General features: G+C 48.2%; 1 protein-coding gene across 1 annotated transcript; it reads right to left on the reverse strand.

Annotated features, from left to right (window-relative positions):
- Positions 1-11512: 11512 nt before the first annotated feature.
- Positions 11513-45606, reverse strand: Marco (macrophage receptor with collagenous structure). The gene is made up of 17 exons (XM_052736542.1): positions 45498-45606; positions 34014-34115; positions 33199-33411; positions 32763-32798; positions 31192-31284; positions 29949-29993; positions 27103-27147; positions 26426-26533; positions 24108-24206; positions 23971-24006; positions 23233-23331; positions 23084-23146; positions 16540-16584; positions 14789-14887; positions 14303-14347; positions 13375-13551; positions 11513-11752 (listed from the first exon to the last, which is right to left on the reverse strand). Exons 1-17 carry the CDS (start codon positions 45604-45606, stop codon positions 11622-11624), a joined length of 1545 nt encoding a protein of 514 aa, XP_052592502.1. The 3' UTR covers positions 11513-11621.
- Positions 45607-71829: the final 26223 nt, after the last annotated feature.

Below are 71829 nucleotides of genomic sequence, written 5' to 3' on the forward strand. Positions count from 1 at the left end.
ATTTGTCATTAACATAATTTTATTATTTAGTTTTATTATTTATTATTATTATTTGTAAATAATAAAGAAAGGAAGAAAAAGTGGAACATGATTGAAGATGCTTGATATCAGCCTCACGTTTCCACAGGCATGCGCACAAATGTCACCTGTATCCACTGTGCTGGTTCATTTTCTGTCAGCCTGATATAGTCTAGAGTCATCTGGGAGAAAGGATCCTCAGTTGAGAAAATGCCTCCATCAGACTGGTGTACAGGCAAGTCTGTGGTGCGTTTTCCTGATTAATGACAGACATGGGAAAGTCCCACCCGCTGTGGTCACGATGCCCCTGGGGCAGGTAGTCCTGGCCATGTAAGAAAGCAAACTGAGGCCGGGCGGTGGTGATGCACTCCTTTATTAATCCCATCAGTCGAGAGGCAGAGCCAGGCAGATCTCTGTGAGTTCAAGGCCAGCCTGGGCTACAGAGTGAGTTCCAGGAAAGGCACAAAGCTACACAGAGAAACCCTGTCTGGGTGTGGAGTGGGGGGAGCAAACTGAGGCAGCCACAGAGAGCAAGCCATTACACAGCATTCCTCATGGTCTCCGCTTCAGTTTCTGCCTGCAGGTTCCTGTCTTAAGTTCCTGCCTTGACTTCTCTTTGTGACAGAGTACAAAGTTGCTTTTGATCATGTTGTTTATCACAGCAACAGAAAGCTAACTAGAACACCCATGCACATATGTGTGCACACATCAGCTCTCACACACCCCTGGATTTTTGAAAAGGGACAGCAGTTAAGTGTCAATCACCTCTCCTCTCTTCTTCACCTTCCTCTCTCTTTATCTACAGATAAATCTATGATTTATCCATCTAGCTAGGTACCTACCTACATGTAGTTCATCTATTAATCTATTTATCTTTGATCTATTGATGTGTATGTCATCATCTATATTTATCTGTTGATCTATTGATGTGTATGTCATCATCCATTGGTCTATCATGTCTATCATCTCTGTCTGTCTTCCACCGTCCTCTGTCTGTCTCCACTTGGAGGCATGCTTGACAAGCATAAGGCATTGTGTTTGAACCTGAAGATAATGCTTGGAGCAACTTACGTTTTATCCAAGCGAGAACTGCAAGGGAGCTATAAAATATTTAAGTAACAGCTTAAGCCTGAAGTCACAAGGGAAAAGAATGATACATTTGATTGCATAAAAAAAGGTAAAAGCTGTAGTAAAGTCTGAAGCGAGAGCTTGGGGACAAAGAGTAAAGGTATCTGCGGAAGACAAACAACGGCCAATTTCTTTTATTTATGTTGAAAGAGTCATTGAGAAAAAGACTCTGGATGAGCAGATGTGAACAGGAAGCTCTCACTGATGAGAGCTAGTAGGAAAACAGCTTGAGCCCAACACATAATCGGAGACACATTCTAAACAGCAATGAGGCTTTTTAAGTCACCTCTTATGGGCAAATGAGCCTGCTGGGTCTTACCTGGGACATCAAGGCCTGTGGACAAGACACCCTCTGCTGCGGGAGCCAGTGATACCATCCTTGTTGTTGCTGTAGACAGGGTCTCTCTCCTCTCTCTAGCCATGGCTGTCCTGGAACCTACTATGTAGAATAGGCTGGACTAGAACCTGCAGAGATCCATCCACCTGCTGCCGCCTCCTAAGCGCTGGGATTGAAGGCCTGTGCTACCTTCAATCCGCCTGGCAATACCATCTCTTCAGAAGGTAATTTGGGAACAGGTTAGTCAGCCCTTCCAATCCACATTCCACTCAACCCAGCAAGAGCTCCGTCCCCAGCAGGGAGCTCCCAGGTGTGTGTGCGCACATACTTCAGATTGTGCAAGGACAATCCTAACAGCATGGCTAAAATGTCAGTGACACCAACCCAGGACCTCCAACCAGGAGTTCTGGGGTGACTCTGCCACACCTGTGTTTCAGAGTGTCCTGTGATCACTGAGGGACACGACTCTTCGGAGCACCACATGCTTAGCGTTATACACATGTATGTTAAGGAAAAGCTGATAATCTGTCTGGATTATCCCAAAGCCTTTTGGGCAAGTGTAATGCTCTTGGCAGGAACGAAGCTAGTCTAAAAAGGCATTTGTGCCCCTCCTTTTGGCTACCAGGCAATCGGGGCAATATACCCTAAGAAAATAGATTTTCCTCCCCAAGAAACTCATACTGGAAGAAGGAAAGGCTGAAGCCTGGTGTCAGCCAGAGGGAGAGCTTGTCACCTTGCAGCACAGACTGATGTCTGGATTACACCCTGATCAGGACTGCTTAGCTATAAATAAATAGAGCTGGCCCCCTATTGAAACATTTTTTTTATTTATTTTATTGTATGTATGTAAGTGCTATGCTTGCATATATGTCTGTGCACTGTATGCTTGCCTGGAGACCTAGGAGGTCAGACGAGGCTGTTGCAACCCCTGGAACAGGAGGTATGGACTTTGTGAGAACCTGGGTCCTTGGCAAGAGCGGCAAGTGCTCTTCACCACTGAGCCATCTCTCTAACCCAACTCTGGCCTTCTGTTTAAACCTAAATCTCATGTCAGAACCCAGAAGACGGACTTAGGAGTCACTGGACATCTTTGCTCCTCTTCTCCATGTGGCCACAGTGAGCCACTCTCTTTTTGTGTGTTTAATTGGCATGTTGAGGATGGCGGCCTAGCCTGGCTCGTTAGAGCTGCAGGGCCCAGGCTCCGACCCTGACAGCTCTGGTCACAGGAGGGTGAGTATGAAACTGGTGACCGTTATGGCTGGAGGCACACAGGAAGGGCTGGCCCATCAAGTGTGACAAGCAACAAAGAAACAAGAATTTGGGTTAAAATGTGCTGCTGTTGGTTTGTTTCTTTTATTTAGAGACAGAGTCTCATGCAGCACAGGGTGACCTCAAAGTCACCGTGTGTGTGTGTGTGTGTGTGTGTGTGTGTGTGTGTGTGTGTGTGTGTGTGTGTGTAGGATAACCTTGAACTTCTGATACTCTTGCCTCCAGCTCCAGAGTGCTAGGATCATAGGCATGCACCATCATGCCTGATTTATATAGTGCTAGGGGCTGAACTATGTTTTGTGCATGCTAGGCAAGTGTCCTGGCTAATTTTATGTCAATTTTTCCGGAGCTGAGGACCAAACCCAGGGCCTTGCGCTTGCTAGGCAAGCGCTCTACCACTGAGCTAAAACCCCAACCCCTGCTAGGCAAGCACTCTACCACTGAGCTAAATCCACAACCCCTGCTAGGCAAGCACTCTACCACTGAGCTAAATCCACAACCCCTTATGTCAATTTAACACAAGCTAGAGTCATCTGAAAGGAAGGAACTTCAATTGAAAAAATGCCTCCATAAGATCTAGCTGTAAGACATTTTCTTAATTAGTGATTGATGGGGGAGGGCCCTGTCCAGGCTGTGTGGTACCATCCCTGGGCTGATAGTCCTGGGTTCTACAAGAAAGTAGGCTCAGCAAAGCCAATGGAGCAAGCTAGTAAGCAGCAGCCCTTCATGGACTCTGTGTCAGCTCCTGCCTCCATGATCCTGCCCTGTTTAAGTTCTTGTCTCGACTTCCTTTGGTGGTGAACAGCTCCGTGAAAGTGTAAGCCAAATAAACCCTTTCCTCCCCAACTTGCTTTAGTTATGGTGTTTCATTACAGCAATGGTAACCTTAACTAAGTGTGGTGGTTTGAAAGAAAATGGTCCCCAAAGGGAGTGGCACTATTGGGAGGTGTTGCTTTGCTGGAATAGGTGTGGCCTTGTTGGAGGAAGTGTGTCACTGTAGAGGGCTTTGAGGTCTTTTGCTTAAACTTTGCTCAGTGTCGCAGTTGACTTCCTGTTGCCTGCAAGATGTAGAACTCTCCGCTACTACTCCAGCACCACATCTGCCTGCATGCTGCCACGCTCTCTGCAATACTCCCCGCCACGATAACAATGGACTAAACCTTTGGTACTGTAAGCCAGCCCCAACGAAATGTTTTCCTTATAAGAGCTGCTGTGGTCATGGTGTCTCTTCACAGAAATAGAAACCCTGGCTAAGACACTAAGACAGCAAGTGCTCGAGCAACAGAGCCTCATCCCTAGACTGTCTTCTGATGGAGCAGAGCCACTCGTGAGGGTATGGACGAGTGTGAGGAGGCTGTCTAGGAAACTGATGAAGACAGTGGCCCCTCTGTCCCCTTGCCCAGTGGGAACTGGGTCTTGATCTACTAGAACATCCATGAAGTTCTGGACATAGGAGACTCCATCCATCCGGGAGATAAAGACCATCAGAGGCAGAGCAGGAAATACCTATAAATGAAGTGCACAGAGAGGAAACTAGTTTTTAATTAATGGCAGCCCCTTTTTATCAATGACAGCACAGCCACAGTCCATGCTGTGGAATCCTGCCTGGGATTCTTGCTTTGATTGCCTCTGAGAGCTCTCCACACTTCAGGCTTCCTAGAAGAACCTCTTCAGTGGGTTCGGGTAGCCTCAAAGGGTCCCTCCTATCCCTGCCTTTGGATAGCTCCTCTCAGGTCCATTGTTCTGTGTGGCTTTTCCTGGGGTGACATGAATAACTGTATACTAACCTTAACTAGGGCACTGATGACAGACAGCTCTCCTCCTAAACATAAGACAAAACCCACTCATGACACCAAAGTCCAGCTTAGTGAGCCAGTGAGTTTCCTGGGGTCCCTTGGAGGAGTATGGCGAGGAGTCGCTCATAAAAACAAAGCCCCAGCCTCACCGTGAGTGACGTGGTGAAAGCTGTATCCTTGGGGCTTCCTTCACAGCTTGCTTGGCTAGAGAGTCTCTTCCCCCAGCAACGGTGACTCTAGTGAGTTTGAGCTTCTGGGATGTGTAAGTCTTGTCTGGAGTCTCATGAGCTTCCCTTTTCCCTCCAGGAGGAAATGCTTTGCTTTTCAGGAAACTGCTGCATAACAAGGTCCCACAGGTAAGAGCCAAGCTAATTTCTGTCCTGCCTCTGCAGGGAATCCTCTGCTTTGTGATTCACACAGCTCTGCTCCTGGACCACTAGCCAGTATGTCATCAATCAGTCCTAACCCCTCCCGTGCACTCCAGGCATGTGAGAACCCTCCATCCTGCACTCCTTACTCTGCCCTTGTTCCGCCTTAGGTAGGTGGTTGCACTGCCTCCTTGCTGGTCTTGCCCCTATAATCAGCCCACAGGCCTGGGTCATGCAGCTCTTGTAAAGTTCTGTCTCTCCTCCCGCCCACCCCATTCAGTAGCCTCTGGGGTTGGACCAAGGAGAAGAGGCAAAGCTTCTTGTGTTTCCTCTTCCTGTGTCCTTGGACACCACCACTCCAGACTGAACTAAACCTTCATGCCAGCTGGACCGAGAGCCTTTTGAAGATCTGGATGGCTCAAGCCGTATCTCCCTATTCCATGTCAAACACCTGTTGCATGGCATGGTCTGGTAGAATGTGTTAGGTACAATCTGTTGAAATACAGTCTGGAAACACAGGAGAGCTGGAGGAAAAAAGTCAAGGGACGGGTGGACTTGTAAAGCTGGGGGGGGGGTCTCCTGTGACTGGGGTGTTAGGTAGGGAAAGGGGCAACTTCCTTTCTCTTCTCAGACCAATTGCTCCCTCTAGCAGCTCTGAGGCAGGGGCACTTCCTGTTCTCTGGGCACCCCACTTCCAGATGCAGTTGCTTCAAGAAAGTTTGTGTGAAGGCTCCTCCTGGGCTCTCCTCCATCCTTCCTGGCCAACACTCACAGGAGGTCTGGCCAGGTAGTCCTCCGTGCATAGTGATGAGAGATGGGAAGCTCTTGAATTTATGAATGTGAGGGTCTTGGCCAACATTTCTTCTCTCCTTGACCACCTCTAGGGTGGTCTGGGGTGGCTTTCTTTTGGAAAAAGACGAAGGTGTCCTTAGAAGCCATCCTTACCCAGAATTCAGTCTGTTATAATTAGATATATTATATGCAAGAATATGCAGAAATGGGCTGGGGCTGTAGTTAAGTTGGTAGAGTACTTGCCTAAGATGCACAAAACCCTGAGTTCCATCCCCAGAACTATGTAAACTGGCCATGGTAGTGCATGCCTGTAATCTCAGCACATGGAATCAGAAGAGCAGGCTTGCTGGTTAGGCTAGAGATCCTGTCTCAAAAAAATACTATGTGTAAAGATGTAACTATCCATAAAGTTGAGAAGTTTACAAGAGGAAAGGGAGATGGTGTCTTGCACCTGTTTCTCAAGAGGTCTTGTGGGAGCCGGCTGGAACATGGAGACGGCTTTGCTGCTTTGTTAAGAGCTCTCTTCTTCCTCCTATCAGCATTTTGTCTCTATCTTACTTAGCTAGTTGGGATCCCTCCTATCTATCCCCACCCTCCCACCCCACCCTGGTGTCCCAACTTCTCCAGGTTAACTCTAAGATTTGTTTTTAACCCTAACGAAAAGACCACGGGAGGAAGCTGGCTGGGCAGGAAAGAGACCAGGATGCCACCAGGAGCCACTGTTGGAGCAGTAGGGATTAGAGCTGGGCCCTGACTGGGCTTGGTGACGAATCTCACAGTCTCCCATCAACCACCTGGAGAAGTCATAGCTTCCAGCCCGATGTTCTTACCTTAAGCAGCGATGTGCAAAGGGGAAGGCAACTCGGGAGGGGAACTCGTAGTTCAAAGTCAGCCTCAGGTTCAGACTGGCATCAGCCTGATGAGCAGCTCACTGAGTTGTGGACAATAGCCTCGCCTCTAAGCTTCCATTTTGTTCTTGGGACTGTAGAATCTCATGGGATGATTCTGAGGAATTCATGTGTGTGAAAAACTGGTCACAGTTGGTGCTTAATCATAAATGGGAATTCCCTTCGCTGTCCTTTTCTGTGCCATCTGTCCAGGTAACTAAGGAACCTGGCTGGGGAGGGGAGGCTAAGGAGGGAGTTTGTGGAAAGCCTGCTTGGATACAGATGCACGGGTGTTTTTCTTCACGGGCGGAAGATCCACAGTCCGACAGTGCCTCCAGAAGAACCAGTGCGGGAACCTAGCCTCTCTTTTTCTCCCCAGCTTAGATGTGCGGAGGGTGCGCAACAGGGAGACCCAGGCCAGTGCAGGGAGGCTGAACGCGGCCTGCAGCGCCCCCGCGTGCTGGGAGAGGGAAGGCAGATGGCCTTTGCTAGCTCGCTGCAAAAAGAAACCTAGGGAGGTCTTCAGCCAGTAAGGGAACAGCAGGCTCAGGGTGATATTTAGGGAAACCATCGCCTGCAGCCAGGTTGGGGAACCAGCGAGGGAGATGGAAAGAAAATGGAAATAAGGTACTGATTAAATTTAGTGAGGGACCCTTGGGGTAGACACTAAACCGTTCCCAGTCACTGATGCATCAGGGCTCAAGGACCTGAGATTTTGATCCCGATAGGTAGGTAGTGGCCAGACTAGGTGCCCAGAGAGGCTGAGAATGGGCAGGGCATGAAGGTGCAGCCAGGAATCTTCTCCAGGATCCACGTCCCCATGGCGACCCTGTGAGCCCACACCCTGCCTTTTCCTCTCCCCAGCTGTACGGTGGTGCCCTCAGCGTCTTCCTTGCGGGTTCCTCTGCACACTGAAGGGACAGTGTGAGCCTGACTACTGACGTTTCCAATCAAGACAGTGGAGAGTGCACCTCCCTTGGCACCTGTCCCTCCCCATCTGCAGGGCTGCTGCCCTTGGCTCTTGTCCTTTGAGAAGACACAACAGAACCAGAGCCCCCGCCCTAGATCTACCGGATACTGCATCTTTAGTCACGGTTTTGCCCTTGCTCTCTCCAATTGCCTTCTATCTCTTTCTCAGAAGGATTCTAATCCTAAGAACGAATGTCTTTCTCCTTAGTAATTGAGCCTCCTTCTTACTCATCGACACACAAACAAAACTTACTGTATTGTGTTATAAAATGCCACGCCCTCCCCACACCCACCTCTCTGTCAGCTGCAACCCATCTGCTCTTCACCCAAGGGTTTTCAAGACCTTGTCCTCTTCCCATCCTCTGAGGAGCCTATCGTCAGCCACACACAGGAGACCCAGGGAAACCAGGACTGAGAATCTGTGCTTAGGAGGGGCAGGATTCTAGCCTTTTTGATGATCCTAACTATATCGTTAAGAGTCTACTTGAACTAACAATATTTTTCTACATATAAATACATACATTTCTATTTATAAGCATACATATTCTGCTTATAAATATTATAGCAACCAACTATAGAAACATGAAAAATATTTTAAAATGGAAGAGGGCTAGGTTTGGTGACCACACCTTTAATCCTAGCACTAAAGAGGCAGAGGTAGGTAGGTTTCTGTGAGTTGGAAGCCAGCTTGGTCTACAGAGTGAGTTCCAGGTCAGCCAGGGCTACATACCTTGTCTAAAGCAACAACACTAACAACAACAGAAACGCAAAACATTAAATACTCACCAGCGGAGGAAAGCAATCATAATCCAAACACCAAAGACAAATGTGTGTGTGTGTGTGTGTGTGTGTGTGTGTGTGTGTGTGTGTGTGTGTATGTGTGTGTTGTAGGCATATGTATACATGTGTGCAGGTGCACTTTTTTGTGCTGGTATATGTGGAGGTCAGAGGTTGATATGGGGATGTCATTGCTCAGTTACTCTCCATCTTATTTATATTGAGACAGAGTATGTCAGCAAATCAGAAGCTCCTTGTTCCGGGAAGACTGCTAAGCATGGAGCTTCAGAGATCCCATGTCTATCTCACCCAGGCCAGCCCTAGGGTGCAGGTTCACATCACCATACTGTCTTTTCTTTTGACACAGATTTCTCCCTATACATGTAGATACTGTAAATAATCCATTCACACACATGCATGAATACACACACACCTACACACACATGAATGCATGCATGCACACACACACACACACACACACACGTACACACCCACATACATGAACCTTTGCTTGTATACACACACACACACACACACACACACACACACACACACACACACACACGCATACATGAACGTGGCATGCTGCACACTTCAGAAGAAGTTGCACCACAGTTATAGTTTCTGCCCTCAGCTCACTGAGGTAACAGCTACTCTCTTTCCCAAGGTTGTCCCATTGTGGGTAGCCACTTGTTTCAAGTTCAGAAGACAGAGGAGCTCTGGGGATCTGGTCTGGTGGTTACATCCAACAAGGGATGGAAGGAAATTCCTCAGGCTGGAAAGCAAGTTCTAATTCAAGGAAAGTAGAAATTTAAGCTTAAAAAAGATCAATAGGTCCTGTAAACACACAGCCACACTGTGTCTTTCTTCTAATGATAGTTGTTGGTCTTTGAAGGAAGTTTCCCCACTTTGTCATAGGTTGGCTTTGAACTTGCTATATAGCCAAGGAGGACTTCAAACTTCTGACTGTCCTGCCTTCACCTCCAGAGTGCTGAGATTACAGTCAAGTCCACTGAGCACAATCTATTCAGTATTGGGGGTTGAACCCAGGACCTTGTGCATGCTAGCCAAGCTCTCTACCAATGGAGCCACATCCCCAGCTTTCCATCTAGATTCCTAGACCATGGATAATACCTGCTACCTCCTCCAAAATCAGCACCAAAGATGTGTTTTAATGCCAATTTTACATGTATGTATTTATTATTTTGTTAGTATTTCTTTTATAGTAAATAAGGATAAATATGTATACATACATGTGTATATAATTACTACCCTATAGGCTCTTTTTAAAAAAGATTTATCTTCATCTTATGTATATGGGTGTTTTACCTACATATGTCTGTGTACCACATGCATGCAGTACACACAGAGTCCAGAAGAAGGCGTCGGATCCCCTGGAACTGGAGTTAAAGGCAGTTGTGAGCCACCAGGTGGGAGCTGGGACCTCTGGAAGAGCAGCAAGTGCTCTTAACCATTGAGCCCCCATAGGTTCTTTTTTGTGTGTGAATTGGTGATTTGTATTCTTGGGGCATGGCCTCTTTTCCTTCTGATTACCCCATTACAAAGGGGAACTGAAAAGTGTTTGAATAAACCCATGTGTGTGATCATCTGCCTGTTGCCACAGACCTAGCATAACCTCATCAGGTGAGTTCTGTTTGTGTATGATATTAACAAAGATCTCGGGGCCCTGTTTCCCTCATTAGCAGCAATGCAAATCTCCCGAATGCTTCTGGAGTCCAACACTGTGCAAATGAAAAGGCACTCACTCAGAATTCCAAGCATGGGAGTGGGGTCCAGTGGACCGAGATACAGGTGCTGGGCCAGTCTGTGAGCTGGGGGGACTCATGGAATGAAGGACCACGTGCATCGCTGCTGCACTCCACAAATGCTAGCACCGGCTAGCCTCACGTGGAGCACACGTCCAGCCTTAGACTCAGCATTGCGTTTCCCTTCTTGCAAATGGGTTATGGAAATTTAGAGTGGAAACTACTCTTTGGGGTGGGGGTATGTGGATCATTTCCTAAAGGAGGTGCAATTCCACTTGGGTCTTAAGAATTTTCTAAAAATTGAGATACAGTCTGATGTAGCCCAGGTTAGCCTTCACTGTGTAGTGGAGGATGACCTTGAACTCCTGACCCTGTACCACCACATTGCATTTATGTGGTGCTGGTTATGGAACCAGGGCTTCGTGCATGCTAGGCAGGCACTCTACTAACTGAACAGGAACTATTTAAAATAATGTTTTCTTTTCATTTACCATTTCGGGTTATTCTCACAAGGAGGAACTGTTAGCAACATTTTGCAGCCTGGGAAGGTAGGATCCAGTGACTTATTGTGCAGCTGTTGATGAATTAAAATGTGTGTGGGGGTGGGGTGGGGGGGATATTTGCAGGTGAGCCCAGGTGCCTGAAGAGGTCAGAAGAGGATGTCAGATTCCCTAGAACTGGAGTTGGGAATGGTTGGGAGCTCCTTTGCAGGAGCAGCATATGCTCTTACCTGCTGAGCCATCTCTCCAGCCTCCAATGATGCCCATGGAAGCCATAAGGGGTATCAGAGCCCCTGGAACTGTAGTTTCAGGTAGTTGTGAACCCCCAATCTTCGGTGCTAGGCATAGAGCTTGGGTCTCCTGTAAGAGCAGTAAGTGCTTTTGATCACCAAGCAAGCCATCCCTCCAGTTCCTTAACGGTTTTTAAAAGTGATTTCTGGGGTTTCGCACTCAGGCCTGCACACTAGCACAGTAAGTGCTTTTATCCACTGAGCCATCTCCCTAGCCTTCAGTAAGTGTTTTCAGAGTTTCTACTCTGGGGGTGGGGTGGGGTGGGGTGCTGACAAGGTCTTCATGGTTCTGGAGCTCAGAGCAGCCCTCAGATGAAAAAGGATAGTTCACATGTATCCTGTGACCTGGCACGATCTGCAAGCTAACCCCTAGGCAGCAGATAGCCAAAGACAAGGCCACGTGCTGGTGACGGAGGGAGGGAGCTCTGACTGGCGATGAGGGGCTGAAGAGATGGTGAAGACGAAACATGGCCGCAGTAACTTTCACACGCTTCAGCCTCATCTCCCCTCAGCTTATGAGTCAAGGGCATGTCTGGGAGCCTAGCGTGTGCAGTTTGAGTGGGCATAGCTATAAAGAATAGGGGTACTAGATCAGTGACACTCAGACACAGCAGATCCCCAGTTGAGCTTTATTAATCCCCCCAACAGAGTTAGGGAGCCCACAGATCTCCATGTGGGCGGAGTCTGAAGACACCTGGGGCCACAGCGGTGACCTCTGCCCAAGTCAGCGGCATTCCACGCCAGCATCTTCGTTATGGTTGCAGTTGTGAGAACCCCAGGCGTTCTTCCTGCAGCTCCACAAACTGCTCTCTGTTCCCAGGCAACTTACATCATCCAGCCAGATATTCCCAGAGCCTGAGACAGAGGAAGCAGGAGAGAGAAAGGAAGGGTGTTAGGTGAGAGGTCAGGATGGCTTGCCAGTTCTCAGGAGCTCCCAGTCAGGGTGAGAGGCCAGTCGAGCCCGGGGCTCTAAGGATCTTATAATATCTCTTACAGTATCTCCGATTCTTCTCCCACCTCGACCACATCGTGAAAGCCTCATGCAAATATTTACTACTTAATCCACATACTGTGTGTGCACACAGCCTTCCACTGTCTCCCAAGCAGCTCAGCTCCCTCGTGTTACATCTGTATTTCTTTAGGGCCTAAGGCAGCCCTGCCTCTGCCAGCCCCCCCCCCCCCCCCATAGGATCGAAATCAGATCGTTTTTGAGGCCGGCTAGACCTTTCTTGAAAGGCAAGTATGAAACTAGGGAGATGGCTCGGTGTGTACAGAGCGCTTGTTGTAAAAGTGGGAGAACCTACACACGGATCTCCAGCACCCACATAAAAGGGCTGAGAGCCCAGCCCCGGGTGCAGGGAGAGACCTTGTCTCAAAGGAATAAGGCAGAGAGTGGCCTCTGCATGAGCAGAAGGTCTGTGCTTTGGGATGAGGTAAAGCAGAAAACACCCGAGGAGAGGAACAAGGGGATCCGGCCTTGTGACCTGCTGCCCAGCCGGGGTCTTCTCTGAGGCGGGAGTATGGGGTGTGTAAACTCATTCCGAGTGCCCCAGGGCAGCTTCCCCAAATTGAGAATAGTAAGTCTTGCCATGATTTTTCTTTCTTCTCATTCTCTGCTTTTGGTTTTGTTTAAGACAGAGCTCAGCTATGTAGCCCAGAGCCCCAGAATGGCCTCGAACTCTCCATCACCCTGTCTCTGCCCTGCAAGAGTTGGAGTAACAGGTGTTTGCCACCATACCTAACTTCTCATGTATTCTTTAAAAAGATCTTCACAGGGGCTGGGGAGGGCTCAGTGGGTACAGTGCTGCCACTCAAGCCAGAATCCATGTCAAAACCAAACCAAACCAAACAAACAAAAAACAGAAACAGGACATGGTGGTGTGGGCTTGTGAGAGACCCTGTCTCAAGAAAACAAGGACCAAGAAACGTCTGAGGCCCTCCTCTATCTTCCACACACATGTGCACACATATGCATGCTCACCCACATGAAGACACATGCACGTGGATGTGCACACATGTGTACACACACAGAGGTGGGGTTATCTTCAAGGCTAAGACCTCTGGTAGCTGTTGGTTTGGGTTTCCAGATGTGGAAATGAACATCTGCCTTTGCTAGGGTTCCATCTTCTCCCTCAGCTTTCAAAAGTCACACTTGTCCCCATTCCATAAACAATTCTGGCCACATGGCATTTGGACTCCAAGTCTGGATAGACAGTGACCCATGGCAGTATCCAGAGCCCTTTAAAGCCTTTGCTGTCCCTGCTGGGAATGCAACAGTGTCCTTCAGACAGGTGGCCAAGCGGAAAGGGGAAAACCCAGAACCCAGAGCTGCAGCTCCTCAACGCACTGCTAAGCTGCAGGACTTCCCAGTTCCTTGAACCAATGGTTTTCTTCAGCCCAGCCATACTACATCACTTCACCACAGGGCCACTTGGACATGTCTAGGAAAAAAAGTCCCTGGTTGCAGAGTCACTTACCACCTCCGAAACTGGTGAGACCTTTACCGCTGGAGTAACCGAGCATGCGGCAGAAGACGGTGGCGTCGTTATTATCCCAACCATCATCACAAATTGTGCCCCAGACATTGTTATAGTAAACTTCAGCTCGGCCTCGATTGGTGCCACTCGCAATCCGGACCATTAGGAAGGATTCGCCTGCACAAGAGCACGTGTGTGTAAGGTGAGGTGAATGCTAGCCAGCATTGGGGTGCATTTTTCTGCTGCTCTTAGAGGTTCTACAGCTTCGGAGGAGGACAAACCCTGCTTGCAGGATCTTGCCATCTGAGCTGGCAAGAATCACCCCTTCAGCACCAATACTTCCTGGGGTACAGCTCTCCTTCATTCTGGTCTAGAGGTAACAAGTCACAGGGGCAGATGCCTCTGTGGGACTATGTCTTGCCATGTGTTGTGGAAAGTGGAAAAAGAGATTGATAAATGGGACAGAAGGAGACTGAAGAGGGAGAGACGAGGTGAATAGAAAGAGAGAGAAATGAGAAGATGAGAAAAAAGAAGGAAAGAAGTGAGGGATGGTGGAGAGAAACATGGGGGGGAGGGAGATATGGGAGAGTGGGAGAAGAAGGAGGAGAAGGAGAAGACGAAGAAGAAGACGAAGAAGAAGAAGAAGAAGAAGAAGAAGAAGAAGAAGAAGAAGAAGAAGAAGAAGAAGAAGAAGAAGAAGAAGAAGAAGAAGAAGAAGAAGAAAAGGGGAAAGGGGATTGGAACGAGGAGGGGGAGGGAGAAAGGATGGGGAAGAAGGGAGGGAGGGGTGCTGTCTGGGCCTCTGGCCACACACAGGTTCAGACCAGAGATACAGAAGCCCCTAGAAGATAAGCACCCCCTCTCCAAGATTTTGCAATACTGAATCAACTCTAAAAGACAAGGAAAAGCCAATAAAAACACCAATTACCTTTCTGACCCTTTTCTCCCGCTTGTCCTGGTTGGCCAGGAGACCCTGTCATGAAGAAAAAAAACACATACAATTTGATCCAAGATCTCCCTCACCTTTTTTTCCCACATCAGAACATACAGAGAGGGATGAGGGGTCAGTTACCCTCCCCCAGCTCTGCCTGTGACCTGGCAACTCTGGGAACAGCTATCTGTGTCATGAGCACCAATGGTTGGGTAAGACACAGGCCTCAGATATAGCTAAAGGGTGGGAGTTGGGTTAGGGACAGACATTTAGTGAGCAACAAGACTTCGGGGCAGAATGGTTGTGGTGCTGCCTGAGGTGGCCGAGCACAGGCGGGAAGGCCATGTGCTTGTTGGGGAAGCTTGGTTGTGCGTGTCCAGGACAATTTCTAGCACGTAAATTGACAGCTCAATAAAGATGCCTCCACCAGCCTCAGTTCTGAAGACCCCTAACCTTTAAGTCCTTGTCAAAGACAGCACCTACCTTTCATCCCAGCATCTCCCTTCAGGCCAGGCCGTCCAGGTTCTCCTTTGGGGCCTACCAGCCCAGGGTTTCCAGTGTCTCCCTTTCTGCCTGCAAGGCCTGAGAAGAGATAGTTAGCTCCACAGATGGCCCACTCTGCTCCCCAGGTGAATATAAGGGCCTTGCTGATTAATAGATGAGTGACCCTTGACCATCAGATCCCCGAGTAATGGGCTGTGCAAAATGCAGCCAAGGCTTTGGTCCAGCGGAGGGCTATTCTGGTTATCTGGTCTTCCACCTTAACGCCATCGAGAATGTACAGGAAGATATGGCTGGTAGAGCCCACAGAGGATGACATAATTATGTGGAAGTTTCAGTCTTTCTGTGAGAATTTGCTAGAATGTTTCTAGGTCCCTGTGTCTGATTAGTAAATTAAGACTGCAGTAGACTATGTAGCTCACATGGAAGAAACCTCACTCTAGAAGTCTGTCTGAGTTCTGTTGTAGCGCTTGCTGTGGTGTGGGCATGGTTTGTACACACCCAACTAAGATTCTTGTGTTGGGAGATTAAGCCTCAGGCAAGGGGTGTTAAGAGGACATGGGCATGGTAGGAAGTCTTCCAGGCCATGTGAGGGCACTGTCTTCAGAAGAGAGTCTGGGACCCTGCTTCTCCAGCTTCCCATCCTGCTTGAGCTCCCACTGATAGATGATGGTTCAGATGGTTAGTGGGCTTTTAGGTAACACATGAGAAGAGCACGCTTGCATCCTTGTAGAAAGGAATCCCCACAAACACACTGTAAACAGCTCAGCAGGTCACCTAGCTGCACAGAGTAATGATGGGACAGAGGCATCGGTACCATGGTTCTCAGAGACAAGGCTGACCTCCTGGCTAGAGGAGCAGCACTGAACTTTGGACTGGCCACAATTCCTTCCACGCTCTATAAAGTTTGCTAGCTGGAGATGACAGAGTGAGGAGGGCAGGTTCCCTACGTCCCCAGCTTGCTGGCTGGCTGAGTAAACTTCAATCAGCTTAAAGATTCAGTTACAGCAGTTGGGAGGCAGATCTCTGTGGATTTGAGGCTAACCTGCTCTACACAGCAAGGTCTAGTCCAGCCAGGACTACGTAGTGAGACCCTATCTCAAGAAAGAAAACAAAACAAAACAAAAACAAAAACAAGCAAAAAAGCGAAATCAAAACAAATAAGCCAATAAACAAAACGAAATTCAGTTCTTATCTTTGCTCATTGGTGTGTTTGGTGACAGGCAACATGAACCCGGGTGTTGGTGGCTATACTGTGATCCTCCATTGACTTGTTTGTGTCTAAAGTAGACTGCTTTGGGCATTATGGTGATGGTGATGAAGAAGATGATGATGATGATATCCAAATGAGAAGTAGCAGCAGGAGGGGAGGAGGCACTTGGGGAGCCAAGAAGGGCAAACAGACCAAGGCAGGGATGGGGGAAGCCTTAACCCCTGAGAGGAGAGGAGATCACCCAGTTCTTTGGTGGCAGCATGGCCTGACATGGCTACATGCGTTGCCCACCCTCCCCAGGCTCTGCCTCACTTCCTAACCGTTTTAGAATACCGAGTTCCAGCCATTTCCCCTGATCTTCCAGGGCAGGAATGACAGCTTGGGTGCCAAACCTCGGAGTCTCTGCCTCAACTTTGAGGGGTAATGTCACAGTGTTCTAAGTCAATAAGGTTTTTACTTCCACATACGCAGGCCTCCCCAGCCATCAGCCTGAGAAATTAAAATAAAGCCAGCCCTTTACCTGGGACTCCTGATTCTCCTTTTGTGCCTTTCTGTCCTTGAATTCCTAAGATGGAAACACAGGGAAGGGGGAGAGGATAATAAAACTTAGATATTAGACACTTTTAATCTTAGACAGCTTCTACCTTTGTCTGATTAATGCAGACGGAAGGGTACACCGCTCTCCCTGATTGCTTTGAACTTCACAGTGGGACGGAAGGGGAGACAGGCTGCAGACCCATGAAGACCAGCGTGCTTGGCTGAGGTGGCGATATGCTGTGTGAAAGTCTGAGGCACACAGACTCCGGATGCCCTGGGCTGCCTTTCCTCCCCACCAGTGACCTGATTTGACTGTGAAGCCAACCCTTGTCCTTACTGTTTTATCTTTCATGAGATTTGCAGACGATAGACCAGAAATATTTTGTAAATGAACATTTTGGTTCCAAAGACTGTGGAGTGGCCACCCAGATTTTTGGAGGTCATCACCTATTTTAGATGGGTCAACATAATTTGTGTGTTTGTGTCTGTGCATATGGAGGCCAGGGGGACAACCTTTAGTGTCCCATCTTGTATTTCGAGACAGGGTCTCTCACCAGGACCTAGAATACTCAAAGTAATTTAGGCTTGTTGGCCAGTGAGCCCTGGGGAGCCTTCTATTTCTACACCTACCCCACCAGCTCTATTTGCAGGAGCACAACACCATGCCTGCCTAATTTTTAGTGTGGATTCTGGGGGGTCAAAATCAGGCCCTCACTACATGCAAGGCCAGCACCTATTAACTAATCTTGGATTACTCACTGTGTCTCCAAGAGTTGTAAAGATCCACACGGAAAAGGAGTCTCAATGTTCAGAAAATGAAAAAAATAATATAGCAACCATTGGTGATTATTCCCTTTGAGGTTAAAGTGAGAGGTGCTCTCTCCGGCTCTTCCATCTATTCTATTCACCTTCTTTAGTGTGTGTGTGTGTGTGTGTGTGTGTGTGTGTGTGTGTGTGTGTAGACCGAAGGACAACTTTCAGGAGTCAGTTCTCTCCACCATATGAGGCCTGGGATAAAACTCAGATTGCTTGGCTTGGCAGCCAACGAAACTACCCATAAGCCATCTCACTGGCCCCCCTCCTTCCCTTCTTTACTCCCCTCCCCTCCTCTCCCTCATTCCTCTATGAACTAGCCTTTCACAGAAGAGCCACTGTCTCCAGCACCCTTCAAGCATCCCCATGGTGGGTCATACTCTGTTCCTCTAGCACTCTAAGAGCCCATACTGGTTTCTTTCAAATCAGTGGGGCTCCCCGAGGCAGTTCTGCAAACCCTGGGGAGTGCAAGCTTACTGTGGGCCATTGAGAAGGAGCAGATGATACAACTGCTCTTAATAGCCACCTGTGCCTGACAGGCCTCCCACCTGTGACATAAGGCAGCCTTACCACAGACCCACCCTACTGCATCACCAGAAACCACGTGGAGCCATCGCCTCCTTGCAGTGGCCTGAGGGAAGTTCCTTCCTGGTTACCCCGCCACTCCTCTACTTGAATTTTCAGACCTCACACAGTGCCAGCAAGGGGAGCAGGGGAGGGGCTTGGGCGGCCTCTTGAAGGGATTCCTGAGAGAAGTGTTGGTCAGTAGCAAGTCCCTGACTGGCCCAGAACTCACTGATTCAGGCTGGCCTTTGGGCCCCTGATTCCGGCTGCCCTTGGGCCCCTGATTCCAGCTGGCCTTTCGGTCCCGATTCAGGCTGGCCTTTGGGCCCCTGATTCCAGCTGGCCTTTGGGCCCCTGATTCCGGCTGGCCTTTGGGCCCCTGATTCCAGCTGGCCTTTGGGTCCTGATTCCGGCTGGCCTTTGGGCCCCAGGGAATCTCCTGTCTCTGCCTTCCCCGTGTTGAGATTACAAACGGGTGCCACCAAGCCCAGCGTGTTTCCACCTGGGTTTTGGGGATCCAACTCAAGTCCTCCAGAACTTTACCAACAGAGCTCACAGCCCAGCTCTGCCTTCCATCCTCATTCACTCCTCTGAGGGTCCCTGCTGTTTCCTGGCCTCACAGAGGATGATGACTCTCAGGGACATGAGGTGATCTATCCAAGGTCACAAAGGAGTGAACAGTACAATCTGGCAGTTCCCCAGACTCCAGTTCCCACTGTGCCCTGAGCTGTCTTTGTCCACCAGTGAGCAAAGCTTGCCCTTTCCTGGGGTGTCACTTAGCTTGGTCTGAATGACCTCTCCAGGCTCCCCTGAATGATATCACTGTCTAACTTCAATGTGTCTCAGAATCCCCTGTATGTTGCTTGTGAGGGGCTTGTGTGGTTCACTGGATGAGAACAACTCCTGTGGAAGCATGACAACCTGAGTACAAATCCCCAGCTCTCATGTAAGAGCCAGGCATGGACTGTGCATGGCTGTGCATGGCTGTGCATGGCTGTGCTGGGAAATGGAAATAGGCAGATCCTGGTAGTTGATCTGCCAGCAGACAGTCTGGCTGAAACAGCAAGCTTCTGACTCAATCACAGACTCTGTCTCAAAAGAAAAAAAAGTCTGGGAGTGATATGGGAAGTTACCTGACAAGCTCCTCTGGTGGCTTCTACACACACACACACACACACACACACACACACATACACACACACACACGAGGACCAACATCTATATAAGCACTATTAACACCCATGCTCACAAGGGCACCCATCTACGTGTACACCCCCCACTACACATATACACACACATACACACACATACACATATACACACATTAGGACCAACATCCATATAAGCACTATTCACACCCATGCTCACAAGGGCACCCATATACATGAACACCACACACACACACACACACACACACACACACACACACACACACACACACACAAACACATACACAGTACTCACACAAAAACATCTTACCAGGTCCATTCAGAGATGCTGATTAAGTGGGACTGGGGTGGCAGCCCAATGGTCCAGGGCCCCTCTTAGTGTGGCAGCCCTAAACAAGGGCAGCTTGATTTCTCTTGGGTTACAATCTTTGTTACCCCATATAACAAAGTTGGGAAAGCATATTTTTGGGATCAGACATTGGGATGGACTCTCGGATCCTCTGGGCACTAGCAGCCTGTGTTTAGTGAGGGGTTTAGTCTCTCTGAGCCTCTGCATAATGTGCACCAACATGTGGGCACATATGTACGTGGAGTGCCCATGTGAAGGCCCACAGTTCATGTCCAGTGTTCCTTTTGATCACTCTCCTCTTAATCAAGGGAGCCTCTGGCTGAACCAAGCTCACCAGCTCAGGCTAGTGGAGCTAGCCTGGCTGCCCTGGAGATTCTGCCTCTGTCTCCGGAGGGCTGGAATTACAGGTGGCCTCTATGCCAGTCTGGCTTTTACATGGATTATGGGGATCCGAACTCAGGTCCTCATGTTGGTGCAGCATGACCTTACCGACTGAGCCATCTCCCCAGCCCCATCACTTCTTGACTGCTAGGCATAGAAGATAAAACTCAGATGTGGGGGTTGATAGATCAAGAGTGTGGGGGTAAAGTTCCAAGCTCAGCAAACAGACCTCTCCTTGCTTATCATTAACCCATAATAGTGAAACTCAGGCCAAGCCAAGGCAATGTCATTCCTCTGTCTTCATCCAAATCAGCTAGATATTCGCTTGAGAGATTCATAGCTTTATTTACAAAATGAGAAGGTCATGGCTTTGGAAACCTGGAATGCTCTATCAAAACTGGATAATTGCCACTGAAGCTCTATCTTGGGGATTACCAACCTCCTGACAAAGAGGATGCTGTCCTCAAACATGAGGATGACATCTGGATCACATCTGCCACCCACCCCTCTGGAAAACCATCCCAGAAATCACCAAATCTAATCTATGCAGCCATTCATTAGCCCACAGAATTCTGGGAAGTCTGTGGGAGGCTCACATAAGCCACCAGATGCTGCACCAAAGTAAGCTTCTTCAGCCTTGGGTGAGCTGCCAACCCAAGTGGTGATCATCAGACATTGTAAATTGAATATATAACTCATCCTTTTTACCTAAGGAGCCACAGTTTAATAGGTGACCCTCAGATTGGACTGATGGTATTTACCACCTGGGTGAAAAATGGGATGTACACACACATATAGACACCACATGAAGATGTTTACCAGGCACGTGAAGACCAATGAGCCACAGACTAAAATGTCTGTAATAAAATTGGCATGGGGTCTTGTATATGTGCAGGTGAATGTATGTATGTGGGTACTTGTGTGTAAAGTTAGTGTGGGGTCCTGTGTGTGTACACACATGTATGCATGTGGCAGACAAAAGATATCAGCTGTTGTTCCTCAGATGCTTCCTACCTTGATTTTTGAGACAGTGTCTCCCACTATCCTGAAACTTGCTGAGTAGACTAAGCGGGCTGGCCAGTGAACCCCAGGGATCCACCTGTCTCCACCTCTACAGAACTGGGATTAAAAGCAAGTACCACCAAGCTTGTTTTATTTTGACATGAATTCTGGGGATTGAATTTAGGTCCTTGAGCTTGCTAGGGAAACATTTTATGCACTGAACTGTCTCCCCAACCCTGGTGAGAGGTATTGAGGGAGTCTGGGCTTGGAGGGACTCAAAGGCTAGAAAAAAATGCAGGTGAGGTCATGGCTCCTAACTGTCTTCAGGAAAGTCACAAAGATCATTCACTCAGAGTCCAAGGCTTGCTAGGAGATACTGATGCTTGAGTTAGTGAATGAATGAATGAGTCAGTCAACCACTTGACCAGTAGAAACTGGGATGGGCCAGCTTTTATGTGTGTCCATAGCCCTGCCAAAGGCAAGGACACCCAAATTGTTTGACCCTGTTCAACCTTATTCTCTGGCAGAGGGTCCTTGGACACTCTCGGAGACAGGAGCCTAGTCTCACTACTCTGTCCTCCATCCTCACAGAACTCTTAAGACTGCACAGGGCTTTCCAACTGGCATTTAGAGAGTCTGCACTTGGAACATGTCTATAGTCTGTCTACTGCATCCACCCACAGACGTAGCATTGCCACTGTGCCCAGTGCAGTGGCCTGAACGTTCCAGACTAGGTGAGCATAATGTAGAAGCCTGACATCAGAGATCAGACAGATTATCTCAGGGACTTAGCAAGTGGCCCACACTGATGAGAGGCCATGTGACAGACAAAACTGGCAAGTTGTTTACAACCCAGCCACAAAATAGACTCTATGTTAGTCTGTACAACAGACTAGACTAAGTTTGTTAGTATATACAATAGAATAGAATGACTTCATGTTAGTCTACATGGCAGAATAGAGTGTCTGTAGTCTACATGGCAGAATAGAATGTCTGTAGTCTACATGGCAGAATAGAATGACTGTGTTAGTCTACATGACAGAATAGAATGTCTGTAGTCTACATGACAGAATAGAATGACTGTGTTAGTCTACATGACAGAATAGAATGTCTGTGTTAGTCTACATGACAGAATAGAATAGCATGTCTGTGTTAGTCTACATGGCAGAATAGAATGTCTGTAGTCTACATGACAGAATAGAATGTCTGTAGTCTACATGACAGAATAGAATGACTGTGTTAGTCTATATGACAGAATAGAATCTCTGTGTTAGTCTACATGACAGAATAGAATGTCTGTAGTCTACATGACAGAATAGCATGTCTGTGTTAGTCTACATGGCAGAATAGAATGTCTGTAGTCTACATGACAGAATAGAATGTCTGTAGTCTACATGACAGAATAGAATGACTGTGTTAGTCTACATGACAGAATAGAATGACTGTGTTAGTCTACATGGCAGAATAGAATGTCTGTAGTCTACATGACAGACTAGAATGTCTGTGTTAGTCTACATGACAGAATAGAATGTCTGTAGTCTACATGACAGAATAGAATGTCTGTAGTCTACATGACAGAATAGAATGACTGTGTTAGTCTACATGACAGAATAGCATGTCTGTGTTAGTCTACATGACAGAATAGCATGTCTGTGTTAGTCTACATGACAGACTAGAATGTCTGTGTTAGTCTACATGACAGAATAGAATGTCTGTGTTAGTCTACATGACAGAATAGAATGTCTGTGTTACTCTATATGACAGAATCTGGAAAAAAGGATCTTTGGGACCAGACTTCGGGACAAACTCCTAGACCCACTGTGTATGGAGAGCTTCAACTAAGCTGTACAAAGGCTTGTGAACTAGCTTCCATGAGTTCCCTGATTGGATCAGTGTTCCCAGCTGTTCCCAGAAGAGAACACAAGGGAAAAGTTTTTGCCCCCTGTTCTAATCCTAGGTGAGCCCAGCTAGGAAAGGGTTTCAGCTTCCTTCTGTGCTGCTGCAGGTTTGGTTGTGGCATTCAAGGCTCTCTGGGAAACATAGGCAGCAAAGAACAATACAGAGACCTTGGGCTCAAGGAGACTTAATGGAAGAAACTACTTTCCTTTATCAGGAGCATCTGGGGCCAGAGGACAGGAAAATCTCTGCCCCTTGTGAGATGCCGGGGGGGGGGGGGGGGTAGCAATCCTCCTTTCTGTCCATCCAGAATATCCAGCAACCCCACTCCCCTCCTCTCCACACCCACTCACCTGTGTCTCCCTTGCTTCCCTTCACACCTGTAGCCCCTGGACTTCCGGGGATCCCTGGAGGTCCTAGATAACAGACACCACGTGGGCATAAGGACTGGGCTGGACAGACGTTGGAATACCACTCCCAGTGCAGGGATAAAGGGCCTCACCTTGTGGCCCAGGAGGACCAGTGCGGCCTGGCTCACCCTTGGCACCTGAAGATCCTGCTGCACCAGAAAGGCCTGGCGCACCCGGCGCTCCAGGTGGTCCTAGAAGGTAAATCGTGAAGGCGGGGCTAGGGGTGAGTGGCACAAGGGCTCCCTACCCTCTGTGACATACATCTCCTAACACTATCCAGCCGCCGTCTTGAGACGTCATCTACTGCCCTATGGGTGAGAGAGAAGCAATACCACAAACTTGGTCTCCTCCGTCACAGCTGTGGGATTTAAGGTGGTAGACAGATTGAGAACTTCGGGTGGGAACACCGAGCTCTGCTCCTCAGCAGCCAAGGAGGTACACGTGTGAAGAGGGTTATCATTAGAGTCTGTGCTCTACCTGCTGGTCTCTTCCTTTTAGGAACAGTCAGGTTTCTAAGCCCCTTGGAGTTCTCTGGGCTATCGCTATGATGAGATGGAACCTGGCATGGTGGTACACGCCTGTGATCCCAGCACTTGGGAGCTGGACAGTCAGAAGTTCAAATTATCCTTAGATAAGCAGTAAGTTTTAGGCTAGCCTGGGCTACATGAGACCCTGTTAGGAAGGAAATAAGGAAGCAAGGAAGGAGAGAGAAGGAGGGAGGCAGGGAGGGAAGGAGGAAGGAAGGGAGGGAGAAAGACAATGGGTGACTTTCCCTATTTGACTCTCTCTGGGGACCGCAGCCACTTTGCCCAGATGCCCACAGTTCCTACCTTGATCACCTTTGGCTCCAGGAGACCCAGCCAAACCTGCAATGGACAAGGATTCCTAAGGATGCTGTCACTCTAAGGGCTACAAGAGAGAAGGGCAAGGCCTCCAGGTCCGCAGCCCCTACAGTACAACCTCTTACCTGGTAGGCCTGGTTTCCCAGGGTCGCCTTTATCTCCCTGTATTCCAGGGAGACCCATGACCCCTGTGTCCCCCTTCATGCCCATGTCCCCTTTGCTTCCTGCAACAAACAAACAAAAAAGAAATCAAGGTCGGACATGGCATTTGCCATCTTACCCAAACTCCAAACTAATGCCCTGTGCCAGACGTGGAACGTCTGGTCACAGCCCTCCGGGAATGAGCCCCTTCCCCAGTGACAGGGCACGAACTCATGATAGATTGGCCAGATGACCTGACATCAGAGACAGTTGGGCTGCCAGGATCCCAGTCAGAACCCCCACCCCAGAGAGAAGGATCACAGTCTGGGGTCACCCAGTATTTTGGGGGCTCATTTTACTCTCTCCATTTTGGGGGTTATCCTTCATAGCCTCTCAGACTGAAACTGGAATGTTCTAGAAAGCATCTCCCAGATGCTGAGAATAGCAAAGGTCATTGGGAAAGAGAAAAACAATGCAGTGATTTCTGTGCCCGCCTGCGGCACAGACAAGGGCTTCTCTGGCACCCAAGATTTCAAATTTTCCACTCGTCATCAGCATTCGGAACTCATTCAGCTAGTCCTCTCCTGAGTCCTCTGTCTCTCCCTCCTCCTTTCCCTTAGTATCTGGTGCATATCAACTGAGGGCAGGCGCCTCCCTGAAGGGCAGGTCAGCCAGGCGGTGGGCTGCACAATAGGCTTGCTCAGTGCTAGCCGCTCTGAGAGCCACTGAGGTCACGTGGTTGACTGGGTGTGGACACCCAGCTCTGTTCCTACTGGGACCAACATGGGGTGAAGGTCTTAAAGAGGACTGTCACCCTCAAAGCAACCTTTTTTGCTCTCTACTAGACCGGCTGGCAGAAATTTTACTAAAAAAAATAAAAAATAAAAAAATTCTAGCTCTATTCTCTAATAATGAAATGCACTGGTTTTGTGAAGTGTGTACCTGTGTATGCATGTTCAAGGGTGTGGGTGCCCATGTATGTGTGGTGCTCGTGGACATGAGTTTGGAAGCCAGAGGACCTTGGGCATTGTTCCTCAGCTGTCATTTACTTTGATTTTTTTTTTTTTTTTTTTTTTTTTTTTTTTTTTTTTTTTTTTGGAGGCAGGGTCTCTCACTGGCCTTGGAACTCAGCAGGTAGGCTGGTCAGTTAGTCCCAGGGATCCTCCTGTCTCCTCACTGGGATTACAAGCATATGCTACCATGCCTGGCTTTCCCACATAGGTTCTGGGATCAAGCTCACACCCTTGAACTTGCACAGTGAGTACCTCACCAAGGGAGCCATCTCTCCAACTTTCTATGCTATTGTTTTGACAAGGGCCTGGAGAGGACTCAGGGGCACACCAACTTCCTCCCAGTGAAGTCAGAATGGGGTCCTGATTAATCAGTGAAGGACTCTGAAGAAGATAGCTAGAGCAAGAACCAGCCTCCCTGGGTCTAGTTCAAGGCTTGGGAGGGGAACTAGACGATTAGACGTAAAAAATGAATGTTTCCTGGGACCAGGGAGATGGTTCTGTGGGTAAAGTACCTGTTGTATAAGCCTGAGGTTCTGAGTTTGAATCATAGTACCCATATAAAAAGCTAGGCATGGCGGTAAATGTTTGTAATCCCAGAGTTTGGGGGGAGAAAGCCAGAGATCCCTGGGACTGGCTGGTCAGCCACTGAGTGAGCTCCAGGTTCAGTGAAAGACCCTATCTCGAGAAACAAACCATAATGAAAATGTGTTGCATGAAAACATATATTTTCAATAAAAAACAAAACAAAAAGATAAAAAAAAGAAAGAAGGTGCAAAGTGATGGAGGAAGACACTCAGAAGCAACACATGTACAAACATGTGCACACGCATAAACACGATACATCACACATGCATTAAAAAAAAGAAGGCTGTTCCCTGATGGGACATCAAGTGCTAATTAAGTACTGAGTTCCATGTGCATGACGACATCACCAGGGAGCAGGAGACACTCGGGTGTCCTTGCCTTATGAGTCCAAACCATTCCATGAAAAGCATCTTGAAGGCTCTCACCACACAGAAATAAAAATGTATGGGGTCACAGAGAAGCCAACTATCTTGGGTCAATCAGCGTATAATATACGTATCACACTGTCACCCACAAACATGAATGATTATGAATCAATTGAAATCAATTAATTCCTTTCGAAAGAACTGGAGTACAGTTGAGGCTTCTCTTAAAGAGCCGGACAGGAAGTTTTTGAGCCCTGTTCTCAGCCAGAGTAGGTAGACACAGGCTCCTCGCCCCCTCCAGCTTTCCCATGAATGCCAACACCCCAACACAACTCTTACCTGGAAGGCCTAGGTCCCCTTTGTCACCCTTGGTGCCGTGTTCCCCCTTGGGGCCAGTGAGACCTTTGTCACCTTTGCTGCCCTTCTCTCCTTGAGGTCCTGGGACACCTGTGACAAGAACAGGAATGAGGTAGGCTCCGACTGTCCCACTGGGGATGGGCTCCTGGAGACGGAACAGAGTGGGAAGGGAAGGGATCTCTGGGGAAAACCTGGGGGACACATTCATTAGCTCGTCTCTTTGATGGTCGTGGTGAGCTCTTAGAAGTCTTGAGACAAAAAGGAAGGCAGGGCAGGGCTGTAGAGAGAGCATGTGGGGACAGCTGCCCTATGGGAAACGGCAATGCATGGCTGCCCCAGGAGACGAAGTCACATGGGTGCAGTCACCCTATGGGAAATGGCAATGCATGGCTGCCCCAGGAGAGGAAGTCACATGGGTGCAGTGGCCCTATGGGAAATGGCAATGCATGGCTGCCCCAGGAGAGGAAGTCACATGGGTGCAGTCACCCTATGGGAAATGGCAATGCATGGCTGCCCCAGGAGAGGAAGTCACATGGGTGCAGTGGCCCTATGGGAAATGGCAATGCATGGCTGCCCCAGGAGAGGAAGTCACATGGGTGCAGTCACCCTATGGGAAATGGCAATGCATGGCTGGCCCCAGGAGAGGAAGTCCAAGTTACCAGCTGCTCCTTGCTTCCCTGGTGAACCTGGAAGTCCCTGGAGGCCTGTGAGATGAAAAGAAGGACTCAGTCACTGTGGTTTCTTTAGTTAGCTGACATTCTAGGGGCCCTGCAGTGGTAAAGGCACCCCAGCATAAGCTCTGTATACTCTACACACAAATGCACAAGCAAGCGTATGTGGCAGAGTACCAGGCAGGTTCAGATGGAGGTGACTGTTTTTCCAAAGGCTTGGGTCAGTGCATGGCCACGGAAGGAAGGTTGTAGAAGACAGTAAGTCGGTTTGAATCACAGCTGTCTCTCCAAGCAAGGTAAATGACCTTAGAAGAGACACCTCAGTATCCCTTGCCTCAACACTCTCATTTGTAAAATGGGGCTGGTGATGACTGGGCTCTCTGCAGGTGCCTCACTAATGCTCCTGTGCCCAGGACAAAAATGGCGTTGGGAAATAACACGCCTGTCCGGGACACTGAGGTATGTTATAGGTGAGCATGCAGGACACAGCCCCAAGCGCAGGCCATTCCTAGGCGGAGTGGACTGGGGCAGGATTGTGAGCACAAAGAGAAATGGAGAGACCCTGGAGGGTGGGTGAGGAAGGGAAGGGAGGAGAGGGGCTGCAGGGCAAGGTGTGGAGACAGCTCCCTGGGATGCCTGAGCTCTAGCTTTCCCTGGGGCGCCAGCTGCTCCTTGGCTCACGATCTCCATGCCACCATCACATGTGCTAGCATCCCCCTCCTGTTGGGTTTGTGGGTTCCAGGGAGCCTGAGAGGAGTGTGGAGAGCCAGTGAGACTGCCCAGCTTCCTCCTGCACTCTGCAGAGGAAGAGTGGGCCTCCAGACTCTCCCTCCATGGATGGCCTGGGCCTGTCTTTCCAAGTGGCCTGGTTGACTGCAGTCTCTGGGATCTGGGGAACCTACTCCATGCCCCTTTCTCTCTGGGTGAGAAGAGGGAGACTGGCCTGCCTGCTGTGTGAGTGTGAGGCTGTTTGTGCATAGGGCCTGTGAGTATCTGCAGGTGCACACTCATGAGTATCAGTATACTGTGCATACGTGTGAGTACTAGAGTACGTGCAGAATCCTACATGTGTGCATGAGTGTGTGAGCACCTGACTGTGAGAAGGTATATGTGTGTATAATGTGTGCTCACACGTGTGCATGAATATGTGAGCGTGTAATTCTGTGATTGCGTAGTGTGAGGATGCATGTATGCTGAAATGTGTGTCTATACATGCATGAGTGCATGAGTGTATAGTGTGAGTATTCATGTGTACATACATGTGTTCACACATGTGCATGAATATGTGGCTCTGAGAGTGTGTGGTGTGAGTGTGAAGATGCATGTATGTGCAGGCCCCAGTGTTCACATGTGTGCGTGAGAGAATGTGTGGCTCTGTGTGTGTGTGTGTGTGTGTGTGTGTAGCATATGAGTGTGAAGACACAATGATGTGTGTAGACATGTGCTTACAAATGAATGTGTGTAAGTGTGTGAGAGCATGTGTTGGAGCAGTGTGTGGGGAGTGTGAGTGTCTGTGCATGGTCCTCACCACACCATAATCTTCTTTTCCAGTGTTTAAAGCCTCTTGGAAGAAGCCCTACCCAGACAGAGAGCAGTGGGTTCCCCGGGACCCTGTTAACGCCTTCCTAAGGGAAGTTGCTAGAAGCAGCTCTCTCTGCTCACCAGACCCTTTTGTGGCTGCTGGGGCTCTGGAGGGGGAGGGCCTGCTGTTCCGTTTACTTCTCCTTTGAGCTAAACCAGCTAGCTCTGCTCACCCGCTGTTAAAAGGTTTTAGGATTCCAGATTATTTGCTGCAGCAGGCCCGGCCATGGGATACTGGGAGAGTTCTGCAAAGGCTGACAGTCACTTCCCTGGGCTTTTGCCTCGTGGAGAGAGAGCTCTGAGTCTACTACTCTGACGGAGACATGGTCTCAGCCTCACCCTGAAAAACAGAAGCTAACCCATGGCCTAGCAGCAATCGTGGACTTTCAGCTGTTATCTGGAAGCTGGTGTAATCTCAGCGCTCAGGAGGCTGAGGCAGGAGGATTGGGAGCTCAGTGACAGGCTGGGTCATTGCTGGGCTCAAACAACAACGGGTTGGGATGACTGCTCACTCAGTAAGCAAGCACAAGCCCAAGGACTTGAGTCTGACTCCCCAAACCCACGTAAAAACAGCTGGGACTGGTGATGTGTACTTGTAGTCTCAATATAGAGGCAGGAGGATCCCTGGGGCTCAGGGACTAGCTAACCTAATCTGTTTGGTAAGTTACAGGCCACTGAGGGACCTTGTCTCAAAACAAGTCAAAAATAAAAACAAAACCCAAGGTGGACTGCACCTGAGGCGTGCCGCCAAGGTCGACTCTGGCATCTACATGGGCACATGTGTACCGGGACACAACACATGTGTGCATATGTGCAGAGAGAGAGAGAGAGACAGAGACAGAGGGAGGCAGAGACAGGGAGAGAAGAATGTGCTATAACAGCACCACGTAGAAGTCTCAACTCCATCTTACGTATAAAGAAATCGAGGTGCATGGAGGTGAGGGAGGCAAGGTCGCAAAGGCAGGATCTGTGTGGATGTCTCGGCCCCTGCTGGACCACGGAGCTGCACTTTCCCCAGCGGGCTACAGCCTTGCAGCCCTCAGCAAAGAGGGTTCAACAGGGCTGCCCACACACTGCAACCTGTCCAGGCTGAGGCACCATTGGGCAGTACTCCTGTTTGTGACCCCTCCCCACCTCTGAACCCACCCCAGGTCTCATACAAACTGTCTCCCCTTGTGCAGACCCACCCCATGGGGTTTAGAGTTTGGTGTGGGTCCCTGTCACTGAGAAAGCCCACGGTGACATCTACTCACCTGCCTCTCCCTTGATGCCTGGTGGGCCCCGGGGTCCTTGGACACCTGGAGATGTTAGGGTTAAAACATGAAGTTAGGAACCCTGGGGAAGACAAATACAGGGCTTGCAGCTGGCTGGGTATAAGACAAAGAAGTTGAGCAGTTAACAGGGAGAACTGGATTCTGGGAAAACCAAAAGCCACAGAGCTGGTCTCAGCAGGACCTGGATCGCCTCCCCCGAATCCTTCCTCAAAGTTCACACACAAGTTGCCATTGCCCTTTGCCCTAATGAACTTCTCAACTTCACGAGTGAGTACACCTCGAATCATGTTTTCTACAGCTAACTGCAACAAACTCCACCTCCAGGGCTGGGAGGTGGCTCAGCAGTTAAGATGCTCTTGCAGAGGATCTGAGGCCAGTTTCTGGCACCCATGTTGGGCACAGAAGTCTGTATCCCCAGCTCCAGGGCATCTATCTGGCTTCTTCCAGTACAACATTCACATGCATACACACACACACACACACACACACACACACACACACACACACACACACACACTCATATATACCACCAGAAAAACAAAACTTATCAAACCAATAATAATAATAACAATAATAATAATAATAATAATAATAATAAAAACCTCTGTTTTTAAAAAAGGTTTTTTTTTAAAAAACCTATCTCAGGAAAAGGAACACCCCGAGGCACCCAGGGAGGCACAGAGGGGGAAATGATAGACTGAGACACTAAGTCCAGACATAGGAGCGGCCAGTGGCTAGTGCCCATGGCTGGGACAGCTCTCTCCTCTTGAGGGTGTATTTCATTTTCTCCCTTAAAAATTACTTATGTGTATGCGTGTTTGTCTGTGTGAGTGTACGCCACATGTAGGGGTACATGTGGGGGCCAGACAAGGGTGCTGGGTCCTCCGGAGCTGCAGCCACAGGCGGTTGGGAGCTGCTCGACCTGGGTGCTGGGAACCGAACCTGGGTCCTCTTGCAAGAGCAACCAGAACTCTCACTGCCTGCGCCTGCCCTCAGACCCCCTTTCTCCTTCCTGGCTTGGTAAAAATAAACTTTGGCCACTCACTCTACCAGTGTCCTGGTGTGATTTATTCTTCCTGCTATGATGGAATGAGAGGGCAGTCAGAGGGAGACATCTCTCCATTTGGGACAGAGGGAAGAAGGATTCAGAGTATAGCTTGGAGGAGAAGGGGGAGGAACACAAGGTCGAACTGACCCTGGGGTTCCATCGCGGACCTGCAACCCCCCCACCCCCCCCACCCCCCGGTTGCTCCCTTCTGGGCAGGTGACCCAGGCAGGCCAGGGATCCCAGGCACACCTGGGGCCCCTTTTGGCCCTGGAGGATGAAGAAGAGCAGGGATAACAAGTAGTCGAGCAATAGTGGATGCCGATGTTTTCACTCAGCCTCCCAGCAAACGTCCACTGAGCCTCAAGGGCAAACTAGCCCGTGAAGGAAACAAAAAGCCTGGGTGATACTGCTTTCCTCAAGAAGTATGTGGTCTGGGAGACAAGGAGGAAATGAAAAAGAACAGTGTAGATGATGTCTGAGGAAGGCTCAGCCTCAAAGACATGGCTTCAAGTCCCGCTCGGGCTTGGCTGGGAGGCTGTGTCCCGTATCTGTGTCGGGAAGTCTGTGGCGCTGGGAAGAGATGCTTGCTGCTGGTAACAACTGCCTATCCCTGAGGTAAAGCCAGGAGTTCCGAGCCCCATGCCTCCCCGCTGCCCTCAGTAGCTGTCAAATGAGCCTTCGTGGGGAGGAGGGGTCCTTGACCAAGCCAGGCAAACCGTGAAGTAAGGGAGAGAGATGGTAGCCTGATGGACGGGGCCTGACAAGGCCAGACTCCCACAGCTCTGGCTCCCAGCAGCCCTGCTTAACTCTTACAAGTGTGAGCTGAAGTTCAGAAATAAGCCACACCTATGGAGAAGATTCCACAAGGCTGCTGTTGACCAATTAGAACACGCATGGCTGTGGAGAGGTGGAATGTTGCAGGTCCAGAGCTGAATTATCCTCAATTATCTTTAACCCCTAAAGAGCTATTTATTACCCGTCTCTGTGTTCAGTTTAACATCCTGTGACTATTAGGTAAAAGGCTTCTGGAATGGACTGGCAGACCCCTAAGCTTCTATCAACCCAAAGGCTAAGCATGTCATCAGATAGTGTCTGAGGCCCAAAGCAGGAGTTTTGCTGCTTTGCAGTAACCTACCCACCTACCTGATGTTCGCAGTTACATATTTTTTAAAGCACCTTGATTTATGGTTTTTCTTTTGCTCTGTTACTATCAAAATTTCAGGAAACGTATCACACTGGAACATGGTATGTGAGGTCACCTGAGTTCCTGCTCACAGGCCGCAGCCATTTATATTTGGTTTCAGAACAAACCACCTCTTTTTCCCTTTGATGTGCGGGTCGAGTCAACCACACAGAACACTGTCGTCATCACAACCCTCTGGGAGAGCAGAGGCTGACACAAGTAAGTCAAAGGCACTTGATGGGAGTGCTTCTGGGAGACAAAGAAGGTTCTGGAAACCTGGGACATTTGGGGAAGATGGGAGGAGGAGACAGGTGGACCGTCCCGGGAACATGGCAAGGTTTGGATGTTGGAGAGAGGAGGCAATCATCTGGGACAAGGGGGAAGGCAGAGGCCCAGAGCTGGGGTCCTCACTCCATGGGTTAGAGAGGTCCCATGAAGGAGGCAGCACAGGGACTGAGCAGATCATTGGAAGGTGAGCTGAACATAGAAAATATATAGAGGGCTCCCAGCTAGGGCACCTTCCAGGGAATGGTAATGTAGGTCAGACAGGAAATGAACATACCTGGGGAGCCTCGTTCACCCTTAATCCGGAACAGCTCTGTGAGGGAAAGAGAGAGGGTTGCAGGTTGAGCCAGGGTGTGGAGTGGAGCGTGGGTTTGCTCCTGTGCCCCACAGAGAGCTCACAGACTCTGCATGGGAAGGCTGGGCCCCCATGCGTCTTCCCGCCTTGGAGGTTTGAACAACACCTGAATGTGTTTAGGAAAGTAAGCTTCCAGAGACCAGTAACCGGATCCCTGGAAGTCGAGGAAGTACAGAAATATTCAGATTGCCCCAAATCAGTTTGCAGAGTTTCCTGTGGTTAGGGGAGAGCCTGTCCATGTTGGTCAAAAGGGCTCTTTTGCAGGCTGGGCATGTAGCTTGGTTGGTAGAGTGCCCACCCAGCACGCATGGAAGCCCTGGGTTTCACCCCCAGCACACAGAAACAGGTGTGGTGGTACCTGGATTCCGAGTGAGGTTGTGAAGCAGTTGCTCCTGGCTGGTGCGGACCCGAATGAGCTGGGCCTGCAGGGCCTGCAGCCCCAGTGCTCCTGGTACCAGGTGGGTTTTGGGATGTGCCAGCTGCATCGAGAAGAACGACCTGTCCTCAGCAGCCAGGGTTCCATTGTCTAAGCACATCTCCAGCATCTGGAGCCGCTTCTGCAGATTGAGAGCTGGGACCCCAACCCAATACGTCATTTAGGGGCCTCATTGAAGCCTGAGACATTGGGGCAGGTTCCTGGTATTCCATGTCACACGTACATGACTTCTGTAGGGCATGGAATTTCAAATACAAACTCTGTGTACTGTGGGGGAAAGGAGACAGGATGGACTCCCCACAGTAGTGGATCCCTGGGACCTTTTGGTCAGCCAGCCTAGCCATCTGGTGAACTCCAAGCCAGAAAGAGACCCTGACTCAAAATGCACAATGCCTGATGCATGATCTTCAAGCTTGTCCTCTGTCCTCCACACACACACACACGTGTGTATGTATACCCCCTACACATATGAACATGGAGAGGAAGTGAGGAACAACCCAAAACTGTCATCTGGCTTCCACATGCACACACACAGACACACAGACGTGCGCACACACATTCACAAACACACCTTCACTCTTCCATTACCTTGGTGGGTCTAACCACTGTGCCCTAGCAGGAGGGCAAATGTACTCTCAAGATGCCTCCACTCAGCCTGAACTCTGCACCCCAGGAGCTTAGGTGGCCACTCTGTGAAGAACCACACAGGATCAGGACCAGGGCCAGGAGCACCTCACCTTGAATGAACAGCAGGGAGGTACCTGCCGTGAGCAGGATCAGGTAGATGGCCACGACTGCCATGCAAATGGTCCCCCCATTTCTCTTCTTGGGTGTTGGGTCTGGAACACAAGGAGAGAAGTGATGGCTGCAGGGGTGCAGAGAAGGAGCCAGCCTGTGCCAGCTCACATGCAGGGCAGCGGGGCCTGTGCCAGCTCACATGCAGGGCAGCAGGGACTCCTTGGAAAGCAGGAAAGCCATCGAAATCTTTCTCGTTTCTTTTTTTTTTTTTTGCCACAAGGCAAGCAGTTTTGCCCCAAGGCAAGAAGTTCCCCAGCGGTACATATGGCTGGGGAGGTAGAGACGAGCAGGTCTCCAGGGCTTGCCATCCAGCCAGCCTTGGTGCTGAGCGTCTGTGGGAGAACACCCGAGGTTGCCTGCTGGCCTCATGCTCACGTGCGCATAACCAGATGGATAGATCTTGCTCAGTCTTGAACATCAGCGTGATGGCTGCTCTCTGCTGGAGTCACCAGTGCTTACACAGTGAGCCGCTGAAGCTACAGGTTTCATTTACACAGTCTGGGATGATGAAGAAGTTTATTCCTGTTTCCTAAACACTGTGTGAGGCTCAGGGAACTCAGTGATTTACTAGGACATAAGATGCAGATATGCAGTTCATGGCTTTACTTCCCTGATCTTTGGTTTTTTTTGTTTTGTTTTTTTTTTGTTTTTTTTTGTATGTGTGTGTGTGTGTGTGTGTGTGTGTGTGTGTGTGTGTCTGTCTGTCTGTCTGTCTGTCTGTCTCTTTCTCTGTGTGTATGTGAGTATGCATGTGAGCACATGTGTATATATGTGTGTGTTTATGTACATGAGGCTATTGTGCATGCAAACCATGCTTGGAACAAGCAATTAAACAGAACAACAAGCTTGACAGGGGTTCATAACCTTGCCTCAGCTCTATAAGGTCCCAGCTTACGGGGTGTGCATTGTGAACATTCGTGGGGGCGCTCTTGCTATTGTCCCTTCTGTGTCCACAGACCCACATACGGTGGTTCCTTGATGTCTATGCAGGATGGCTCCAGAGTCACATAAAAGTATCAGAATACAGAGATTATTGAGTGCTGTGGGGTGGTCTTTCTGTACGCTGTGAATATGTGTTGTTACCATTGGTTAATAAAGAAGCTGCTTTGGCCTATGGCAAGACAGGTTATAGCCAGGTGGGAAATCCAAGCAAAGATACAAGAAGGAAAAAGCAGAGTCAGAGCAGACACCATCCAGCCGCCCAAGGAGCAAGATGCCGGTAGACCGGTAACGCCATGGCGACGTGGCAAAACATAGATGAATAGAAATGGGTTAATTTAAGATGTCAGAGCTAGCTAGCAATAAGCCTGAGCTGTAGACCAAACAGTGTGTAATTGATATTAAGCCTCTGACTGATTATTCGGGAACAGGTGGGTGGGATAGATTCATTCGTCTACAATTGAGTCCTTTGTACAATATGACGTGGGATTTTTTTAGATGCCACACAGTCCTGTGCAAGAGGTGACATGTGATAGGATGGGGAAGTAAACTATGCCGGTGTCCCAGGCATCAGAAATCAGGGTGGGGACAGTAAGAGCAGTCATGAAAAATGATATGTTGCAGGAGCATGTAGGGGACCCTTGGAGAGAAGATGAACTGAACGGAACCGAAGTACTGACAGAATGTCACTGTGGCAACGGTCATGGGTGCTTGAATGTTTTCAGAATTGGGCTGGGAGATACTTTAGTGGGGCAAGTGTTTGTCCTGCAAGTGTGAGGACTAGAGTTTGGATCCCCAGAACCCACATAAATGTTGATTGGGTGTGGTTACCCCTATCTGTAATGTCAGTACTGGGGAGACAGTGACCAGCTGAATCAGAGTTCTCAGTTCTGTGAAAGACCCTGTCTCGGTTAATAAAGTATAGAGCAATTGAGGATGGTGTCAGTGTTAACCTTTGGTGTCCACATACATTTCCCACATGCAACCACATACATGTGAATATGCATACACACGTGCACTTCCCCACACACAAACATGCCAAAAAGAATTCAGAATTTCCATCTGGCCTAGAGACAGGTGTTTAGAGACTAGGGATTTGGTTTGTAGGTGTATCCAACTCTATACACAGTAGAGGGGCTGATGGAGTGCTCATGCTCACATTTACTTGTTCATCTCTTTGAAGGTGGAAGAAATACAAAGGAAATGTCTCTTCTGTATGACTTTGGCTCCTGAGAAAGAACTTCCCTAGTTGAGAGACTAAAAAGAGCCTCTGGTGGACCCTCAGGGCTTTCCCTGGGGTAAAGGATGGAGACTGGGCAGAAATTTCAGGGAGACATTTCAGACTGTGACAGTATACTTTATGGGTTCCAGTAAAGTGAGGGACCCTGTCTTTAAAAGGTGGTCAGTGCCTGAAGAATGACAATCCCAGAGGTTGAGGTCTGATAGCTCCATATCCATGAACACACACACACACACACACACACACACATTTATGCACACAGAAACGCACTGCACATGCAAACACACATGCAGACGTGAGAAGTTCGAGGCAGAGGACATCTGAAAGCTAAGGAGAAGGGACTGAGGGCACTTAGGAAGGACACGTTGTCTGCACAGACACACTGATCTGGGCGACAGCCGACTCTCTACGCGAAACCCTGGAGATCAGACCTAAGCGGCACATTGTGTTCTCTGTGCCGAAAGGAAAGACTTGCCAACCACGAATTCTCTTGTAAATGAAAATATCTTCAGGAATGAATGGGAAATACAGACAATCTCAGATGAAGGGAGACCAGGAGAATTTAAAGGAACCTCTCCAAACAGGAAATGAGAATAGAAGGCCTACGGATTTAAAACAGAAAGAGAATAATAATAGAGTTGTTAGAAACAGGGACACACACACACACACACACACACACACACACACACACACACACACTCGCACACAGACATATACACACACACACAATCTTCGAGATTCTAAAAATTACACTTCATGGTTGAAACAAATACACTGTCTTCTTACATTGTGTGCAATGCATGGCAGGGAAATTCTTAAGATAATTGTTTTTTTTGGTTTTTTTTTTGGGTTTTCGAGACAGGGTTTCTCTGTGTAGCTTTGCGCCTTTTCCTGGAACTCACTTGGTAGCCCAGGCTGGCCTCGAACTCACAGAGATCCGCCTGGCTCTGCCTCCCGAGTGCTGGAATTAAAGGCGTGCGCCACCACCGCCCGGCAAGATAATTGTATTTTTAAAGTGTAGAAGGGCATAAATGGAAATAAAATTCCTATACATGCCCTTAAGTGGGAAAAATCCTAATCCCAACAGACAGTGGCATGTTCTGTAAGTGTATCACAATGCCCAGAAAACCTAAATAAACTATTGTGGTTTAAACGTGCTATGTGTGCCCCATTGGCTCATGTGTGTGAGCACCTGCTCTCAGGCTGGTGCTACTGTTCTGGAATTCTGCGGATCCTTTAGGAGGTGGAGCCTGGCTGGAGGAAGTGAGTCACTGGGGGCGGGCCTTGAGGCTTAGCAGCCTGTCCCTACTTCCTATTGACTCTGCATGGATGTAATGTGGACAGCCAGCCACCTTCCGCTCCTGCTGCCATGTTTTTCCAGTTGTGGTGACTCTATCCCTCTGGAATTCTAAGCCAAAATAAACTCTTTCTCCCCTAAGTTGCATTTGTCAGGGAATTTTATCACAACAAGGAAGAAGTAGTCAAGACAAAAAGCACTCCAAGTGATACATTCAAATGGAATTTTAAAAAGTATTCAAACAATTCATTGGAAAGAAAGAAAAACCAGAAAGTAAGAAAGGAAAACAGGTAAAGGAAAAAACAGAAAGTGTATAATAGGATGGTCTGTTTAAGCCCTAACATATTGATAACTGGTATATCTGTAAACGGTCCAAGTCTACCAATCTGAGCACATACATTGGCAACCTGAGTCACACAACATGACACAACCACGTATTATCTAGAAGAAATCACATAGCAGAACTTAAAACTACAGAAAGAGAAATTGATATAGCTAAAAGGAGGAAGACACAATCGATAAAAACAATTGGAGATTTTAATTTTAGTGCTTCGCTCCCAACAACTGATAAAACCCAGCAAAGACACAGAAGGATGGGATGCCATCAATGAACACCTAATGAACATTTACAAAACACTCCATCCAATAACAGCCAAAGGCACATGCTTCTTCATCACACAGAGAATGTTTATTCACCAAGATTGATCATATCTCGGGTCAAAAACAGACCTCAATAAGATGTGAAGAAAAGGAGGCTGGGGGCTAGGGAGAAGGCTCGGTCAGTAAAATACCTGATGCACAAACATGGACCTCTGAATTCAGATCACAAGAACCCAGGTAAAAAGCCAGGTGCAGTGACGATTTTCCATAATCCCAGTGCTGGGGAGACAGACAGGAGGACTCCTCTCAGTCAGTCTGGCTGAATCTATAAACTCCAAGTTCAGTGAGAGACTTCCAAACAACAGGGGCTGGAGAGTTGTTCTCAGCTGTCAAGAGCACTTGCTGCTCTTCCAGAGGACCTGCGTTCAGTTCCCAGCACTCACAGCCACCTCTGACTCCAGCTGATAATCTGATGCTCTTTTCTGGATGCTGTAGTTATACACACATGTGTGCGTGCATACATACACAGGAACACACACACATACAAAGATGAAATAAATAATTTTTAAAAATTAATTAATAATATTAAGGCACCTCCACATATCTAAAGCTAGTAGCACACAGGTGTGAGAGACACAGTGTTTCTCCCTTGAGACTCAGAAGAAGCAATATCCATTCCTGACCTCTTATTCAGTACAGTCATGGAGCCTTCCAGTGCAGTAAAGAACAACAAGGAACTGAAAGACACAGCTTGGAAAGGAACAAATATGTTCCTATTTGCAGAAGCAAGTGTCAATACAACAAACCCCTAATAATCTTGAAAAGAAATCCATAGAACTAATAAGTAATTCATCAAAGCTGTAAGACACACGATCAACATATAAAATTTAATGACATTGCTATATTCTAATAAAAAGCAGTTGGTAACCAAAATTAAACATAGTTTTGGGCTGGAGAGATCATAGCTCAGCAGTTAAGAGCACTGGCTGTTCTTCCTGAGGGTCAGAGCTCAGAACCCAGCATCCACATCAGAAGGCTCACAATCACCTGTAACTCCTCTCCATGGGGTCTGGTGCCCTCTTCCAGCCTCCACAGGCACCTACAAGCATGTAAACATGCACACACATATGCATGCACACACATGCATAAATAAAACAAAATAATTTTTATCATTTTAATTTAAAATCTTATTTTTTAATTTAAATTTTTAATTAAATTTAATTTAGAATGTAATTTAAAATAATAAAATTTAATTTAAAAATTAACACCCTCCCATGGTAATACTTTTGTTCAGGCCAAAGAAAATAAAATATTCAGATGTAAATCTAACAAAACAGATGTAGGATTTGTATGCTGGAAATTACAAAATTCTACTTTGGAAAAATAAAATCAAGAAGTGAAGAGATATACTATGTTCATAGGTTAAACCTGTGTGAGGTAAAGGTGTTAATTATTCATACATTCAGAAGCAAGATTTTTATGTAGTAATAGACAAGCTAATGCTGAAGTGTATGGGGAAAGGTCAGGCTATAGAATAACTACAACGGTCTTGTGAAGATTGGAATGTAAGGACAGCTCTACATGATGTAGTCATCAAGACAGGGTGGACTTGGGAGAGGGCTAGTCACAGAACACAAGAACCATTGTTGAACCAATCTTGCATGCCTAGAATAAAGCCCACTTTGTGGTAGCATGTGATTCTCTTTATCTATTGCTTGATATCTATTGCTTGAGTTTTGTGAATATTTTTCCAAGACTTTTGTGTCAAAGATCATGAAATACATGGGTTTTTAATTTGTGGTCTATATGACCCTATTGACTGTGGGGGAACACACATATCAACATCAGCAAAAGGTTTCTCAGCGCTCAGTGTCCAAGACTTAATTCAAAATGGTGCTATGAACCCACAGTGTGTCTGGTAAGGTTGTCATTGTTGCGTGGTATGACTTAGTCACATGACTTCCCTGAGCATGCCACCATGCCACACAATGCCAGCAAGCACCACCTAAAGCCCCCGTGTGAGATCTGAGAACTGGTGTGTTGGTTACCTGGTTTTAGTGTGCATGTGACATGTCGGTCTGTTCTTACATAACGGATTGATGATGGAAAGCAAAGACGGCATGTCAGCACTAAAACAGTCTATCCTCAGACGCTGTGGAAATGAGATGCATATTCACACGAAATTTTTTCATAAATAGCTATAGCAACTTTACTTGTAGGAACCCCAAAGAGGAAACATTTGAACTGTGGTGCCTTCGTACTGTGGGTCACTACTTATTCAGAAGAACCAACTACCCTGATCCAGCTGTCTGAAGGCTCTCAGGCATTACACCATGTGATAAAATTGGAAGCCCTGGTAGGGGAAATGGCTTAGTGGATCGGACGCTTGCTGTGAAACTGTGAGGATTTGAATCAGGCTCTCCAGAGTCCACCTCATGCTGGCTGCAGTAGCACACAGTTGTGACCCAGGGCTTCTACAGTGAGAGGGGAGGAGAATACAGGGGGATCCCGAGGAGTTCAAGGCCAGCAGCAGAATGAGAGACCCCATCTCAAACAAGGCAGAGGCTGAGACCTGACACCCGAGGCTGTCCTTTGACCTCCACTTGCATGGCATGGCATGTGCACATGCATGTATAACACACACAAATGCACACACATGCATGTATAACACACACAAATGCACATACATGCATGTATAACACACATAAATGCACTCACATGCATATATAACACACACACAAATGTACACGCATGCATGTATAACACACACAAATACACACACATGCATATATAACACACAAATGCACACGCATGCATGTATAACACACACAAATGCACACACATGCGTTGCACACATTATACATGCAAAAACAGAAAAAAATAAAAGCAAATCTTATTACATTTTTGTGTATGTGGACCCTGGAGTTTGAACCTAGGTCATCAGGCTTGGCAGCAACTACCTTTACCTACTGAGCCATCCTGCTGACCTCAAAACCAGTCTTTAGAGAGTTATATATGGGGGCTGGAGAGATGGCTCAGCGGTTAAGAGCTGTTGGCTCAATGGTTAAGGCTGCTCTTCAAGAAGACCCAGGTTCAAATCCCAGCACCCACATGGCAGCTCACAACTGTCTGTAACTCCAGTTCCAGGGGACCCAATGCCCATGGCAGAACACCAATGCACATTTTTTTTTTAAACGAAAGACAGCTGCAATATGATGCCATTTTTCTGATGTTCAATTAACACAAGTGTAGAGATGGAGTTGATTGGCCTTGGCAGAGAGAATGATTGCTTGTGAGGGGCTGAGGACTACCTGTGGCTTAAACCTAGTGCAGAGTGGTAAATACACATGTGCGAGTCTGCCCACAACTGGGGCAGTGTATCAGTGTCCGACTGTGGGATTGTACCAAAACTATGTGAGAAGCTGTGCCTGAAAGGGACTGGGTGAAAGGTCACAAAAGGCCTTCTGGGACGTATTTCCTTACTTTCTGTGACTCTAAATAATTATTTCACAACAAAAAGGTTTTTTTTTCTCTAAGCTTCTATGGTAAAGTCAGACGTTTCAAGACTTGGAGACAGAACAACCAGATGTGGTGGCGCACACCTTAGTCCCAGCACTCAGGAGGCAGAGGGAGGAAGATCTCTGTGAGTTCGAGGCCAGTGTGGTCTACATAGTTTGTTCCAGGATAGTCAGGGCTATAAGTGACACCCTGTCTCAAAAAAACCCCCAAAAAACAAACAAACAAAAAAACAGGGGGGGAGGGAGAGAGGGAGAGAGAGAGAGAGAGCACAGAATGACTGTAAAACCACAGCAGCCCCATCACCAGAGCTGAACTTGAAGGGACTTTGGGGTGTCAGGAGAAGGCTTCAAGGTATCTTAGGTTATCTTTAGATCAGGAAGAAGGGACATCTGGGGGTTGCTGCTGGGGGTCAAAGGTGAGCATTATGACAAACAGTTACAAAGTCCTTACTTCTCTATTAGCATTTGGGGTAGGTTCTCTCTGTCAAGAAAAATGTGGAGGCCGGGAGAGGGCTCAGTTGGCCAAGTGCTTGCTGGGCAAGTCTAAGGACCTGCGTTCAGATCCTCAGAACCCACTTCAAACAGGACAATCAGAACGTATACCTGCGAGCCCAGTACCCTGACAGAGAGATGGAGGGGACGCTAGGAAATCTGACAGCTGTGACCAGCTGGCGTGGAACCGTGAGAACAGGTCCTGTACCCAACAGAATGGAAGGCAGGGACCAACACCTGAGAGTGAGTGTCACACCCAACACACACGCAGTATTTCTGTGTGTGTGTGTGTGTGTGTGTGTGTGTGTGGTAGGCACATGTATACATATGAGTTCTAGGAATTTGAACTCAGGTCCTCAAGCTTACACAGCACGAGCTTCATAGCAGACTCCTGTGTGATCTCCCTCTCTCTCCCCCCCCCCCTCTTTTTTCCCTCTCCCTCCCTCTTCCCCCCTCCTTGTCTCCCTCTCTCTCCCCCATCTCCCTCCTCTCTCCCCCTCCTCTCTCCCCCTCCTCTCTCCCCCTCCTCTCTCCCCCTCCTCTCTCCCCGTCCTCTCTCCCCCTCTCTCTCTCCCCTTCTCTCTCCCCCTCCTCTTTCCCCCTCTCTCTCCCTCTCTCTCTCCCCTTCTCTCTCCCCCTCTCTCTCCCCCTCTCTCTCCCCCTCCTCTCTCCCCCCCTCTTCTCTCCCCTTCTCTCTCTCCCTCTCTCTCTCTCCCTCTCTCTCTCTCCCCTTCTCTCTCCCCCTCTCTCTCCCCCTCTCTCTCCCCCCTCTTCTCTCCCCTTCTCTCTCTCCCTCTCTCTCCCCCTCCTCTCTCCCCCTCCCCTCTCTCTCCCCCTCCTCTCTCCCCCTCCCCTCTCTCTCCCCCTCTCTCTCCCCCTCCTCTCTCCCCCTCCCCTCTCTCTCCCCCTCTCTCCTCCTCTCTCCCCCCTCTCCCCCCCCGCCCCGCATATAAGATGTCCTTGTTTTGTGTATGTTCCCGTTTGTAGGATGTGTGTATGCGCATGTGGGCAGATGTAAGTGGAAGCAGGAGTTGACATCGGGTATCTTCCTCAGTCGATCTTCACCTTATTTTCTGAGACAAGAGCTCTCATCTAACCCAAAGCTCACCAGTTGGCTAGGCCAGCTGACCTGGGAGCTCCAGGGATCCTCCTGTCTCCACCCACCCCCAGTGCTGGGTACAGACTGTGCAACACTGCCCAGCTTTTTATATGGGCGCTGGAGATCTGAACTCAGGTCCTCAGGTTGTGCAGCGGGCACTAAACCTACTGAGCCACCTCCACCGGCCCGTCATTCTTGCTGCCAAGTACCCTGGCTCTCACCTGCTCTCTCCACCTGTCTCCCACCCACCACAGTGAGCAAGCCCAGCTACAGACCGGTGCACTCAACCTCTATGCAGCCCTGCAGCCTCTCACTAACCTCAGGGTAGGGTTCAAAGTCCTCCATCCCACCCTCAATCCCACTGCATGGAGCTTTTTAGATTTCTAAGGGCACTCCTCGAGTGTGTGTGTGTGTGTGTGTGTGTGTGTGTGTATGTATGTGTGTGTGTATGTGTGTGTGAGAGAGGGGGGCGAGAGGGAGAGAGAGAGAGAGAGAGAGAGAGAGAGAGAGAGAGAGAGAGAGACTAGACATGGGTCATCCCTCCCCAGCCGCCCACTGTCTTATTTCTGTGCCTAGTTTCTTCCATCCTTTCAACTTTAGGAGCGACCTCAGCTCTGACCTCAGGCCCCCTCCCAGGTTGCACCTGTGATGTCCTGTGAAGCAGTCAGCTTCAGCCGGTGTTGTTCAGAAAGGCCAGCTGAGGCAGGGCTTGCTCTCCCCACCTCAGGGTGTTTTCCTGAAGGCCGGCAGCCCTGTCCCTCAAGTATCCTTTCTCTGTGCCCAGCGTGGTGTCCAGAAGGTAGTAGGCACTGAATATATCTGATCAGCTGAATTGTCCAGAACAGTGTATCTTAAAAAACAATCCAGAGGGTGAGGATATGAGATTCGTCAGTGAAGCGCTTGCCTCGCAAGCATGAGGACCTGGGCTTTATCCCCAGAGCCCGTTGGGAAGCCAGGCACAGAGGCTGCAGAGGAGGTTCCGTGGTCAACAGCACTTACTGAACTCTCAGAGGCCCTGAGTTCGGATTCCAGCACCCACATCAGGTGGCTCACAACCCCCTTTCACTCCAGCTGATCACTGTGAAAGATGATTCTCATAGAATGTTCTAGAATGGGAAATCAGAGCTCTGCAGTGGCAACAAGTCCACTCCTGACTTTAAATGCCACAAATTCCTGAAGATGTAAAAGATACCTCACCTATATAGCGCCAAGAGACCATTTAAAACATCTTTAGAAGGCAGTGGCATAATTCAGTGGGTAAAGGCACTTTACCATCAAGACTGACAAATTGAGTTCTATCCCGGAATTCCATGGGATAGAAGGAGAGGACTCACTCTTAAAATTGTTCTCTGACTTCCTTTCATTCACCTTGGCACATGCATCTTTCTCTCTCTCTCTCTCTCTCTCTCTCTCTCTCTCTCTCTCTCTCTCTCACACACACACACACACACACACACACACACACACAAAATACGTAATAAAAATTTTTTAAATATTTGAAAGTTGTGCTCCATCTAAGTCAAACTAGTAACAAAGCTAGAGAAACTGACAGGAAAGGAAGAATGTGTTCCCAGGTCAGCGCATCGGCTCTCACAGGAGCCCCTTGAGGGATATTAAAGGACTTCCACCCAAATATATGCACAGCTTTGGTTTTAGCGCTGTGGATTTTCTTTTTGAAACAGAGCTTCACACAGTCCAGGTTAGCCCCAAACTGCGTAGCCAAAGATGGCCTTGAACTCCTCATCCTTTTGCCTCTGCCTCCCCTGGGGCTGAGATCACAGGCAGGCATCACCCATTATGTGTTTGGGATCAAACCCGGGGCTTCATGCCTGCTAGGTCAGCCCACTACCGTCCGAGCTGCATCTCAGGCCCCGTGGGACTCCTTCACACCCTTCCACCTGTAACATCATCTCCCATACACAGAGTGTGCCCTCCTGAGACACACATTAAAGAAGGGGCATTTCCTTAATAAGCATCAGCCTTTACACCAGAGAAAATATTTAAATACGACTTTTAAAAAGGACCAGACTTCAAGCAAAAATCGACTACACACCAAGGGCACAGCATCTGTGATCGGCTTCCCAGGAATTCCAGCCCGATGCAGTCTCACTAGTGAGAGTCAGGTGCAAAACACACCCCATCACAAGCCCGCAGCTCCTACAGTTTGGTCTCTTCTTGCTTCCCACCACCAGAGGTTAAGGTTCTGTGCAATCGCATTACCAGAGAGTCGTACTTTACCGTTGATTTCGAAGGTCTCCATCATAGGGCACATGGCTTGATCAAAATCAGCTCCTTCTTCCGTGCTCCCCAAGAAGGCTTCCTCCTTGAGGGTTTCTTTATTTCCCATTGCTACGTTTTATAGGTGGCCAAAGCCCTGGAGCCAGCAGAAATGCTTCCCCAAGAGGAAGCAGGGTTCCCATTTAACTGCGGCAGCTAGCTGGAGGCCTGCTCGACTTCCCTTTGGCAATGATTCCTTAATTTGCACAATGTTTCCTGACTATGGGGATGAGGCTGTCCCTTAGTGTATAGTTGATTTTTGCTTAAAAACCAGGCTGTTGACATGTGGAGCTGTTACGTGGGGAAGCTGACGGTTCAGGGGAATTGAAGAGGCTTGGGGAAGACCCTCCTTGTCCTCAGGACCCTAGGTGACACCCAATGAGGCTTTCTCTTCCTTCCTTCTGCATTCCTAACCCCTGCATTCACACAGACCCAGCTAGCTATCCCAGGACTTCTCCAGCCCACACTGGAACCCTCTTCTGACCCACTTTTTAGGCTGAGTTCATCCTTAGACATAATGGGGCCCTGGATCCGCCTCAGGACCACAGTTTGGGACACGGACCAAATCCAAACCTATAGTTTAATAAGGTCCCCATGTAGTTTATAGCACATTAACGTTTAGAAAATGGGCTGAAAAGATTAAAGTGCCTGCTGGGCAAGCATGGGGACATGAATTCAGATCACCAGAACCTATTAAAAAACAAAAGCAACAACAAAAAAACCCAGGTGTGCTTGCCATGTCTGTAGCGCCAAAGACGGTAAGATAGAGACAGGTGTCCCTGGCCAGCAGTCTAGCCAATCAATGAGAGAGAGAGAGAGAGAGAGAGAGAGAGAGAGAGAGAGAGAGAGAGAGAGAGAGAGAGCCAGAGAGATGGCTCAGCAAGTAAAGGCCCTTGTAGCGAAACCTGGCAACTTGAATTTGATTCCCAGGATCCACATGGTGAGGGGAGAAATGACCCCCACAAACTATCGTCTGGCCTCCACACACATGTATGTGTACCATCACACACATGTGAACCCACATAACAACACACACACACAAAGTTAAAACATTTTTACAATCACCTGGGAGGTACCTTTCTATAGCATACCAGTAAGGTTTCTGTCCAAGCTTTCTATACCACATTCGTGTGTGTGTGTGTGTGTGTGTGTGTGTGTGTGTGTGTGTGTGTGTGTGTGTATACATATGCATGTACATGCATGCTATGCTTTTCTGTGCACTCTGTGTATGTGCATGCATGTATCTGTGTGTGTGTGTGTGTGTGTGTGTGTGTGTGTGTGTGTGTGTGTGTGTATGCATGCTCACTGCAGCCCAGTGAGGCCTAAGCCCTTTCCTCTTGTCTCTGTTGAACCTGTGGCAGGTCACGGTTATTAAGATGCAGATGGAGGGAGGGGTACGGTGTTTGCTGCAAACCCCACTTGGTCCTCATGGCAGCTGTGGGATGGTAGAGATGTCACTCAAGCTGTGCCTACCTTCCCCTCCACATTTGCATAACAAGGGAGACACTGATAACGTTATATTACTGAATCAAATCACGTGAGCTCAGGGCTGGGCAATATGGAGGGTCTCCTGCAAGTAGGAACGGCTGATCTGATGGAGATGTTGGTCATATGCTCAGAGTATCTTGTTCTACACTATCCTGCAAGTGCTAAGTTCAATCCCTAGCACCCACATAAAAAGGCTGGGTGACATGGTGTGCCTTAAATTCCAGTGCTGAGAGACAGAGACCAGTGCGTCTCTGACGCTCATTAGCCAGCCAGCCTGGCCCGCTTGGTGAGCACCAGACCAGGCAGAGAGCCCGTGTAAAGAACAAGACGGATGGATGGTGCCCGAGGGGTAACGGCTGAGCTTGTCCTCTGGCCTCTGAACACACATGTACACCCATGCACATTAAGACAGTTGGGATAGAGTTAAAGGAGAGGACTGGGTCATGTGGAGGCAGCCTGCTAGCCCCCTGCCTTTCCCTGGCTCAGTGCTGTCTTTCAGCAGTGGGTTGGGGCTCAGGCAGAATGCTGTGTAAACCACCAAGCCCCATGCCTAGAGGGACCACACAAAGAATGTCAAGTGTTCCTATGTCCGCTATAGCTACAGAGCCGGTCTGAGCCACGTCTCCCAGCCAGGGCCATGGCAGAGGGTGAAGTGTTGCTGTACGTGCGTGAGCACGTGGGTTTGGGTCCCCGGTGCCCATGTAGAAAGCTGGGCATGGTGGTGTAGCTGTAACTCCATATCTAACAGGTGGAGACTGGTGAGTCCCTGGCCTTGCAGGCCAGCTGGCCTAACCTCCTCGGTGAGCTTGGGTTCAATGAGAGATCCTGACCCAAAAATAAAGTGGGAAGGGCGGAAAGGCTTCGCAGGTAAAAGGCATTGCTGCCAAGCCTGATGGCCTGGATTTGGTTCCCAGGACACGCATGGTAGAAAGAGGGAACTGACTCCTGAAAGTTGTCCCCCCTCCGTCCCCCCCACATGCTTGTATACATACACGCGCACAATATATACATATTACACACACACAACGAAACTAAATGTGAACAACAGCTCTCTCACGGACTGGCTGTGCAATTTCAATTGACCTGCTTACCCTCTCTGAGCCCAGCACAAAGCTGTAGCTCCTTGAGCACTTCAGGAAGATTCGTTGTTGAGACAGGACTCATCACCCACAGCAAGTAAGCTGCCTGTCACGCAGGTACCAAGAAGGTGTCTGATTTCCACTCAGAACACTGCTCCTGTAGCCTGTTTAAGCCAGACACGCCAGTTCTCCACCGTGAGCCTTAAACCCTGGTCCCCCATGAGTTCCCAGGTCGAACGAACCTAAGAGCAAAAAGTTGAGGTTCACTGAGCAGAATCCTAGAGGGTTCCCATACAGAGGGCAGGTGGGGTATCCCAGCACCTCCATCCTGTGTGGATTCCTTAGTCGATGGAATCCGCTAAGAAACTCGCATATGTTGCTTTACACTCGCAGTGACTGGATTCTGTATGATTGTGTGTGTGTGTGTGTGTGTGTGAGTGTGTGTGTGTGTGTGTGTGTGTGTGAGAGTGTGTGTGTGTGTGTGTGTGTGTGTGTGTGTGTGTGTGTGTGTGTGTGTGATGTGCCAGAGGACAACCTTGGCTGTCAATTCTCAGGTACCGTCCTGAGACACAGGATCTTCTCTGGCCTACAGGTCCCCAAGTAGGCTAGGCTGGCTGGCCAGTGAGCGCCAGAGAGACAGCTGACTCCCCCTTCTCAGCACTGAGATTGCAAGCACTGTGCCACCGTGCCTGATTTGGGGGGAGGCAGGTAAGGTGGGTTCTGAACTCATGTTCTCACACCTATAAGGCTTTATTAACCCAACTATCTCCCCAACCCTAAGATGAATAGCATTCTTATAAAGATTTGTTTGCTTATTTGTGTGTGTGCATGCCTGTCTGCTGTGAGTGTAGGTGCACACATGTGTGCATGTGATCGGAGGCTAGAAGAGTGCATTGGGTATCCTTCTGTATCATTTTCTGCCTGTTGCTTTAGGTGAGGTTTCTCCCTGAACCTGGGGCTCCAGTTTTCCCAGCTAGTCTAGAATCCAATAACTGCTAGTGGTCCTTCTGGCTCCACCCACCCCCTCTTGTAGGCATGTGCAGGATGCGTTTCTTGTTATGGGAATGCTGAGTTCCAAATTCATGTCATCATTGTACAGCAAATGCTTTTTTTTTTTTTTTCGAGACAGGGTTTCTCTGTGTAGCTTTGTGCCTTTCCTGAAACTCACTTGGTAGCCCAGGTTGGCCTCGAACTCACAGAGATCCGCCTGCCTCTGCCTCCCGAGTGCTGGGATTAAAGGCGTGTGCCACCACCACGCGGCTCAGCAAATGCTCTTAACCGCTGAGCCCAAATAATATTTTAATGCAGTATTTAAAAATCCAACTGTATGTATGCCACCAGCAAATTACCGCCATTTAAATAACAGCAGCCTCACTCAGTACTAAGCAATTCAGTCCCTGTGGGCCCTGGCCCTGGCCCCATAGAAGCCCTGGGTTTTAACATCTTCATTATAGGGAACTCCCAAAAGTGCCCTGTGTGCCTGTAGGCTGAGGTGAGGATCAGAGGGGCCCATGAATGGGCGGCACATCTGTAAAGGGAGCACTCTGCAGAGGCTGGCATCACCTGTCGAGCCAGGCTGTAAGGGGCACTTCATACCTTGTCAGAAGTACCCTTCACAATCCTTTATATCTCCCATTAGGCACAGAGCACATGGTTCCAGGGGTAGGTACAGTCTCTTCCCATGCTCCACTCAAACACTTTTTTTGTCCAGGAACACAGGTCTGGCTGATTCTTCTGCAGATGAAGTGGCCTGTTTGTATCTGGGGACTGACTTGTTCAAGATGTCCAGGGTGGGGCATTACTTTCCAGGCAGAGTGCATCTAATTGGACTGGAGTGTTGCGATGCGTTCCAAGAGGCCTCAATGGAGTTATGGCCAGTTTTCTGATGTTCTCAGAAGTGACAGCCAAGGGCCTCACACTGCTTTGGTAAGATGGGAGGAATGAGGAAGGGACCCCAGGCAGGTGTGACTCCCACTCTTGGGGTCCTCTGCAGAGCTCAACATCCCACGGCCGAGAGGGCCCCAGATTTGTTCCCTGGTGAACTGCCTGTGTGTCCAAGAAACAGAGCTCTGGGGCTTCCTCATTCTAGGCTGAAAATGAGTTGATGATGCAGTGTGGAAGTGACTAGGGTAACGCCATTTTGTCTTGATTCCATTTCGTGTCTGCTCAGACACTCCTCAGCCCTCTACCTCCCAACAGCCACACCTGCCTTGGCAACCTATTTGGGATTCCCATGACCCTGACCATGGTCCAGATGTGTTAATCAAAATAAGTAATGTTTGTATGAACGAAGCATAACTGAAAAGGGTATAAATCTAAGTTAGTTCTCATGCTGTGTCTGAAATAACCGTATTCTGCCTAAACAAGTGTTGCAAGACTACTCTGACCTTCATGTGATGTTGATATCATTGTGGATTTTGCTTGAAAAGCACTGTCCCCTGAGCTTTGAAGCAAAGCGACTCTGAAGCATTATCCTGCTCTTGATCACTGGCCAAAATCAAAGGACTCTTAGCCTCTTGATTGGCTTAGTTATCGTGGTAGTCTGCATCTTTCTTGACTGGGTTATTTCAGTGTAAGAATCACCCCACCCAACTAATGGTCCAAAGAGTCCAAGCCTTCAGCCGGTGGGTACACAACGCCTCTGTATTGATCCCATGTCCCTTCATCTCTCCTCTACTGTCAGGCCTCTTGTTCTGTCATTTGTCTCGGGCCACCAATAGAGCAGGCGACAGGACCTGCTTGGCTGAAAAACATATACGGGAAATACACATCTGAAACTTCTCCCCAGGGGCTAAGGATGTGGCTCTGCTGCTCCAGTGCCTGCCTAACAGGTGAAAAGCTGACTTCTGTCCCCAGCAGAGCACACAATGGAGTATGGTGGGGCATGCCTGCCATCCTAGTGCTCAGGAGGTAGAGGCAGGACCAGAAATTCAAAGTCATTCTGGGCTACACAGTGAGTTCCAGGCCACCAGAGCTCCATGAGATCCTGCCCTTCAAAAAGAAATGTTGAAAAGGAAAAAACCAGCCATACAATCAGCCATGGACAGTGAATACACCGAGCTATATCCACATCCAAACACCATGGGATAAAACCCAACAGGGATAAATCTCCAAACCTGTCATGTTCTGTGAGAGGAGCTAGAACTCAAAGGGGACCTAGGGTATGATTCCATTCCTAGAAGGTTCCAGAACAAGCAAAACTCATTTTCAGTATCTGAAAACAGAGCCCTGCTTTTGATGGGATGCTGACAGCACAGAGAGTGTCTGATGTGATAAAGATATGCTGTATGATTAAGGTGCTAGTTTTAAAATACATTGAACTTTATGCTTGAAACAGTATGCATTTTGCAGTTTACCTTGGAAGTTAATTAAAACAGAAATTAAAAAAAAGGAGAGGCTGGAATCCTTGTCACTAGACTAGTATAACAGGAGTTTGTCTTTTGGGCCACTGGGATGGCAAGGTGATGTGGGGACCTTGGCATCCTGGAGCGTTCTGTCTGTTGTTTTGGGTTAGAGCCTGACATTGTAGGGAGTCAAAGTCCTCCATACATGGTGGCGGGGACAGGGTCCAGACCACAGCTGTGCTCAGACAACAGAAGAAGGGACAGAGAAGCCACTGCCCAATTCTACCACTCCTGGGTCTCTGCCAGGAGCACTTTAAGTTCACAGTCACAGGGATCCTTGCACATCAATATTCACTGCAGCACTATTCACAACAGCTAAGTTACAGAACCAACCAGAGCATCCAGGAACAGAGGGATGGGTGAGGAAAATGTATACACACACACACACACACACACACACACACACACACACACACACACACACATACACACACACACACACACACACACACACACACACACACACACACACACACAGTAGAGTTTGTTCAGCCAAAAACAGTGAAGCCATGCCCCTTGCAAGAAAATAGATGGGCCTAGAAACAGTTATATCAGTGAATTAAGCCAGCCTCAGAAAGACAAATATAAGATGTTCTTTTCTCATTTGTGGCTTCAGTATTTTATAGAGATGTATAAAATTATGTATGTGTGTATATAGGACATGAACAGAGAAGTGAGACTGTCTAGGGAGTGAAGGGTGCTAAAAGGAGGGTGAGGGTATGAGAAGGGAAGAGGGGGGACCAGAGGAATATGCTCAACACAGTAGCATATACTTGTACAAGAATTTTAAAATAAAATTTAAATAATAAAGAAAGAAGAATTTAACTGGTCTCTGTGGAAACTCTCCCTGTGCACATTTCCAACCAGGGCTGCCCCGGGGCAAGGCCAGTGGGATGTTTCTGTTAACTTGATAAAACTTGGAGTCACCAGGGAAGAGAATTTCAATGACGGATCATCTAGATCTGATTGGTCTGATGGCAAGTCTGTGGGTGATGATTTTGATAGTTAATTGATGTAGGATGACTCAGTCCACTGTGGGTGTTACCATTCTCTAGGCAGGCATCCTGGGACTGTGTAAATGCAGAGAGGGGACCGATCACAAGCAAACCTGCACACATTCATTATCTCTCTTCTTGTCTGTGGATGTGATGCGACTGGGTGCTTCTTATTCCTGCTTTGACTTCCCTACCATGATGGGCTGTATCCTGAAACTGTAGGTCAATTAAACTCTTTCTCCCTTAGGTTGCATTTGGTCAGAACATTTTATCACAGCAACAGAAATGAAACTAGAATAGTCAGGAAGGCAGCTCCTCCCACGCTGATTTCGGAGACACAAGTTCTCCTGAGCCCACACACCACACCCTTCATTACTGGAACCCTTGATGTCTTCATAGCTGACCAAACTTTTCATTACACCACTTAGAAAGGGGGTGTCAAAATGGATTTTCATCTGTAAGAGAGCAAAATGAGGCACTGACAGGTAATTCCATGAGCAATATTGACCCCTTCCCTGGAGCAGGTTTAGGAAATTGTGAGAAACATGGTATGGGAAACAGTAGCCAACAGTTACATGCTCATAGAATCTCACGATCCCTTATCGTTTTCCGTGTGTGTGTGTGTGTGTGTGTGTGTGTGTGTGTGTGTGTGTGTTACACACGTGTGTGTATTTGTGTGGATCCAGAGGACAAGCTAGGGTGTTATTCCTCTGACAACACCTACCTCTTTTGAGACAGGTCCTTTCACTTGCCTGGAAGTCAGTGACGAGGCTACTGGCTGGCCAGTGAGCCCCAGGGACCCTCATGTCACCTCTTCCCCAGCACACATCACCACACATGGCTTTATAAAACTCGCATTCTGGGCTGGAATCAAGACATGCTTGCAAGGCCAGTGCTCTGCTGACTGAGCTGTCCTCCCAGGCTCTGTGCCCTCCTCTGTACTGGTCTTTTCTCCTTGTTGCACACCATGCCCTCCTTTGCTGGGACAGTCCCAGGCACCAGGGAAAGAACTTCTCCACACTCTCTCCATTGGCATCTGATCCAAGGACCCTGCCTACTGCTCTAAAAAAAATTTCCAGGCTTCCGTCAAGACCTAGCCCTCAGTGTGCTCTCCTCACTGGTCCCCATCACCTCCTCAGTGGTGTGGGTTTTTCTTTCCTCTACTTGGGTTTACGATCTCAGCTGGAGCACTCCTGATCTCAGTTGGAACACTCCCGATCGCAGGCACAGACCCTGGTATTTCTTCCATCCTAACGCATCAGCCCCTGGCCTACTTCCCTATAACCTAACACCTAATTTTAGTAAACATCCTCAAAAGTCGTCTATCCCACCGGAGTCAGCTCCTCTGCTCCTGTACTACTGTCTGTCAACTGCAAAGGGGTGTCTCACCATCATTCGGCTGAGACTGTCTTTGCTGATACAGCAAAGGACTCCTCAGGCAGCATTCATGACTCACTCCTCAGCAGAGGCACTGTGTGCAGGTGGTCACTCTCCTCCTTGAGACAGCTTCTTTAGTTACTTCCAAAGACAGTACTTTTTGACAGTCTTCCAACCCTACTGATCTTTCTTCGTTCATTTTATTATATTATTATATTGTTATTTTATATGATTACTTTTTTGTGGGGGTTAGGGGACAGGGTCTCAGGCATCCTGGGCTAGACTTGAACTTGCTATGGAAGTGAGGATGACTAGGGAGATTCTGATCCTTCTGTTTCATCTCCCGAGTCCTAAGAATGTAAGCGCATGTAACCATGCCCGGTTTATGTGGTGCTGGGGATGGAACCCAGGAGTCTGTCAACCTGAGATCTGTGAACTTTCTTGGGGAAGTGAAAATGGAGCCTGATGTCCTCCTAGATCCAGGGCCTGGAGTCGGGGAGTCACAGGCAGACTCTCCGTGGGTGGCTCCACATTTCTTTACAGCCAGCTGCTGTGGCTGTAAGAGGCCTCAGCTGCAGTCTGCTCTGGCTGTATGTCGAAGTGTAAGGTGTAATGACATGCAGGACACCTGATGCCACCCTCTGTCCCTGCATGCCCAGGAAAGGGCGGGTGCACCCACCTACATTTATTTGCACATACGTGTCTCACGTACAAGGAGAGTCAGGCTGAGGGCTGAGGAGAGGACTCAGTCAGGAAAGTGTGACCTGCATTTGACTCCTGAAACTACATTAAAAACAAACAAATAAAAACCAACAGGCTGGGTGGGTGTAGTGGCACATGCACAGGCATGCTTGTATGCACACCCATACCACACATATACCACACACACACACACACACACACACACACACACACACACACACTCACACACACAAATATATATATATATATATATATATATATAAAAAACTCACACATATATAAAAATAAATTTTAAAAATATATATGTGATCTCCTCTATTTCCTCTCTCCAGGGAGATCCATGTGTCCCCACTTGGGCCTCCCTTGTTACCTAGCCTCTCTGGGTCTGTGGATTGTAGCATGGTTATCCTTTACTTTACAGTTAATATCCACTTATGAGTGAGTACATAGAAAGCTGGTCTTTCTGGGTCTGCATCGTCTCACTGAGGATGATTGGGTGGGCGGAGGGGGACAGTGCCGAGAGAGATGACTGGAAAGGGGGCTTTGTGGAGTTGGGTGGAAGCCTGATGCAAGGGAAACTGCCACACGTCTACATAGGTGGCCCCAGCTAAGACTCCTGGCAGCAGTGGATGCATAGCCCGAACTGGCCATCCCCTGTGATCCGATTGAGGACTACCCGGTTGTTACTGGAGAGCTTTCATCCAGTGACTGATGGAGGCAGGTTCAGAGACCCAGGGCCAAACACTGGGCTGCCTTTTGGGAGTCCTGATGAGGAGAGGGAAGAGGGATTTTAGGAGCCTGGGGGATCAGGAACATGGCAGGAAAACCCACAGAAACCAATAGCCTGCCTGCCTCATGGGAACTCACAGTCTGAACCAATAACCAGGGAGCCTATGTGGGACCAACCTAAGCCCTCTGCATACATGTGACAGTTGTGTTTCTTGGTCTATATGTGGGACTCCCTGCAATGGGAGCAGGGGCTGTCTCTTGAGAACCTATTCCTTATGCTGGATTGCCTTGCCCAGCCTGAATACAGGGGGAGGTGCTTGGTCTTATGGCAACTTGATATGCCATGCTTTGCTGAAGCCTATGGGAGCCTGCCCCTTTCTGAGTGATTACAGAGGAGGGGTGGATTGGTAGGGGGGACAGAGGGGAGGAGAGGGGAGGGAGTGGGAGGAGAGGAGGGAGGGGTGTGGTGACATTGTGTTCCCCAAAATATTGTGTACCCTAATAAACTTATCTGGGGTCAGAGAACAGAACAGCCACTAGATAGACATAGAGACCAGAAAATTGTGGCACACATGCCTTTAATCCTATCATTTGGGAGGCAGAGATCCATCCAGATCTCTGTGAGTTTAAAGCCACACTGGAAACAGCCAGGCATGGTGACACATGCCTTTAATCCCAGGAAGTGATGGCAGAAAGCAAAAAGGTATATAAGGCGTGAGGACCAGGAACTAAGCTGGTTAAGCTTGTAGGCTTTTGAGCAGCAGTTCAGCTGAGATCCATGAGGACTCAGAGGCTTCCAGTCTGAGGAAACAGGATCAGCTGAGGAACTGGCGAGGTGAGGTGGCTGTGGCTTGTTCGGCTTCTCTTATCTTCCAGCGTTCACCCCAATACCTGGCTCCGGGTTTGATCTTATTAATAAGACCTTTTAAGATTCGTGCTACAGAGGGGAGACTGCAAAATAAATTAATTAAATAACTTTTAAACAGGAAAGAAATGTGTGTGCGAAGCAAAACCTGACAGAACTGAAGGGAAAATGGGTCCTCCAGCACATCACTTTCAACAGCAGGCCAGTCAGAGAGACAATGACGATGACGAGTGTCCTACCTTCCGTTGCTGCTGTGACAAAACACCACGGCAAAGAAATTCAGGGAGAAAGTGTTCATTTCAGCTCACAACTCCAAGTTATAGTCCATCACTGTGGAGAAGTCGTAATGACAGGAGCCGCATCACATCCGAGGTTGAGAGGAGGGAGGGAGGGGGAGGGAGGGGGAGAGAGGGGGAGAGAGAGAAAGAGAGAGAGAGAGAGAGAGAGAGAGAGAGAGAGAGAGAGAGAGAGAGAGAGGAATATATGCATGCTCACTTGTGTGCTTGTTCTCAGCTCCATTTCTCCGTTCTCAAGACCCCTGACCTAGGGAATGGCACCTCCCACACTGGGCTGGATCTTTCCACAGACTCGCCCACAGGGCAGCCCAGCGTAGAGAGTCCCTCACTGAGCCTCCTCCTGGGTGATTCGAGGTTGTGTCACATTGACAGTTAGAGCTAGCCAGCACAGAAAGTAAGGAAATTCAGGATCTGAACAGCTCAGTAAGCCAACCGGGCCTGACAGAACCACGCAGAAGCTCTACACACAGCCACAGAACACACACTCTATTCAACAGAGCGAGGGACGTTCCTGAGAGATGTCACAATAGGCTGCAAACTTGGTCTCGATTGGTTTTACAAGGTAGATAAGCCAAGGATCTTCAATCACAAGGTGAAACCAGAAACTAATGAGTAAAGGAAAGCTGGAAAACTCCTAAGTGTGTGGACGTACTCTTTAAGAATTATGTTGAAGAAAAAAGTTATACGAGATACTAGAAAACACTGAGAGATGAGTAAAGACAAAAATACAACACACCAAAGCTTACATACCTTACAAGTGGTTAGAGTTCAACTATGACATCATGTCTATTTTGCAACAATAATATATATTATACATACATATATGTATGCATATGTGTGTATCGAAGGGAGGTGACGATAATTGTGTGTGTGTGTGTGTGTGTGTGTGTGTGTGTGTGTGTGTGTGTGTAGTGTTGGGTAGATGGCTCAGTTGGTAAAGTACTTGCTGCCTAAGCATGGAGACCTGAGTTCCGATGCCCACACTCTGTTGTAAAAGGCTGAAGGAGGCAGCACCCATCTGTAATCCCAGCACTGGGGAGCTGGAGATGAGAGGATCCTTGGGGTTTTCTGACCAGTCAGTCTAGCTGAATTAGTGAGCTCCAGGTTCATTGAGAGACCCTGTCTCAATGAACAAGGTGGAAAGTGGTTGAAGAAGATAGCTGACATAACACACACACACACACACACACACACACACACACACACACACACACACACCCTACAAGTGACATTGACTAATGTGGCCTCTCTCTCTTAACATTCCTTACTGAGTAGCTGGTCTTTAACCTCAGATAATATGGAGGGTGGGAATCTGTCTTCCTCTTTTCTCTGCCCACATCTCCACGAAGTCTGGGTTGAGAGGGACACTCCCTTGGGGGAAGAGCAGAGTTCATTCACTAGCTGTTTAGTGTCATATGACTCTAGGGATGAATAGAGTGGTCTTAACCTCAAACATGGAAGTGGATGCTTGTGAAAGCGGACCTGGGGCACAAGTCTTGCCCAGGGTGGCTTCTCCTTTCATTTCGGGACACTGCTAGCAGGCAGCCCCGGCACTGTGAGGGCTGAGGTAGTGTGAGCAGAAGCGCTGTGTATAGAAGAGTTCACTGCAGGCTCACGGAGATGTGGTGTGCTGGTTGGTTTCATGTGTCAGCTTTCCATAAGCTAGAAGCACCTGAGACAAGACTCCCAATTTCAGAATTATCTAGATGAGGTTGGCCTGTGGCATGCCTGAGAGGGACTTTGTTAGCTGGGTTAATCGAGGTGAGAAAACTCATCCTGAATGTGAATAGCAACATTTCACAGGCTAAGCCCTGTACTGTGGAAAATTTATTTTGTGTGAGTAGGTGTGCAGGTGCCCACGAAGTCCAGAAGAGGGTGTTGGATCCCTTGGGGTTGGAGTTATATTTGTGAACTCACCAATGTTGGTGCTGGAAACTGAACTCAGATCCTCTTAAAGAGCAAAAAGCTCTCTCAACCACTGAGCCATCTCTCCAGGCCCTAATGGGCTGTGTAAGAGTAGAGAAAGTTGGCTGGGACCAAGCAGGCGGGTGGTATGGGTACATTCATTTCTTTCTGCACTTGGCTGTGGATGTGATGTGATTAGCTGCTAGAGTTCCTGCCTTGACTTCCCCACAATGACGCACTGTATCTTAGAATCATAGGCCAAGTAAACCCTCTTCTCTCCTAAGCTGCTTTCAGGCATGATCTCTTCTCACGGCAAGAGAAATGAGGCGAAGGTGCCTAGAGAGCACTGGGGAACCGAGGGGAAGGAGGGCCAGCTGTATATCATGTGACCGACAGTTAGTGTAGCTTAGTGATCAGCATTATGGTAAAGAGAAACCTGAAGTCACACTGTCTTCATGTTGACTGAAGCAGGGGCCTGGGGGGCTCTGGGAGCTCCAGGATGAGGCCAGCTGAAGTTGAGAGATCAATGCTCCCTGGGCAGTTGACCTGAGAAAGCTCAGAGGTGGATGAAGAAGTGCTCGGGCTTCCAAAACAGATGAAGATGGGATTGCATCCTTTCCTGGGGTTGCTACAAACAGCTGACACCACAGGGTCTGGGAGCCTCCCAGCATCCATCACCCCTTCTAAGAATCTCCTAATTTCCTTGATGAGGATTGCCTCTTCTTGACTGGGGATATCACTCAGTGGGTAGAGGGCTTGTCTAGCATGCACAAGGTCCTCGGGTCAACTCACAGCACCGCGTTAACTGGATGTATTGGGGCATATCTGTACTCCCACGTAGCAAGGCTAGCCTTGGCTACATGGAACTCTATTTCAAGAAAGGGAGGGAGGAGGGAGAGAGAGAGAGAGAGAGAGAGAGAGAGAGAGAGAGAGAGAGAGAGAGAGAGAGAGGATCAGCCCATCTTCCTTACTGTCAGTCAGTCTATGAGGACCCTGGGAGGATTCAGGCCCAGCAAGCAAAGCTTTGCTAATGTGACTGCTTGCCAGTGTTAACCCCCTCTGCAGACAGCAGTCTAAAAGCTCTCTTTCCGAGCAGCCTGACACCCCCCCCACCCCCCCACCCCCCGCCACGACCTTGGGCTGCCTGGCTTCCTGCCCTCGGCTGTGACCTGCTTCTTTCCTTCCTAAGCTCCCTTCTTTCTGTCAAATGGAAGTCCCCAGAAACGATCGCAGTCATTTCCTTCTGTCAAGTTGGCTAAACTTCGTTTCTACTGCACGGAGCTGGAGAACAAGAAGCCCTCTCCCTCGGCTTGAGGGGCTTCCAGGGTCTTGAGCCCTCTCTCTTCCTGTTCACCTCTTAGGTCCACATGCCTGGTGACTCTGGACTTCCCTTGGCTTTGTCTAAGGAAACCCCTCTACCAGGAGGTGGGGTTCAGAGTACTGAACCAGTATGTTGACTCACTCCCCAGGAATCTTATTAACTACCCAGTTCAAAGCCCAACATTATTGATCCTTTGCTAACCGTTCCCAGTTTCTGAAATGAATTTGTGTGTGTGTGTGTGTGTGTGTGTGTGTGTGTGTGTGTGTGTGTGTATGTGTGTGTGTGTGTGTTTGCATGTTCATGTGTCTTTAGGTACATGTATGTTTGTGAGTGGAAGTCAGAGGACGGCCTCCGGTGTCATTCCTTAGGTTCCATCCATGTTGTTTGTGAAGACAGCATCTCTCACTGGCTTGGAGCTCACTACGTGGACTAGGCTGGCTGGCCAGCAAGCCCCAGGGTCTGCTTATCTTTTCTTCCTCAGCAGCAGGATTACAAGCATGGGCTGATTTTCAAATGTGGGTTCTGGGGACCTGAACTCAGATCCTCACTCTTGCAAGGCAAGCGCTTTATCAACCGAGCCGTCTCCTTAGCCTAGTAAGGGTTTTTGTTTTGTTTTAATAGTAGAACAGTTAACAACAACAACACAAATCTTTCAAGACGACTACAATATCAGGAACAAACATCAAAGGGGGATGGATGATGAAGGGTCACCTCACAAAGAACCCTGAGGCGAGCTTCAGAGACAACCCCCTTTCTCTCTTCCGAGATGTGTCAAGCCCAGAATACTCCAAAGGTCCCCAATGGGTTTTTTTTTCTGCTTGTTTCCACAAAGGGTGGACATTGGGGTGACTGACCTGGATTTAAGTCCCATTTCTAGGGCTGGAGAGATGGCTCAGTGGTTAAGAGCGCTGGCTGCTCTTCCAAAGGTCCTAAGTTCAATTCCCAGCAACCACATGGTGGCTCACAACCATCTGTAATGGGATCTTATTCCTTCTTCTGGCATGCATGAAGACATGCAGACAGTGTTCTCATAAATAAATAAAGTAATTAATTAATTAATTATAATTAATTAATTAATTAATTAATTAATCTTTAAGCCACATTCCTATGTCTGGGATCTTCCTCACCTCTGGAGGGCCAATAAGCAAAAGGCATGTTGCATTAATATTGAGGAGCTGGGGAATGAAGTTCCCAGCATCCCTTGTTAATAAGTGGGGCCTATTACCACTGGAAACATCATGCTCCCTTAAAGGAGAAACAGGAATTGCCACACACCAAGAAAGGGGGCAGCCACTGGTCCCATCCACCCCTCAGGGGCTCCATCCACCCCTCAGGGGGTCCCATCCACTCCTCAGGGGGTCCCATCCACTCCTCAGGGGGTCCCATCTACTCCTCAGGGGGTCCCATCCTCTCCTCAGGCACAGGCAGTGGGAATGGCAGCCACAGGCTGTGGGTCCTGCATGCTTTTGGCGCCTTTTCCCATGCCTGTTTCCCAATTGGACTGGAATTTCTGAGAGTTCCCAATGATCTTCTGGTCACTTCCTCCTCATATTAAATTAACTGAATTCCTGCAGATGTTATTCACAATGTATTGCAGACCAGCACATGAGAGCCACGGCGAGTGAGGCTGGAAGGTGTAGTGTGGTGGTGGAGTGCTTGTCCATAGCAGGTGAGAACCTGGCTTCCGTCTTTGGCACTGCAGAAAGAAAAGGGCAAGAGGAAAGGAGAATGGAGGGGAGGGGAGGGGAGGGGAGGGGAGGGGAGGGGAGAAATGGAGAGGAGGGGAGGGGAGAAATGGAGAGGAGGGGAGGGGAGAAATGGAGAGGAGGGGAGGGGAGAAGAGGGGAGGGGAGAAGAGGGGAGGGGAGAGGAGAAGAGGGGAGGGGAGGGGAGGGGAGAAGAAAGGAGGGGAGGGGAGGGGAGAGGAGGGGAGGAGAAGGGAGGGGAGGGGAGGGAGGAGAGAAGAGAAGAGAGGAGAGGAGAGGAGAGGAGGATGGGAGAGGAGAGGAGGGGAGAGGAGAGGAGGGGAGTGGAGGGGAGAGAGGAGAGGAGAGGAGAGGAGGATGGGAGAGGAGAGGAGGGGAGAGGAGAGGAGGGGAGTGGAGGGGAGAGAGGAGAGGGAGGGGTAGGAGGAGAGGAGAGGAGAGGAGAGGAGGGGAGAGGAGAGGAGGGGAGGAGTGTAGATGAATTTTTCTTTTGACTGCCAGCTCACAAAAAAATGACACAGAGACTTATTATTAATTATGAAAGCTCAGCCTAAAGCTTAGGCTTGTCTCATCAGCCCGTTTATATTAACCTATGTTTTGCCTTGTGGGTTTTTTCCCTTTCTTCCATTTTGCACCTCCTGTTTTCTCTCTGTGTCCTCTGGTGTCTCTGCACCTAGGTTCATTTCCTCTCCCTCTGCCTGGAAGTCCTGACTATACCTCCTGCCCAGCTATTGGCCGTTTAGCTTTTTATTAAACCAATCACAGTGCCATATCTTTACAAAGTATAATAAAATATCTCGCAACATTTCTCTTTTTGTCTAAATAAAAAGGAAATGGTTTTAACTCTAACATAGTAAAACTATATACAATAAGAACAATTATCAGGGGAGAATTACATTTATAATATCCAGTCCATTCGTATTTGGCAAATTTGAAGAAATTGCTCTATTATCTATCTTATCTTTCAAAGTTTTACATGTAAATCATTTTTTTATCATAACTTGTATTACCAACCCAAAACTATCTTTTTAGACCTCAAAACATTTTCTTAGATAAGCAACTTAAGCTTTTATGTCTCTTAACCTTATACACTTTATACCTCTTTTGTGAGTTTCTTTTTTGAATTTGGTAACAAGGAAAACTATAACTATCTCATCTTCAACTCCATCAGAGACCTGAGAAGGATGTACTATTACCTAAGTAAACAGGAAATGCAGAGCAAAAAACTGCCAAACCTATAGAAATGACTGAAACAGTTGGCTGTCTGGACAGTCACCCAAGGTTCCTCTGTGACATTGAGACATCCACCTTTGGCCTATGGGCCTAGAATATCTGACAGACTTTTCTGTAAAGCAGGAATTTTGAAGGACTGTCCCACCTAGTCTTGGCAAAGTTTGGCAGTCACTTTTTTGTGTCCTGCTTGTTCAGTTTGGACAGCATACTGTCAGCAGTAAAGGCAAGGGCAGTTTCTTTGCCCAGTGGGCTAACTTTGCCACAATTAAAGCAAACTCCATGTGGAGATTCTTCAATGCCCATCATCCTTTTTGTGAAATAAATTGGTACGGCCAGGAGCAGATATGTCTCACTGTCATGAAAAGCCTTATATTATTAAAACATTTTAAATGTCATATTCTGTAGGTCTTTGAAGTGTTTGAAGACTATATTTAAAATATATCTGTTTGACCCTGAAAACATACCTAACATGACTACAGGTTTGGTTATTATAGATGACTGATTACTAACCTATATTTTGTAATTATACATTACATTTTTAAGTTAGCTGCATGGGTATAATACCTTAAACAGGAGTAAAAACAAATATACAATATAACAAAAATAACCTTAAATTTGTATCAATATAAAAAATCCATACCAATGTAAAATATTTGAGAATAGTTATTGTTCAAAAGTAGGCTTAGCAATCCACTCTTTTATTCCATCATTTCTATGCTATATTCTCCCCTTTTTCTCTTCAGAAAGAGATCCCTGAATCTAATCTCCTTTGTTCAGCTTTCTCCTTGACCATGACCAGTAACAATTTGTAACCAACTCCCCTAAATGATGACAGACATCCATGACTCATCGAATGACCAAAAACCATCCACCCCACCTCTTGGGAATGTGGGCCTTGTGTTCTCTAGCCTGCTTCCTGTTGTCTGGGGGCAATGGCATCTTTGGGAGACACTGAGAAAATTCAGGATAATGGTCAAGTCCTAGGAGAGCTAGATTTAACATTTGTTGTCCAGTGTCTGTGTGATGGGAAAGCACAAGGCTTGTCTCCAGTCCTGGCTAGAATAGTCTGTGAAGCTGAATCATCTCAGCCAGCAGCCTTGAAGCTTTTCTGGATGCAGAACTCTGAAGAAACTGCAACAGAGGCACTCTGAGAGGCTGGGTCACCTGGGCCACCCATTTTCATTGGTGTCTGGTCCCCTTGCTCTGAAAGCACACAAACTTTCAAAGGTAACATACATAATCTGCATTAATACAAGTACAGACTGTGCATTGTACACAAGCTAGTCAAAGATGATCTTTTTGTTTTATGTTTGAGCAGGTAAAATATACATCACCTGTCTTGTAGTTTTTCTTTCTTTTTTCCCCCAATGTATGTAGCCTAGATTTTCAGGAGGTCTTCTCCAGTCAAATCTAATCTCAATTAAATTTGAAGGAGTCCATAGCTTTTCATTTCCTATGGAAACAAAAGCACAACCTCTCTCCCAACACAACATATTTTTTTACTTCCAGTCCGAAGCCTAGACATCTCTAAAGAATATAGACTGGTTTAATCCAGCAGTCCCTTTCATAATCCAATGTCTCTCAGCAGCTACCATTTGCTCATCAGCATTCAAAAAATTCAAAGTCAACAAAGCACCATACAGGGTCCAGATACCCTGTGTATTTCCCATCTTTGTGTGGCTTATTATTTTTATTACTTTATTCTCTCTTTAAAGACTTTACTATTTTTTAAAGCTATATTTTTTATACCCATTTATTTATTTATTTATTTTACTGTATCTGTCTAAAGGTTTTCTTGGTCTGGACATCTTTACTAAGTACCTGCAGCATTCTCTGACTATGTGAAACAAATCTTAAGCTGCCATGTCAGCCACCATGAGGCTCAGCTTAGTGAATGGCACTGCCAGCTAACTCCAGCCTGCAGGTAGCAGCCAGTAGCCATGCCTCTGTATGCCTCTGAGCACCAACCGACCTGAGAGACTTCAGGACTAGGAAGCTACATCTGCTCCTTGTCCAGAACCTTTCTTAGCTTCCTCAGGTCTTATGTTTGGATATTTGAACCCCCGTGTTGGATGCCATGTGTAGATGGTTTTTTCTTTCAGCTGCCAGTTCACAAAAAATGACATGAAGACTTACTATTAATCATGAAAGCTTAGGCTTGTCTCACTAGCTCTTATAATTTAAATGAACTCATTTATATTAATCTATGTTTTGCCTTGTGGGTTTTTTTTTTACCTCTCTTCCATCTTGTACTTCCTGTTTCCTGTTTCCTGTCCTCTGGTGTCTCTCCCATGCCTAGATTCATCTCTTCTTCTCTCTCTGCCTGGAAGTCCTGCCTAACTTCCCCCTGCCTAGCTATTGGCCATTTAGCTTTTTATTAAACCAATTAGAGTGACATGTCTTTACATAGTATAACAAAATATCTTGCAACAGAGGGGAAGGGAGGAGAGGGGAGGGGAGAATCCCCCCCCCCCACATCAATCAGTAATCAAGACAATTCCCCACAGACATGCTGACAGGCCAATCTGATGCAGCAGTTCCTCAGCTGAGACGCCCTCTTCCCAGGTGTGTCTAGGTTTGTGTCAAGTTGACAGAAACTAACCAGCTAAAAGACTCCATTCCTCAGTCTTACATGCATGTCCAGCCACTGCCCCAAGGCACTTGTACCTTGGGAGAGCTAAGAATTTCTCCTCAGTGCAAAACCGTAAATTTACTTAAGACAGTGAGACTTCGTGTGATTTTTTTTAAAGCTCAATTGCAGGTCTCAAGTCAGTGTTGTGGAAGACAAGGTCTTTCTCAATGTCAGAAGATTAGACCTATCATATAATCTTTAAGCCTCATCCCAAAGGCCTCTTGCATGCCACCCACCTCATATTAGGAGCAGCTCTGTGCCCTGACCTGCTCAGATGTATGTGCTGCACCCAGATTCCTCAGGACAAGCAACCCTGTGCTGGTATTTTCAGGGCTCCCCACTAAACTGAGAGCTCCCCACAGACAAGCTGAAGCACAAACTTCAGGACTTTACTCCAATTCAGGCAGAACTACAGAGCTAAGAAATAATTGAGAAATATCTAAGTTCCAAGAAGCAACCACCGTGAAACTTTCTAGTGGCCCCAGATTGTGTATGCCCGGTATAAAGGGCAGGAGGAGGAAAGGGGAGCCCCACTTAGTCTCTTACTGACTGCTGAAACAAACCAGAAGGGTGTTCTGGGCTGGGTGTGGTAGCATTCACCTTTAGTGTCAGCTCTGGGGAGGACGAGTTGAGGCCAATCTTGTCTACATAGTGAGACTTGGTCTCAAAAAAAAAGCCAATCTCACAAAGAAAAACAGATGGGTATTCCGGAGACCTGAACCCTGTTTTAGTCCAACACAAAAATGATCCCCAGGGCTGGGGAGACATTCAGCAGTTAAGAGCACTTGCTCCACCACCATGAGGACTGGGGTTCAGGTCTCTGCATTCACACAACAATCCAGGTGGTCCTGAAAATGCCTGTAACCTCAGCTCTGATGGAGAGCAGGGCTGGAGGACCATTAGGGGTTACGAGCTTTCAGACCAGTTAAGAAAACCCAAGCCCCAGGTTTTCTGCCTCAAAGGACTAGGCAGAGTATATGGTAGAAGAGGAGGTTTGTTGTCCTCTTTTGGGGAGAGTAGCCCCCCCCCATGCATACAAGTACATATCCTCACACAGACACATAGACACTCAAATAAATAAATAAAAAAACCTTTGTTCTAAATTGAAGAAAATGTGATCCCTTGAAGACTGTAAGGAAGCATGCGGTGCCTTAAAACCACATACTTTCCCTGGCTGTGAGGGATGGCTGAGTCAGTAAAGTACTTGCTGCATGAACAGGAGGACCCAAGTTCAAGTCCCAGAACCAGTGTTTAAAAAAACAAAAACCAAAAAAACTCGTGGGTGTAGGTGAGCATTTGTAATCCCAGGACTGGGGAGCTGGAGATAGGAACATCTATCTCCTGGGCTTGCTGACCAGATATTTTAGCTGAAAAATGTAAGCTCAAGGTTCAGGAGAGATGCTGTCTGAAAATGCAGGGTGGCTGGCACCTGAGGAACCACAGCTAAATTGTCCTCTGACCTCCACACACATGCACACATGTGCGGGCACACCCCCCCCCCCCCACACACACACCTACATACACAAACATACACACAAGAATCGCACACTTTCATAGGGAACCTGGACTATCAGCTCATTAAATTAATGCAGGAGAAGGATGAGGGTCTGACAGCCATGGCAGAGGGTGTACCTCCTCCCTCCCCTGCCCTGTAGGGCAATCAAAATACACACAGATAGGCTCTTACAGCCATTCGAAGCCAGCCTGTACCCTGAACCCCCCATTTTAAACATTTTTGAGTGGGAAATGTACAGTAAACAACCGAGGGAGCCAGGGAAATGGTTCAGTCGGTAAAGCGCTTCTCTTGCAAGCACAAGGTCCTGAGTTCAATCCCCAGAACACACATAAGAATGCTGGGTGCAGCATGTGTCCCTGTAATCCAAGCATTGGGGAAACAGAGGAGGCAGGTCGCTGGGGCTTAGTCACCAGCTAGCCTTAGTCTTTGGCAAATTCAGGCCAGTGAGAGCCACTGCTTCAAAGAAACAAGATGAACGGCATCTGAAGAGACTCCTAAGGCTGTTGTCTGCTTCCACATGAATGCATGCAAACACACACACACACACACACACACACACACACACACACACACACACACACACACACACGCTTGATCCCTTCCATCATTTGGCCTGACCCTACTTTCTCTTGTATGAGACTGAAGTCTGGAAACTCACCATTCTGGGAACTGTACTGAGGATGGCGAAATCATGGAAAACCCACAAGCGAAGAGTTCTGTTGTTGCTAGTCTACAAAGTTCCCAGGCTATTATTATCTCTCTTGTGCCATCTCCGACAGCAGAATGGAGTGAGTTGATGGTGGTTGTGCAAACTGGTTGCAGATAAGGAGGGAAGCAAAAAGTCCTGATGCAGACTTTTGCAGAGCTGGGTGGAGGGAGCTGCAGTCAGTGCGTTTCCATGTGCTCATTCTGAAATGTGGTCTGAGAGTCAGTCCCCCAGGATAAGGAAGGGGGCAGCTACAAGTCAGCGCTTGCTTGGGGCCAGGCTGGACCCATATTCTTCACTGCAGACCTATGCCCTGGGATGTCACTGGCTTGCAGAGGAAGAAACGTCCATAGCAGCTGAGGTGACTGCTCATGTGATCGAGCATGAAGAACTGAGCTCCGTCCCCAGCACCCACGTAAAAAAGTCTGAGGAGGTGATGCACACATGTAATCCCAGTGCTGGGGAAGTGGAGATGGGCAGATTCCTGAATTCATTGCCAGCCGAGCCTACCATGTGAGCGCCAGGCCAGTGAGAGATGGTCTCAAAAAACAAGGTGACAGGTAAAGTTCCATTCCTGGTCCCTTTGTGATACAAAGAGAAAGAACCAATTTCCACAAGGTCAAATTTCCTTTGACCTCCCTACATGCACTGTGGCAAATGCATGCCCCCTCCCCCACATTCAGCATAAATTCAACATAAATAAGTGAAAATGCCATAAAAAATTAAGTGTGGATTTTTTTTTTTGATGGTTTTTTGTTGGTTTGTTTTTCAAGACAGGGTTTCTCTGAGTTTCTTTGGCTGACCTGGAACTCTCTCTTTAGACCAGGCTGGCCTCAAGCTCATAGAGATCCGCCTGCCTCTCCTCAGCTGTGAGTGCTGAGATTAAAGACATGTACCACCACCACCCAGCTTAAGTGTCGGATTTTTAAGTGATGGAACCGGTGAGATGGCCCAGTGAGTCCAAGTGGATGGTTCCTGAGGAACAAACACCTGAGGTTGACCTCTGTCCGCCACACGCAAGGGCACACTCACACACACTCTCAAATGTGCACAGGCTGCTAGTCCTGGTTCAGGAATTCTAGAATGGAATCTGTCAACGTCTTATGATGGAAGATGAAGCAGCGGACCACTCACTTCTCCTTTTCCTGCTTTACCAACAGGTGACTCGTTTATAAATCTACAGTCAGCGCCGAGGTTACGCTGGCCACACACCTGTGTACACAGCTCAGCCCAGAGCTGGGACGGTCTCTCCTCTCTTGCACAAGTTTTCCTGTCATGCTTGGCTTGTTTTTCCCCCATCACTTTCGTTTCTACGAATCCACCCCTAAGTTTGACAGGATGTTCTGCCAAATGTTTTTAAATAACAAATACTAGCATTCAACTAATCAGACATGCTAAAAAAAAAAAAAAAAACTTCAAGATTTTTGTTTTGCTTAGAGAATTCCCTCCTAAAGCATTTTAAAATTTTGAATGAATTTATTATTATTAATTTGATATTTTTTGTGTCTGTGTGCATGATGTGTGTGAGGAGTGTACGTGCCGTGGTGCGTTTGTAGTGGTCGAAGGAGAACCTTGTGGTGTTGGTTCTACCCTTTATGTGGGTTCCAGAGATCAAATTCAGGTCATCAGACATGACCTTTATCTGCGGTGCCGTCTTGCCTACCCTTCTTTATTGTTTGACAATCGCATACGTGTCTAGACTGCATCATGATTGTATCCACCCCTCTTACCCTCTCTTATCCCTCTCCACTCTCGCCGACTCCTGTCTTCCCAGTAAACCCCTCCTCCCCATGTGCGTGCACACGGGCTCGCACTCACGTGCTGGTCTTCAGCAGAGAGCTGTGCGTTTGTGATTATAGCAGCCATGCCACATCCAGAAGACAGCACTTCACAGCACCCCTCTCCACTCTCTGGCTCTTACTCATGTATCTTTATACACCATCTAGATACCATCCTTCTAAAAGTAGTTTTAAAAAAACGTGTATTATATGTGTGGGAGGTACGTGCACATCATGGGACATGCATGGAGGTCAGAGGATAACTTGAGTGAGGTGATTCTCTCCGTCCACCATGAGGGTTTCAGGGATGGAACTCGGGTCATCAGGCTTGACAAGTGCCTTTACCCACTGAGCCATCTCTGGCCCCAGACACTTTTTTTAGTATGGTATCTAAATTAGGTGGTGAGTTTTCTTATTGTTGAGTTTTGAAAGGCCTTTATTATACACATGGTCTACAAAGATTTTTCTCTCAGACTTGCCTTGTTTTTTTATTCTCTTCTAAGTTTTAAAAAAGGTAAAGTCCATGTTCCTGCCACAGCCAGGTTTTATGTTGACATCTGTAACTCATGTTGCCACCAAAGGTCACAAGGATGCCTGGGGTCTGGGCAACTACCTGCAGCCATGTTGATGGGCGTGGGTCAAGTCACCACCCAGACCATGAAGATCTGAGTGGTCTGTACTGCCACTCAGCATCTTGATAACATTCCAGCCTGGGCTTCTGCCAAAGGCCATGTCTGGGTCCATGGCCTTACAGCAACTGGGGTCTGTGTTGATGTCCATGGCTTCAGTAACCACTGAAGGCCCTGCAGATGCCTGGGGTCTGGTCAGCCACCTGAATCCATGCTGGTGTCTGAGAGTTATGCTGCAGCTGGGGCCATGCTGATGTGAATGGCCTATACTGCCACCAGGGCCACGGTGACATCCAGGCCTGAGCTGCCACCAAGGGCCATGTCTGGGTCTCTGATCCTGATGCAGCTGGGGTCTACGTTGAAGTCCATGGCCTGTGTTACCCCAGATGGCCATAGGAATCATGCATGTTGAAATCCAAGGACCATGCTGAGCTGGCCCTGCCCTTCACTGGCCCTGCCCTTCCCTGGCCCTGGGATAGCTGGCCCTGCCCCTTGCTGGACACTGCAGCAGGAGAGCTGGCCCTACCCCCAACTGGAGAGCTGTCCCTCGAACTCTGGAGAGGTTGCCCCACCCCTCACCATGGGCATGGGAGAGTGGGCCCCAGTGGCATAGGCATAGGAGAGCTGGCTTTATCCCTCGCCTGAGGGGGGTGGTCTAAGGAGCCTGGACTGACCACTCAATCCCATGTCCTGTACCTGGGGTTGGCACACCCTGACATCTACCCAATCTATGGACCTGCTGGAGCACATGAAGGGGCTGGTTCTGCAGAATGATAGTTACAGGATCTCCATGACTCTGGGCAACAGCAGGATATCGGAGAGGAGTTTCACTGAGGGTCCAGTGATGATGGTGGGCCAGAGGCCTTGAACCAGACCAATGACTTGTTGCAATGAACATTCATGGGTGAGGCTGATTGGATGAAAGGGTAGACTGCAGGACACACCACAGCTTCCGATGCCATTGGGACAAATGAAGAGGTGTTGGAGAGGCAGGAAGGACACAGGATAGAGGAGGGCTTTTGTTTGTGTTGTTTTTAATTAAGTTTTTTTTTGAAACGCTGCAGAGGTGAGGGAAGGATATGGAGGGACTGGGAAGTGAGCAGGATTGGGGTGCCTGATGTGCCTGATGTGAAATTCCCAAAGAATCAGTAAAGAATTGTGAAATATATGTATTTACCATATATATATATGGGTAAAGCACTAAAGACAAATCATGTGGTTGTTTCAGATAGAAAAAAGTCCATAATGTAATTGATGCTCAAAAAAATTATTATAAAAGGAAAATTCTTTGACGTGTTAAAAGGCATCTCTCAAAATCTGTATTAAATATCACACAGGATGATAAGGATGGGATGTTTTCCCTCAGCATCAGGCTGGAGGCAATCATGTCTAGTCTTACTGTGTCCACTGGAGGGCCTGTTGATGCCCTGAGGCAGTAAAGTCAGATATAAGCAAAGTCTTGCCTGGGATAGGCCCCTGTAGAACCAGAGTCACGCTTCAGCAGGAAACAGCTGTGGCTGCTGCAGATTCAAGGCTTCTGTGATGGCGAGCTTTCACTAGAATCACCCTGGGGGACAGTCTCGATGAGAAACCGTCTTCCTTAGGTTGGTCTGTGGGCGTGTCTGGGGAGGGCTTGGTGTCTTGATTGCCATGATGGAAGTGGGAAGCTCACTCTAAATGTGAGCAGCACCTTCTGGTAGCATCTCAGATAAAGAGACGTGGAAGAAAGGCTTTGCTCTTTGGCGTGGCTGTCTTTCACTCTTGCTGGCAAGTTCATCGACTCTGCTGCTGCCACCACTAATTCCTTCATATTAGAAACAGTAAAGACTAAGTACTGGCGGTTCTCCAGGAATCCTCCAGGCCTTCATTGCCAGACTGGGATTGCTGAAACCTCCAGCCTCATGAACCAAGCAGCTACCAGACTCTGAGCCT

The sequence above is a fragment of the Peromyscus californicus genome, unplaced genomic scaffold (genome assembly GCF_007827085.1).
Source record: "Peromyscus californicus insignis strain IS unplaced genomic scaffold, ASM782708v3 Scaffold_14__1_contigs__length_90479793_seg_2, whole genome shotgun sequence".
Lineage (NCBI taxonomy): Eukaryota > Metazoa > Chordata > Mammalia > Rodentia > Cricetidae > Peromyscus > Peromyscus californicus.

Excerpts from the sequence above, each read along its gene's own strand:
- Marco (XM_052736542.1), bottom strand. The coding sequence starts at position 45,606 with ATGGGAAATAAAGAAACCCTCAAGGAGGAAGCCTTCTTGGGGAGCACG. Across the intron at positions 24,207-26,425 it reads AGGGGACCTAGGCCTTCCAG|GAAGCAAAGGGGACATGGGC; the intron begins GTAAGAGTTGTG and ends TGTTTGTTGCAG. Across the intron at positions 23,147-23,232 it reads TGGTCCTCCTGGGCCACAAG|GACCTCCAGGGATCCCCGGA; the intron begins GTGAGGCCCTTT and ends TCTGTTATCTAG.